General features: G+C 29.5%; 3 protein-coding genes and 2 long non-coding RNA genes across 5 annotated transcripts; 3 read left to right on the top strand and 2 right to left on the bottom strand.

The window, feature by feature from the left end:
* Positions 1–2,195: 2,195 nt before the first annotated feature.
* LOC107454913 (speckle-type POZ protein B-like) lies at positions 2,196–4,515 on the bottom strand. The gene has a single exon (XM_087159350.1). The coding sequence runs from the start codon at positions 4,077–4,079 to the stop codon at positions 2,991–2,993; it is 1,089 nt and encodes a 362-aa protein (XP_087015476.1). The 5' UTR covers positions 4,080–4,515; the 3' UTR covers positions 2,196–2,990.
* Positions 4,516–14,064: 9,549 nt separating this feature from the next.
* LOC122269743 (uncharacterized) lies at positions 14,065–18,875 on the bottom strand. The gene is made up of 2 exons (XR_015432560.1): positions 17,619–18,875; positions 14,065–14,165 (listed from the first exon to the last, which is right to left on the bottom strand). It is a non-coding gene; the product is annotated as an uncharacterized LOC122269743 (long non-coding RNA).
* Positions 18,876–44,323: 25,448 nt separating this feature from the next.
* Positions 44,324–46,546, top strand: LOC107454916 (TD and POZ domain-containing protein 4). The gene has a single exon (XM_016072254.4). It carries the CDS (start codon positions 44,495–44,497, stop codon positions 45,524–45,526), a length of 1,032 nt encoding a protein of 343 aa, XP_015927740.2. The 5' UTR covers positions 44,324–44,494; the 3' UTR covers positions 45,527–46,546.
* A 2,976-nt stretch (positions 46,547–49,522) lies between these two features.
* On the top strand, positions 49,523–59,130 carry LOC147813813 (uncharacterized). Its single transcript, XR_015432559.1, has 3 exons — positions 49,523–49,662; positions 55,769–55,911; positions 58,934–59,130. It is a non-coding gene; the product is annotated as an uncharacterized LOC147813813 (long non-coding RNA).
* A 967-nt stretch (positions 59,131–60,097) lies between these two features.
* On the top strand, positions 60,098–61,893 carry LOC122272107 (tigger transposable element-derived protein 4). The gene is made up of 2 exons (XM_087160120.1): positions 60,098–60,988; positions 61,516–61,893. The coding sequence occupies exons 1-2, from the start codon at positions 60,098–60,100 to the stop codon at positions 61,891–61,893; spliced, it is 1,269 nt and encodes a 422-aa protein (XP_087016246.1).
* The last annotated feature ends 10,196 nt before the right edge of the window (positions 61,894–72,089 follow it).

The raw sequence follows: 72,089 nt of genomic DNA, 5'->3' as shown, positions 1-72,089 counted from the left end.
TCTTATGATGGGCACTAGATCTGACTTGGCATACGCTATTAGCGTTTTGTCACGTAAATTAGAAAATCCTGCCAAAGAAGATTTTATCAAAGTGAAACGTGTATTTCGATACATTGCGAGTTCCAAGCAAAAATGTATTATTTATAAATCAGGCTACAAACCCGGAATTCTAGAATGTTTTAGTGATGCTGACTTTGGAGGCTGCTTGAAGACAGGACGATCGACGAGTGGAGTTTTAGTTTTGCATGCAGGTGGGGCTATATCTTGGTTAAGTCAGCGTCAACCTATGGTAGCAATATCAACCACAGAGGCTGAGATAGTTGCTGCAAATTAAGCCGCAAAAGAATTAATTTGGCTTAAAAGACTCTTCAATGGAATTTCCTCCTTGACAGAAGTGCCAACAATTTTTGTTGATAATAGTGCAGCTGTCAGATTGGCTCAAAATCCCGAGTTTCATCGTAGAACGAAACACATCAGTATTAAACATTTCTTCATTCGCGAAAAGGTTTTAGAAGAAGAAATTAGTGTACAGCAGATCTCAACGGAGGTGCAAACTGCAGATATATTGACGAAGCCCTTGCCTAAGCCAAGACTTTTAAAGCTATGTGAAAAGATGGGACTCTTATGAACTCTTAACATTTAAGTGTTACTTAGAAATTAGTAGTTTAGTTTTTTTTCTCTTTTTAACAAGGGAAAGTATTGATGTAGATGTGTTAATAAGAAAGAAAAAACATTGGTATTTACATATTTAGGAAATCTGGGAACACATCAGCACTACTAATTTAACTTTCACCTATGAAGCCCGTGCTCTTTATTATTTTTATATATATTACGATCATCGTTCCATTTTGTTTTCTTTTTGTAGTATACTGAATAAATAGTTAGTTTAACTTAAAGATGTCATGTTCAGTCAATACTAGCATAACTCAATAATTTCTACAAACACCACTGATTTCGTACAATACTTTTATAAAGTAAATAATTTCAGCTATTTATTTATTCTTATCATGAGTCATAACTTTCGACGCACAATTTTTTCTGCTTTAAAAGTATTAGCCCTGCTGCGACATACCTATCTAGTACTAATATCTTTCTGCAAGATACTTTTAATTGTAACAAATATAAAAGTTACAAATTTAAAGTAACAGAAGCGTTAACATCGGAAAAAGAAAAAAATCAGATAAAATAATATAGTTTTTTTAATTGAATATGTAATATATTTTTTAATTCTAATATTATGACAGATATTCTCGCATTTTGTTGAGGGGAACATAGTAATTATTTACTTTTTTGCATTTTGTATATAATCATATTTAAAAAAAAATAAAAAAATCATTAAATCCGTAGCAGTATCTACCGAAAAAAACAGATCGACGGCGAAAGCGCCCAAATCGGGACTCACCAAATGAGTGTTTTCATTTCGAAATTCAGTTGTTGTAATAAATAATATCGTGTTAAATATATAGGACTTTAAAAACTATGTAGAAATCAATAGTAATAACTGCCAAAAAAATAGACCGAAAATTTCTGCAGAAAAGAAAACCAAAATTTTTTACTTCATTACTATCTATTTATTTTTCACTAGCCGCCTAAGGCGGTCAGCTGTCCGCCACGCTATCAATTTCTATTTCTATATAATTTTTTATGGTATCAATTTCTATTTCTATATCGCTACAAAAATTATCGTCTTCGCTTACGAAAAAAAATAGAGCGTGGAAAGAAGAAGAAAAACTTATTATAACAATTATGAACAGCGACAAATATATCAAAGCGAAGCGTTCTATTTACGTATCGAATATGTTGCCACTTTTTTAATACAAAAGTTAAACTTTTCTCCACTTTGATAAATGTAAACTAGTGCGAACCTTACAATTAAATTATTAATTCCTTCGTATATTATTGGTTTAAGTTGCCGAAAATTAATATTTCAATTGTAAGGTTCGCATTAGCATACATTTATAAGAGTGGAGAAAAGTATATGATAAGGAGTAAAAGGAAGACTCTTTGAAGACGAAAAAGCATTGATTTTCTCATAAAATAACTAATAACTAAAAAACTAATCTCAATTTTTGAAAAAGAAAAAAAATACTTCTTCATTACATCAAAACACAATTATGTGCCGAGCTTCGTGCCTGGGCGAGGCTTCTGGGGTGATATGTTGTGATTACAGACAGACAGACAAACAGACACACACACATCCGCGTTTATTATTATGTATATAGATTACTCTCAAATGAGAATTGAAAAATCACAAGCATTTTTTTCCATTTCGATGAGCGAGAAAGGCATCTTTGGAATATAAATCTGAAGAAAAGGAAACCAAAATTTTTTACTTCTCCCCAAAAAAATCTTTCTACAAGAACTCTATATCGTTCTGCCACGGGGAATATTAGTTACATCTTCACCCGCCCAGTGGCGGATCCAGTGGGGGGGGGAACTTAGGGGTCATGACCCCCTCCCCAAAAAATAGACAAAAAAAACACAATTTTTTTAATAGTTTACAAAAGAAATAAAATATTTTAAAAATTAATGAAGGGGGCATATACACCAAGGTAAGAACATAATTAGATGGGGGAAAAAATCGATTTTTTTCCCCATCTAATTATGTTCTTCTCTGTTTCAAGAATCATAATAATCCAAAAGATTAAAACCAAATTCGTCATAGTTTCATTGTAAACATTAATAATGTTGAAGCGCGCTTCAATAGGCTTAACCAAAGATTGTATTTGCAAAAGTTTCTAAAAAAACGCATTACATTTATTATTTAAAGATTTTGAATACTTGAATTATTTATGTATTGTTCCACTGTTCATTATAAAAAAAATAAATGAGAAGACAGACTAGCATTAAAAACCCCAGCTTTTTTTTCAAAAAAAAAATATTTAAAAAAAAATTTTTTTTTTAAATTAATTGTGGGTGGGGGAGGGGATCTGAATCTATGACCCTCACCAGGAAAGATTTCTGGATCCGCCCCAGCCAACGCCACATTTTCAACAGTCACCCTTACTTTCAACACATTTTTTAACAGCACTTAGTGAGACTCGTTTAAGAGCATAAGAAGCCAAGTGAAGATCAGAATTCAACAGAGTATCCCACGAATCTGTGGTCTCGACTTCTTCAAAATTTTTGCAAATGAAATCTATTGCAGTTGCTTTTAATGTAGCATCGTTATGCTTATCTGCTAATTTCAAGATAAGCGGTACAGTCTTATCAGATAGGTATCCAACAAGAAGATTACTGCAAGTTTTTACTAGAGTCTCTACTGCATATTTGTCAGCAACTGAATAGAGAGACATAACTATATCAAGTTCGTTGTTTCGAATGGTTCCTGTATAAAGAAAGCTCAAAAAAGCTTCGAAGACCGGCTTTTGTATGTCAGTAATTTCTACTGTGCTGTCTTTGTTTTCCTTCATATTTTGCTCGAACATCTTCTTGAAAACTACAGACCTCGAGCACAAAATATTCTTGTGTGCGTGCAGTATATCATCACCGATAAGAAACTTAATGTCAGCATAAAAATTGTTTTTCAACAAGCCCTTCAAATCGCTCTGAAGTTGACTAATGTTTTCACACAACGGTTGAGAAACAATATTTTCTTCATAGCATTGAAAAATAACACTTCCCTTAATAATAAATTTGCCCTCCTGAAAATGCATTTCATAACGTCTTCCATCAGATAACAGCCCGTAAACAGGCTTATATAATGGCATTTCAAAACCATCGCATTCATACTCCTCATTCAAATGAGAAAATCGATTCTCTATAGAATCCTTTAAATATAAATGTCCATTATTATCTCGGATTTCAAAAAATAGAAAAGTTTTTATCACACTATTTTCAGCATTTTCTTTCATAACAACCTTCACTATAAACATAGGATTTCGATTTCTTCTAGTATCACATTTGTAAACAATTATTTGAAATTTAATTCCACCACAAAGTTTCGAAAAAAACTCTTGGCAAAAGCCATCAGATAAATATCCATCAGAGAAGTAATTTCTTACCGTCCATTTAAATTCAAAACTATCTGACACTGCTTTTGACGCCGTTATGCTACTAGAGAAATCGTTTTCAGCCATCTTAACTTACTAAGCACTCAGGAAAATATCATAACAAGATGAATAAGTTGATTTGGATATTTTTCGGACAGACTGCTTGCTTGATAAAAACAGAGAGTAACTCTTATCTACTTTCCTCCAAGATCCAAACGAAGATTAAAAAAAGGGGTTTCCTTTTACTTTAGTTTCCTTTTGATAAATGTTTTGATCCTAGTTTCCTTTTGATAAATGTTATCTTTAATGACATCTGACACTTCCTTTTACGTTTTTATTAATTTGTTGCTTATCAGACATAGGTTTAAAAATGTAATAAATAAAAATAAGTATAACAACGTTATATTATAGTGGTGTTAAACTTTTCAGTAAATTGGATGAAATAACTTTGATATATTTTGTAAAAATACTTATTAACTATTGGAATCTATTATATTTGCCACAACCAAAAAAATCTTACCTTCGAGAGTGGTTAGTTAAAAATTAAACCCTGTAGGTTAAAAAAGGAGAAAAAAAAGCTTTTGGCCTTATGAAAATTATTTTGATTAATATTTATAATCATGGGCATCACAGAGGTCTATTTTTTATGGTAATATACACAGTCACATTAGTTCCCTATTATAAGAAGAAGAAAAATTCTTAGATCTGCTAAATATGTAGAAAAAAATTACTTATTTTAATATCTTTCTTGCTTTTAACTTTGATAAATTTAAAACACGTGAAAAGTTTTCTTATTTGCCCGAAATATTAAGGGAGACTTATAAATATTTCAATTATTAACATATGTCCACCAACGACGACCATGTTTATAATTAAGGTAACAAAAACAACACTCGTATGAATATTTTGACTATTATCAAAATCGAACACAGAAAATTGTTGAAACTATTAAAAAATCGATATTAATAATAGCGTAAAAACTTAACTCATTCATTAGAATGAATTAAGTTTTTACGCTATTAATTTATAAATTCCAAAACTGCATTTTTTTAACTAAGTCACTTAAATATATATATATATATAAATATATATATATACATATATATATATATATATATATATATATATATATATATATATATATATATATATATATATATATATATATATATATATATATATATATATATATATATATATATATATTTATATATATTTATATATATATTTATATGTGTTGTTAATTTACGTCGCACTAGAGCTGCACAATGGGCTATTGCCGACGGTCTGGGAAGCATCCCGGAGGATGATCCGAAGACCTGCCATCACAATTTTGATCCTCTGCGGAGGGGATGACACCCCCCCTTCGGTAGCATGACGACCTGCGCGCGAAGTCAAGTACTTTACGGTAGCACAATTTAATGAGGACCGATACCGCACACCCTCGGTCCCTACGCAGACTGATCCAAGTGGTCACCCACCCGCACACTGACCGTAGCCAATGATGCATATATATATATATAGATAGATAGAAAGATAGATAGAAAGATAGATAGATAGATAGATAGATAGATAGACAGATAGATAGATAGATAGATACACTGCTGGACAATTGCTAAGGACGGATAACACTACCATCCATAGCAACCACAAAATGAAAGGAAGCAAAATGTGGAAAATTAGAATAAGCGCGGGATATAGTAAGAAGAGGTATGCGTATGCAATTTTTTTTCCACGTCTGTTCATCACGTGATAGCGCTGATAAGATCTTTAAAGGATTTGATGCGTGTGGAGAGTTGTTGTTTCAAATCAAAGTTTTACAGGAAAGATTTAATTGACGAATTTTCGGCATGTCTTCCCGATATCACTTAGATGATTTTAAGCGTGGCCGAAAGGCGCACCACAGCTCAGCAGGTGGCAAATCAGTTTCTTGCTGCCACAGGAAAGCAGATCTCCTGAAAAACTGGTGCCAGACGTTTGAGGGGAAGAGGACTATACGCCCACAGACCTGTTGTGTGTGTCCCATTGACCAGACAGCACCGTACTGCCAATTTGCAATGGTGTCGTGAGCATCACAATTGGACGGAACAGGACTGGGCAAGCGTACTATTCTCAGATGAGAGTAGGTTCAGTCTGTCATCGGATTGTAGACGCCAACTTATCTGGCGTGAGAATGGTACTGGTTATCGTCCAGAAAATATCCAGGAAAGGGACCGTTATTCGACATGCAGTGTGACATGCATGTGGGCCGGCATCATGATCAATGGCCGCATTCGCCTATATGTGGTTGCGAATGGGACTATGACGGGCCAACGATACATTGATGAAGTTCTACTTTCTCATGTTTGTCTTTTCCGTGGTGCTGTCGGTGATAAATTTGTTTTTATGGACGACAACGCAACATGTCATCGAACACTCGCTGTTCAGGATTGTCTAAACAGCGAGTGTATTCAACGCCTCATATGGCCATCACGTTCTCCAGATCTAAACCCCATTGAAAATGTTTGGAATGCTTTGGGGAGGCAACTTGCTGGTCGAAACTATCCTCCGACAAACAAGAACACCCTCATCCGTGCACTGACAGAGGAATGGGAGAAATTGCCTCAACAGCTGCTGGATAATGTTGTGCAAAGTATGATACGACGTGTAGAATGTTGCATCACACTCCACGGTGGACATATCCCATCCTGACACCTTTCTTCAAGTTGCCTGCTGACATTTAGATGCATTGTTCTATTTTTCCGTACGCAGCATAAAATGAACATTTTTTTTCTTTCAGAGGTTTCATAGCTTTTGTACTTTCCAGAACAATGAAAATTCTTTATTCTAATGTCTGAACAGTGTGGCAACTACATTTTATCCTACTAAGCCTCATGTCTCGCTTAATGTTATGCTACATTGCAATTTGTGATCCGTCCTTAGCAATTGTCCAGCAGTGAATATATGCGCGAATGAATCAAATGTGTGTAATGGTTCTTAATTCATAGATAGTCACTAAACATTATGATTTTTCTTCTTAAGATGCTTATTTGTGTCAGTGTAATTTTTCTCACAATATGTCTTGCTTTTTTCTTACAATGGCTTTGCATAATTTCAATATTTTGTAAAAAATGTTTTTTTTAATTTATTTCTTCAGCTCTTATGTTATAATTTAAAATATAATACCTTATAGTCCAATCGTAAACAAAAATTGACAATTATATAGTAATAAGTTAATAATGTTTTTCTTCTTTCCTGGGATTCGGATCAAAGTTTAATTGTTGCAATGTAACGGATTTGGAGTCTAGGTCTCAGGAAAGCCTGGAGGCCAACGTAAGCTTTGATTTCTTTTAAAATTAGTTACTTGAACTAAAAAATAAATAAAAAGTCAAGAATCAAGATTTTTTATGAAAATGACAAACACTTGATAGGGTCTATAACGCCGCTGGATTGGAAAAATCATAGCTCGGAATAGGTGGCTATTAATTAAATGAAATAGTAGTTTTTATTCTGCTTGCCATAGGGAACGATAAAGAACGTGCTGAGAACGATTTTCAATATCAAATCGGTGGTAAAAATTAATTTTAATGAATCATGAAACATACAATGTCATTTTAAAACATTAGAAGGTTCGTCCCCATCTTGATCTGCTCACCAACCCCCGAGATTGCTTCTCATTCATCTTTACTTAAAAATTGATATTTCTAAAAAATAAAGAAAAAATATTTGGTTATACGAAATATATTAATATTATAATTTAATGTAAGAACACTTTATTAACAAGTTTATCGTAAGGAAATGGGCGTTTATTTAAATTTGAAAGATAATAAATTTAAGCTTGTTTGCAAACACTTAAGATACTTAAAAAAAAAAATTTGTTATACAATAGGAAATAATTTTACTCGTATTACCATTATAACAGTTCAAATTAGAAACGTTATTTATCTGTCTTAAATCCATTTTTTTTAAATATGTATATATATTTTTTTAGTTCCTATTTTTTCTTTATTTTATAATAAATAAATTGCTTGAAATAAAGTACTATTTCTATTTATAATTAATTTGAAACATCAATTTCTTATTTAAGCATGGTCATATTTTTGAAGTATCAAAAATTTCGTTTAAAAATGTTATTTCACATCCAAAAAAATTTGAATTTAATCTTTAAAACATCATGAAAATGAATTAATTTTATAATAAAAAGTTGTTTTTGAGAACACTTAATTAAATTTGCTGGTAAAGAATCTGTTATTTTAATAACTGCATTTAAAACTTTAGAATTTTTTTATTATGCTTTTTGTTATTGTTAAAAGTAATAAAACACAATTTTTTTTGTTTTAAGTAATTAAACGAATTTTTTGTCAAAGTGTAATGAATCTGTTACAAGGACAGTTTCCACATTACAGTCACTCCACACCACATCTTGATCTTAATTTTTTCTCCGTCATTTCGCAGTTGATTTAAGAAAATTATTAACTCCTTTAAACAAACATTTTTATTTTTTATAAATTATAATTAGTTTACGTAGCAAGGAATGTATTATAGTCATGATTTATTGGAAATATTCATGCACCTGTAAGCAGGAGTGCAGAAAATACTCAGTCACTAATATTTCCTCAGAAATTTTTTTTTTCTTTTCGTCGAAATTTCCTCCTTAATTTAAACATTTTTCTTTAGTACAATAACTTTTTTCTAAATATTTTCAGAAAGTGAAGTTTACATATAAAAAGAAATTCATTTGATTTTACAAAATTCTTGAACAAACAAGCATATGCTGAAAATTATTAGAAATTAAAATATATTAAAATGGTTTTAGTAAATTACAAGTCCCACTCATTAACTTAATTCAAACGACTCAATAAAAAAATTGACATTTAATGTTTTCTAACAAGGAAAAATTTTGTAAAGCGACACATTTTTTAAAATAAAAAATTTTTGTGGGAATTTCTTTAAATTTTCCTGGCTGCCTGAATTGCCCTCAAAACCTTCTTCGCATGATTCGACATATTCTGTTAATCTGCATATAATAAGTAATAAACATTCAGAATAAAAAAAATTATTTTTTTTTTAATTCTAGTTGAGATCAGACCACTTTAGTTTTGCTTAATCTAGAAATATAAATCATAATTATAGTAGTACATAATGCAAGTATTACGCATTATTTAATATCTAATAAATTGTCCCCAATGTTAATAAAGAAATTTGACCCAAGTTTTTTTTTAACAGTTGTCATCAGGTCATGATAGTTTTTGACTCTTTTTTTAACAAGTTTTTGACGTATCAATTTATAAAAAAAAAAAAAATAAATAAAAAAAAAGAGTTTTTGACCCTAAAATTTCATATTTATAATTAGGATATGTGTGCTAATAAATTTTTTCTGTTCTTTCTATTGTTAAACTTCTTCATTACTACATAAACAAAATGCAAAATAATTTCCAAAGACTACATGATCATGATAAAATAGCTAGTTTCAGATAAATAATTCTTTTCTAGATAATATTAACCACCATAAAAACAATTTATACACAATTTTCAATCTATTCAATGTTGAGCGACTCAATCTATTTTTTAAATTAATAATTGCTTTATTTAATTATGCAAAAATATTTAGCCAAAATCATAATTAACTTAACTATATTATTTAAAAAAGTTATCAAGTGTATTTTTTTATTTAAACAAATGTTTTTATAAAAGTATATTTAATAAAATATTAACAAAATTAATATTATTGATCATTCTGAATTTATAAAGATATGTTAAGAATTAATCGAACTAAGAAAACTCCAATAAATTCATATTATATATGTAAATTAGTGAATAGTCCCTAAGAATGTTGATTATTATTTGTTCTTGGTTCAGGATTTTTTTAATGAAATGATTAAAAAAATTTAAATTGTTTTGAAATATAAATACAATGATTATTGAAGCTAAACATTTTTGTCAGAAGTAAATTATTTTATGGTCCCTGCTCGTATAATATTTCACAAATCTGAGATAATTGATTTTTTTATTTCAATTATTCTTAAATAAAATCATTAAGAGATGAATTAAAGTTTTTTGGAGTGACAAATTTGAATTTTGAAACTTAATTAAACATAAGATTTTTTGCTGCATTTCAAATATTGAAACCCCGCACTACATACTTTTTTGACATCTTGTCTCTAAATATTATTTAGTTATCCCATAAAACAACTTAAGAGTACTGAAAATTTGAAAAAGTAATAATACAATAATTAATAAAAAGTAATAATTTACTTAGTACTTTCTATTAATTATTGTAATTAAGTACAGTAAAAGTTTACCAAAATTTTATGCTATTGGTGGATAGTCCCTCAGGTAAAAATATTACGCTTAAAATTGTCAATTTATTCTTAAATGTAATTCATAAAAGAGGGATGGAAATTTTGAGGTTATGAAGCTTTGGTATTCTTGACTGCTCTGAGGATTCACATGGAAATACGTAATTAGTGAATGATCCCCAAGTCACATTTTAAATTAATTTTTTTTTAAAAAACCATAATTTTTCTTCAATCCGACCAGCTGCGATTTTCCAATCCAACAGCTTTTTACAACTCGGTCCCCTGTTTAACAGTTTCTTAAACAAAAACGTAACTTTCTAAGTTCATGTAACTAATTTTAAAAGAAATAAAAGTTTGTATTATAAAAACAACCAACTATAATCAAGAGGAAAATCTCCACACACAAAAAAAGAGCGAGTTGATAAAGGTCTCCTGGGTTTGAAATTAGCAACCAGTTTTGGAACCATATTCTCCAGTATGCGATTATCTCCATAATACGAGGATCAAGAGTCCAAATACGTCAAAAATGTTCTAGTGTACAAAAGCATATAATAAAATTTTAAAAGGGTTCACTTTATTCGGTGCCAAATAAATACAAAATCATACACAAAAGTAAACTTTTTTTCTTTTTTTGAAAAATGTATACTTTTTTAAGTTTTTTTTTCGGAGGCAGTGGCAAAAAAATATGGGGGGAGGGCAACAGTCTGAATGTGGAATACATACATTGTACCACCCAATAACTTTGTCCGGAATGCGTGTTTGGGGAACTTTTTAAGCAATATTTAAAAAAAAATTTCGCTTTTTTTTAACAAAATTTAAAGATATTACTTTTAAAAAATTCACTCAGAAAGTATTGATTGAATTTTAAATTACAAATTTAAAATTATGTGAAATTATTTTTTAATTCATAACTTTTTCATCCATCATTAAATAAAATAATGAATCTTTATTCAAAATTATTTTTGCTTACAATTATCTTAGGATAAACAAGTTTTGTAATTGCGTGAAAAACTAATTCGATTTGTTTAAAAACTTCCAGAGATTCGAAGTACAGGTAAGACTATTTTGATTTATTAAATTAACAAGTTTTTTTTTTCAAAATTTCAATTTGTTTGAAAGTTATTGCAATTTTAAGTGCTTTTTTGTATTTTGTTTTCTTTAAATAATAATTATTTACCCACTATTGTAAAAATTTAGATAATTATTTACCCATTGTTTTAGAAAAATTTATCTCTCTCACGATTTTCATTTTATAAAATCGCGCTGATCAAAAGTTACACAAAAGGAGAAAAAAACGTATGAGTAAAAATTAAAAGAGAAAGTTTAAATGCTGTCAGATAAAAATATTTATGTTGAAATTTTATAAAATACAAAAGTTGAAAACAGAACAAAGCTGAACAGAATAATAAAGGTTACAGTTATAAGATATATGTAAAGAGGTAAAAGACACAATGTTACAAAAATTTAATTTTTGAAGAGAGCAGATGTTAGTATCTTATAGCATCTAAGTTATTTATTATCTTTTTTACGACTAACTTCGCGATTTATCATGACATGACATAGTACTCTTAGAATCTACAACAAGGACAAGATATCAACTCAATTTTTGGAACAAATGGACTTAATGTCATTTACCTCCAACATATATATTCTTAACAAGTAAAATAACTTCGTATTCACTACTTATTATTATTGCGCCGTCCGTGCTGTGCTTCATTTTTTTTAATACGTTGAATATTTTTAAAATTCAGTATCCTTTTATTTCGTTACGTTAACATATTAATAAAATTTTGGCAGCATGAAATTATAATAATTATATATTTTATAAGCAAAATAATTTATATATATATATATATTGTACATATATATATGTGTGTATGTATGTATAAACATGGATTTACATTTTACATACGCAAGTAACATTTGCACAAAATGCTTACATTCATTGTGTATAACTGTACATGTCTACATTGTTTGCGCATGCATACGTAATTGTTAGCTTTACACATATGTACATATACTTTATACATACAATATAAGTTCATGTATATGAGTGTGTAATTAAAATGCCCGTACATATATATTTATCTACATATGCATTAGATGGATACTTATGTACATACATTTTCGTAATATTCATTCGGACATACGCTGTATGTAAATGCGTACAAACTGTATCATTATACGGTATATTATACTATCTACTGTGAAATATAATCATATAAAAGTATACAATAGTCTTGTAATTGTATATTCACATTACATGTAATCAGGATTACATGTAATCACGATTACATGTAATCATATATTTTGATTATTTGTAATCACGATTACAAGTAATTGATTACAGTAATTGGTTATGTAATCACGATTACAGTTGTAATCAAATAAGGATTTTAGTTGTAATCAAAATTTGTAATCATGATTACAAGTAATTGATTACTGTAAGTGAAAAATGTAATCGATTACATTTTGTCTCTACTTTGATGTAATCAAAAATTTTGAATGGAATTTGTAATCACGATTAATTGTAATCGTGATTACAAGTAGTTGATTTCATACCTGTAATTATCTGTAATCAATTACAATTGTAATCGACGGCCAACTCTGATTCATTTATATATATAATAATTTGCTTTTAAATGCAACACCTATATTTTTTTTTTAATATTCTTTTTAAATATTACGTATTTTCCCGTCTTTTAAATATAACGTAAACAAACGAGATGTTGAGATTAATTAACTTTTTAATGAGAATGGGTAAGTGTAAGTGTTTAATTAAATAAAATAAAGGAAGCTGGTACTTAACTAAAAAGGATAGGGTTTACGTTGTACTAGGCAGACAAAAGCAAAAATCCAACTTGAATAAAGCCCAAATATAAGTATAGAAATAGACATACTAAAGTACTGATTCGAAAAACAAGAACCGCAAATATAGTATGTCTATTTCTGTACTTTTTATTGTGCTTTTCACTTGTTTTTTCTACTCTACGATACTTAATAATACCTATTATTCTATCGCCATTACTATGTTCGCCAAATTTGAAAACTATCGCCAACGCATCAGTTTGGCACCAATATTGAATAGCCATTATTAGTATTACAAAAGCGATTCAGTCCATTCAGTTAATTTTTTTTTTAGTAAAAAGGCGGATTGTAGCGCATTTTTTACTAATTATTATTAATTGATTTTTTTCTCTGACAAAATCATCAAAATTTTAGTTCAAATTTTGATTTGCTGAAAAAAAATATTGACGCCCGGTGGCAAAGCGGAAGCGCTTCGCGCTGTCGTGCCACAGGTCCCGGGTTCGATCCTCGGGCCGGGCAAGGTTGACTCAGCCTTTCATCCCTTCAGCGGGTCGATAAATGAGTACCAAGCATGATTGGGAACTAAACACTGGGGGTTTCGCGTTCGGCTGACCACCTAACCGGAACATCTGCTCCTGCACCCCAGAGTCCAAAGGTCAAGAAATCTGAAATGGGCACAGTAGGCTTTAGTGCTATGGGCTGTCACACCACTGAGTTTAGTTCAGATTTTACGGTAAAACGGATTTTTCAGTGAAAAGGATCTTACAATATAATGGATTGGCCCTCTGTGGGCTGTCGCACCGCTGAGTTTAGAAAAAAAATATTAGAATTTGGACTCAAAATCCTCCTTGTAATCAATTACATGAGGAAAACAAATTTGGAAGTCATCATAAAGAATTTTGCGCGATTTTGTTAAAAATGATCAACGGAATAATGAAGTACCAGAGAAGGTAGTATGAGTTAGATACATTAAATCAACAACAATATAAAAATACAATAAACACTTTTTTTTTATCAAATTCAATTTTACAGGATTAGACAATCTGTGATGACAAAATATCTTCTCCAAAGTGGCGGGAGCACCTATCTGGAAATGACTTAATATATAACTTAAATATACATTACTTAATATAGGTACTTATTAAAATTTCCTATAATGTAGTGCAAAAAAATATTTAATAGGCAGAAAAAGCATACTGATTAAGGATATTAATAATCAGCTGATAAAAAACATAAACGCTATCAAAATCTGCCGAATAGCTTGTGAGAAAGCTGGGATGAAAAACATCAAAACCAGTTTGATTGCCAGTTGAATCTCCAGTCTGTATTTAATAATAGTCTTTCAACAACTTTTTGACTCTCTCGGAAATCAAATGTTTCAATATTTACAATTTTAGTGATATCTTAAGTTTTTAAATCATTTTGGTTTTTATCCTCGATTAAATATCCATGTGCAGCACCTACTGTACATACTTTTTTTGTAAGTATATATTAAGTACAGTCAATAAGGAACATCCTGAGTATTTCTCAACTTAAAAATTTTATTATGCTTTACTTATTTCTTTTTAAATTTCGGGAAAAAATGTATTTTTGGAAAATTATAAGCTTATTTAAAAATAGTAATATTAATTAAAAACAAAAAACATTGGGTTAACCCTAAACCTGTATTTTATTCTATGACCGAAATGTAAAGTACACTATAAAACCATTACAATTTGCAAAAAATGCTGAAAATTAAAGTTTAGCACCTTTTTATGTAATAATTAAAAAAAAATAGAAAACGTTTATTAAATTTAAATAATTGAATTTTTTAAAGTTATACATATTTCTAAAGGTCTGGTTTCTTAGGACAAGCGCCTTATCTGGGCGTCAGCGGGACGTCAACGTCACGCTGACGCCAACAAAATACTGGTTTGTTAGCTCAAGGCCTGGTTTCTTAGAACTAGCGCCTTATCTGGGCGTCAGCGGAAAGTTGACGTAGATCTGACGCCAAAAAAATACTTTTTTGTTAGCTCAGCGTGAGCAGTCGGTCCAACGCAGATATTATCTCTCATTGCGCATGCGTTAATAACGTAAACAAATATTTATTTTGAATTTGTATTGATTTTGTTATTGTCGACCAGTGTTTTAGAGAACAAATAATGACTTTGTCCAAGAAAAAACACATTATAGCTGAGCTAAATGAAGAGTGCTATGTTTAATGAAGAAGCTATGTTTAATGAAGAAGCTATGTTTAATGTCAAAATCAAAACCTTGGCTGATTTCAATGTGCTGTTGGATGTTGTCCGCCATTGCTTCTGTGGTTAACGTCACGTTGTAATCCAACTGTAGTTGAGTTGGACGGCAATTGTAGTTCAAGATGAGCGTTCGATGACGTATACTATCAAACTCACAAATGGACCAATCAGAGGTTAGCGCTGATTTCCAGCTGACGGCGTCCTGTCCTAAGAAACCAGGCCTTAAGTAAAAAATTTAATTTTTTCTGCTATTATTTAAAGTTGAGAGCCATGGAGATTTAACCATAAAAGCAAAATGATTATAGGATAAATTGGTTCTGAGTCCCCCTCAAATATTAGAAATCTCTAAAATTCCCCTCAATATTTAAGACAAACAAAAAAAAATCTTCGTCAATTAGCATAGATTTAAGTTCCTTAGAGTTAAAAACATGAAAGAGATATAAAAGAAATAATAATAATCTTTTTTTTTCAGGTATTTAGCACATTTTATTTATTTTTTTTTCCCTTCTGTGAGAAATTTAGAAAACTATCTCGACTATGTAATTTAATTTCGCCCCCCCCTAAAAAAATTAAGCCCTGGTGGCGTCTATGTTCCTGAGTTACAAATGAGTTGATGTTGAAAAATATAGTTTCCAAATAAACGCCATTGAAGTTTGAATTATCTCTTGTGCAAGCATGTCACACAGCTCGTCAGACTCTATAACTTTTAGGTATCACAATATTAAAATCCCTTTTTTTTTAACATATATTTTACAAGATCTAAGGAAACTTTTTGCGTGACTATACAAATAAGAACAGGTTTTAATTTCTAGATTTTTTTAAACTGAAGTTTGAAAAAGTTTCTAAATGAAAATTCGAATGTAGATTGATTAACATAAAATTTAGCTATGAAGAAGATACATCTGCTAATAGTGAGCTTAATAATTAATAAATTTTTCCTTTAATAGATCTAAATTTTTAATAGTATTAATAATGTAGCTTCTGTTAAACGCAAGATATTTTAATAAGCATTTCAATAAAATGGTGGTATATTAAATGAAAAATCATATACTAAGAAGGTTGAATTTTTAATCATCCGATAACTCTTAATATAATTTATGTGCAAATGAAACACACCTTGGTACAATTTCTTAATCTCTCCAACAATTGAGAATATTTATTTTATTACCTATACTGGATAGATGATTTATAAAGCTATATTTGCTGTCCTTAATATTGCGATTATATCTTCGCATAGTAATAAAATAAAGTATCTTAATAAATTATTATGCAGAAAAAGTAATTTAATAAGATAATTAATCTTCAGTATACCCTCAAAAGATAAAATATCTCCCAGATCACGCCACAAAAAAATGTCAAATTTGCTTTCAGGAAAAAATTATTCTGAAAAACTAACAAGTATTTGTATTATACGGAGAATAAAACCACGAAATTCCCCCTAGATAAATAGTTAGTCAGACAGTAAGAGAACTTTAACCAGACTGGTTGGAAATTGAATTTATTGAGTTAACGAATACGAAACAAGCTTTCTTATAAAAATTTAGTTTAAAGTTACCAATGGTCAATTTTATTTAAGCATGCTTCCTTTAAATATAAATCACCTTAAACTAATGATAAAATGCTCCAAAATGAGTTCTTTTTTTCGGGGGGGGGGAGATAATAATAGAGTATAACTCGTTAACCACCCCCAGAAAAAACTGCAACAGGTTTTTTTTTTTTTTTTTTTTTTTAATTTTTTCCGTTCTTACCCGATTAATAATACTACTGTAATGAAAAAGCCGGGTACCCGGTAATTTTAACAGATAAAAAATTTACTCAAACAAAATTATATATATAACATGAATAAATAATTACTATATGTTTTAAGATTACAAAATAGCTTTTAAACAAATTTAAAAATAAAGTGTTAGATCATTAAATTTTGAATATTTTTACGTAATATAAAAAATTATTTTTGTTCAAAAAACCTTTTAATCATTGTATACGTTCAAATTACATAAAAATAAATAGAAAATATATTTTTCATATCCTTGTCCAAAAAAAAAATAAACATGTAAATGATTGCTATTTAATATTTAAAAAGAAAAATATAACCATATTGAAGTTTAATGGATCACTACTAATGAATTTGCCAGAGGAAACGATTATTAGAAATACCTCATATTGTTACGTCCTTATTTGAATATTAATTTGTAACTCTTTATATATATATATTATAACTAAATTTTGGCAAGGATGTTAAAAATGATTTCGTACTAGACTTTCATAATATAAGTAATTTCAGCTATTTATTCTATTCTTACCATCGGTAGAACAATCGTTTTACTCCTAGATCCATGGTTTTAATCGTTCCAGTCGCAACGTTTTCAGCAGCCGTGGTCTCGATACGTTTTTTAGCAGTACTTATTGAGACTTGTTTCAGAGCATAAGAAGCCAAGCGGGGATCAGAATTCAACAGAGTATCCCACGAATCTGTGGTCTCGACTTCTTCAAAATTTTTGCAAATGAAATCTATTGCAGTTGCTTTTAATGCAGCATCGTTATGCATATCTGCTAATTTCAAGATAAGAGCTACAGTCTTATCAGATAGGTAACTAACAAGAAGCTTACTGCAAGTTGTTACTAGAGTCTCTACTGCATATTTGTCAGCAACTGAATAGAGAGACATAACTATATCAAGTTTGTTGTTTTGAATGGTTCCTGTATAAAGAAAGCTCAAAAAAGCTTCGAAGACTGGCTTTTGTATGTCAGTAATTTTTACTGTGCTGTCTTTTTTTTTCCTTCATATTTTGCTCGAACATCTTCTTGAAAACTACAGACCTCGAGCACAAAATATTCTTGTGTGCGTGCATTACTTCATCACCGATAAGAAACTTAATGTCAGCATAAAAATTGTTCTGCAACAAACCCATCAAATCGTTCTGAAGTTGACAAAAATTTTTACACAGCGATTGAGAGACATTATTTTCTTCACCGCATTGAAAAATAACACTTCCTTTAATAATAAATTTGCCATCCTGAAAATGCATTTCATGACGTCTTCCATCAGATAACAGCCCGTAAACAGGCTTATGTAATGGCATTTCAAAACCATCACATTCATACTCCTCATTCAAATGAGAAAATCGTTTCTCTATCGAATCCTTTAAATATAACTGTCCATAATTATCTCGGATTTCAAAAAATAGAAATGTTATTATCACACTATTTTCAGCATTTTCTTTCATAACAACCTTCACTTTAAACATAGGATTTCGATTTCTTCTAGTTTCACATTTGTAAACAATTATTTGAAATTTAATTCCACCACAAAGTTTCGAAAAAAACTCTTGGCGAAAGCCATCAGATAAATATCCATCAGAGAAGTAATTTCTTACCGTCCATTTAAATTCAAAACTATCTGACACTGCTTTTGACGCCGTATGCTACTAGAGAAATCGTTTTCAGCCATCTTAATTTACTAAGCACTCAGGAAAATATTATAACAAGATGAATGAGTTGATTTTGATATTTTGCAGACGAGATAAAAATAAATATTAAAAAAAAACTAAATGCTCACATGATTAGTGATGTGCCAATCGATTCATTTAAATGAATCGATTCTTTAGAATCAATTCACTAAAATGAACGGTTATATGAATCGATTCTTTGATTCTTTTTTTAATGGTCGTTATAATGGAAGTCTTTATAAAAGGTGGTCGTACAAATTAGTTTAGACTGTTTTAGTATTTGAATTAGTTGATCTAGGTCAGGGGCTCTCAATATTTTTCTGCCATGGAACTCTAAATAATTAACGTTCTTTCGGCGGAACACCTGATAAAAGTACTATCTCGTGTAGCCGCTGTAACCTTTCCACGGAACCATAGGGCTTTACGGAACACCAATTGGGGACTATTAATTTAGATCTTAGGCTCTAGGGTGCAGAAGCAGAATATTCCAGTTAAGTGATCAGCCGAATGTGGCTAAAAAAAGTGCCAACTAGCGGAGCCCTTGCAATTCTTGACGGAACTCTAGGGTTCCATGGAACACCATCTGGGAACCACTCTTTTACATCTTACACTCTAGGGGGCAGAAGTTGAATGTTCTACTTGGGTGGCTATAAAAGTACTATCTCGTGTAACCGCTGTAACTTTTCCACGGAGCCATTGAGCTTTCCGGAACACCAAATGGGGACCATCAATTTAGATCTTGGGCTCTAGGGTGCAGAAGCAGAATATTCCAGTTAAGCGGTCAGTCGAATGTGGCTAAAAAAGTACCAATTAGAGAAACCCTTGCAATTCTTGGCGGAACTCTAGGGTTCCATGGAACACCATTTGGGAACCACTCTTTTAGATCCTATACTCTAGGGGGCAGAAGTTGAATGTTCTACTTGGGTGGCTATAAAAGTACTATCTCGTGTAACCGCTGTAACTTTTCCACGGAGCCATTGAGCTTTCCGGAACACCAATTGGGGACCATCAATTTAGATCTTGGGCTCTAGGGTGCAGAAGCAGAATATTCCAGTTAAGCGGTCAGTCGAATGTGGCTAAAAAAAGTACCAATTAGAGAAACCCTTGCAATTCTTGGCGGAACTCTAGGGTTCCATGGAACACCATTTGGGAACCACTCTTTTACATCTTACACTCTAGGGGGCAGAAGTTGAATGTTCTACTTGGGTGGCTATAAAAGTACTATCTCGTGTAACCGCTGTAACTTTTCCACGGAGCCATTGAGCTTTCCGGAAAACCAATTGGGGACCATCAATTTAGATCTTGGGCTCTAGGGTGCAGAAGCAGAATATTCCAGTTAAGCGGTCAGTCGAATGTGGCTAAAAAAAGTACCAATTAGAGAAACCCTTGCAATTCTTGGCGGAACTCTAGGGTTCCATGGAACACCATTTGGGAACCACTCTTTTAGATCCTATACTCTAGGGGGCAGAAGTTGAATGTTCTACTTGGGTGGCTATAAAAGTACTATCTCGTGTAACCGCTGTAACTTTTCCACGGAGCCATTGAGCTTTCCGGAACACCAATTGGGGACCATCAATTTAGATCTTGGGCTCTAGGGTGCAGAAGCAGAATATTCCAGTTAAGCGGTCAGTCGAATGTGGCTAAAAAAAGTACCAATTAGAGAAACCCTTGCAATTCTTGGCGGAACTCTAGGGTTCCATGGAACACCATTTGGGAACCACTCTTTTAGATCCTATACTCTAGGGGGCAGAAGTTGAATGTTCTACTTGGGTGGCTATAAAAGTACTATCTCGTGTAACCGCTGTAACTTTTCCACGGAACCATAGGGCTACCCGGAACACCAATTGGGAACCATTAATCTAGACCTTGGGCTCTAGGGTTCAAAAGCAGAATGTTCTACTTGGGTGGTCCAGTTGAATGTGGCTATAAAAAGTACTAACTAGTGGAACCCCTGTAATTCTAAACGGAACCCAAGGGTTCCGCGAAACACCATTTAGGAACTGCTAATCTAGGCAATGCTAATAATTTTTTTAGAATTTTAATATTTTTATTTTTTTTTAATATTTGTTTGATTCATCAATTTTATTAAAAAATAACTATTTTTTTTAAAAAAATTGTTAATATAAAGACCAATAATGAATAATAAAGATATTCGTAAAAAATAAAACAGTAAATTCACTTATAATAATGAAAAAAATTCAAATTGTATAACGTGAAACAAAATAAAAAAAATAGTTAAATTGCGTTTTAAAACTTAAAAAATTAAAACTTGAAAAAGTGAGAGGATATGAATTGATATTCAATAAGTTTGTCTAAAAGTATTCCTAACAAAAAAAAAAAAGAAAAGGGGGGAAAAAATAAATAAATGAAATAATTAAAAATATCCCTCCCCCCAGTAGTTAAAGAATATTTACTCTAAATACTCACATTTTTCGCAATAAACAGTTTTTCAAGCAAATTAAATTTTAAAATTATAAAAAATAAATTTTTTTTTTATCTTTTCGTTAAAAAAAAAAAAAAAAAAAAGAAAAAAAAAAAAAAAAAACTGTTTTTTTTTTCCTGAAAATTTTTAGTTACTTGCCCCTTTTCATAACCCCCATCCCTCTGAAGGCATCTTTTAATTTTAGAAAAAAAGATAATAGCGAAAAGAATCGATTCGTTTCTCAAAACAGTTCTTTTAATGTTAAAAGATATAAAACCGCTCAAATGAATCATTTAAACAGTTCAGTGAATCGAATGCAATGTTAAAGTATAGGAAAACGACTCAAAAGAACTGATTGGAAATCCAAATCAACTCTTTGAGCCGATATCAATGTTAAGAGATACGAAACGACTCAAATGAATCGTTTAGAAGTTCAATTCAACTCTTTGAGCCGATTTCAATGTTAAGGGATAGGAAACAGTTCAAAAGAATCGATTCATTTGGCTTTATGATTCTTTTAATGCTAAGAGATAGGCAAACAGTTCAGTGAGTCTTTTATTCGACTCAACTCATTTTCAACCAATCAGAGGATCGTTCATTTGATTCTCGACTCTTTTTCTCTCATTCAGTTCATTTTCAACCAATCAGACATTTGCATTCATACGTAAGTTCATTACCCAATCAGCGCAACGGTTTCATTTTCTATGGCTCTCGCTCCTTGGCATAGAATAAACGATAACATAAAACTCTGCTTTGCTTCATATTTACTGAAATTTATAAATTGAAAATTAACCGTACGAATGAAAAAATTCGCTCTTTAATATTTAAGGATTGAAAAGTAATATCTGAGCTTTACAGCATCAATATCTTTTTTATTTGAAAGTAAGAACCGAAACTGGAGAAGACAGCTTTTCAGTTGTTGCTGCCATTTTTAAATTGTTGTTCATCAATAGAATTTATTAATTTCGTAGATGAAAAGAAAAAAAAAGAGAGTGATGCATACCTTTCACTGCATCAGAATGCAGTATGCATTGCATTAATAGCATTTTCAATTCCCTTCATCCTTCAAGTGAGTTCATTTTATTAATCACCTCCGGAAACCGGTTGTGCGCAAGCATTGACATCAGGGTCATTCTCATTGGATGCGATTTTTCCGCTTGCGAAAACTCTCACACATACGAGTAACTTATTGGCAAGTTGTTCGCATGTAAATATTTTCAACCAATCAGATTGTCATTCACATGATACTCGAGTGAGAATGTACCTGTGTCTATTCGACTGAGTTGGGATTTTAGCAGGCTCCAATTGTATAAACGAAATGCTGTATCAAATGCATATGCGGATGTTTAGTAAGTATAAGTACTAACTCTGAATAAGCTTATAAAGTGTAGAGTACAAAATATTGTCAAAAAAAAAAAAAAAAAAAAAAGAATCGATTCTTTTTCAAAAACGAACTTGATGAATCGATTCACAAGAAAGAGTTGATTAAAATATCGATTCGTTCGTTTTTCGCACATCACTACACATGATTAAAACAGTCAATGAGAGACGAAGTATGTGTAACCTCCTAGCGAAGGTTAAAAAAAGGGAAATTTACCTTTTGATAAATGATATCCTTACTGACACGCTCTGTCTCACACTTCCTTTCACGTTTTTATTATTATGTTATTGTTTATCATACATAGGTTTTAAAATGTAAGAAATAAAAAGTAAATATTACAGCGTTGTATTATAATTGTTTTACTTTTCAGTAAATTGGAAGGAATAACTTTGATATCTTTTGTAAAAATACTTATTAACTATCGGAATCGAACATCAGAATCAATAACATTTGTCAGAATCAAAAAAATTTGCTTACCTCCGACTGTAGTTAGTTAAAAATTAATCCCTGAAGGTTTATAAAAAGGGAACAAATGCTTTTGGTTTTATAAAAATTATTTAAATTTATATTTATAATTATAGACATCGGAGGGGTCTATTTTTAGTGAGAAAATACACAGTCACATTAGTTCCCTATTATAAGAAAAAAAATTCTTATATCTGCAAAAAAATTACTTATTTTAATATCTTTCTTGCTTTTAACTTTGATAAATTTAAATCGCATGAAAATTTTGTTTATTTACCTGAAATATTAAGGGAAATTTTGCATAATTTCAATATTTTATAAAACATTTTTTTTTTAAATTTATTTCTTCAATTTTTATGCTACAATTTAAAATATACCTTATACTCTAATCGGACGCAAAATTAAGAAATATAATAATTAGAAATTGACAATTATATAGTATTAAGTTAATAATGTTTATTCTTTCCTGGGATTCGGTTCTAAGTTTAATTGTTGCAATATGTGGGATTTGGAGCCTAGAGACCAACGTAAGCTTTTATTTCCTTCAAAATTTGTTACTTGAACGAAAAAATAAATAAAAAGTCAAGAATCAAGGATTTTTTTTTTTTTTTTTTTTTTTTTTTTTGAAGAAAATGACAAACTCTAGAGAGGGTCTATAACGCCACTGGATTGGAAAATCATAGCTCGCAATAGAACTTTGAGTCGAACATTTTAACTCTTGTTGTTATTGTAGTTCATTTACGTCGCACTAGAGCTGCACAATGGGCTATTGGCGACGGTCTGGGAAACATCCCTGAGGATTATCCGAAGACATGCCATCACAATTTTGATCCTCTGCAAAGGGGATGTCTCCCCTGCTTTGGTAGCCTGAAGACCAGCGTACGAAGTCGAGCACTTTACGGTAGAGCAGTTTAACGAGGACCAATACCGCACACCCTCGGTCCCTACGCAGACTGATCCAAGTGGTCAATATGAAATAGTAGTTTTTATTCTGCCTGCTATAGGGAACGATAAAGAACGTACAGAGAACGATTTTCAATATCAAATCGGTGGTAAAAAATAATTTTAATGAGCCATAAAACATATAATGTCATTTTAAAACATTAGAATGATCCGTCCCCATCTCGATCTACTCACCAAATTCCGAGATTGCTTCTCATTCATCTTTACTTAAAAATCGATATTTCTAAAAAATAAAGAAAAAATATTTGGTTAATGAAATATATTATTATCAAAATTTAATGTAAGAACACTTTATAAACTAGTTTATCGTAACGAAATGGGCGTTAACTTAAATTTGAAAGATAATAAACTAAACTTCCTAAAGAGACTTAAGAAAACAAAATGTGTGACACAATACGAAGTAATTTTACTCGTGATACTATTATTATAACAGTTCCAATTAGAAACGGTATTTATCTTTCTTAAATCCATTTTTTTTTCTTTATATTTTTAATTTTTCTTTTTTTAGTTCTTATTATTTTTATTTTATAATAAATAAATTGCTTGAAATAAAGTACTATTTCTATCTATAATTAATTTGAAACACCAATTTCTTATTTAAGTATGGTCATATTTTTTGAAGTATCAAAAATTTCGTTTGAAAATGTTATTTCACATCCAAAAAAATGTGAATTTAATCTTCAAAACATCATGAAGATGAATTAATTTTAAAATCAAAAGTCGTTTTTTAGAACACTTAATTAAATTTGCTGGTAAAGAATCTGCTATTTTAATAACTGCATTTAAAACTTTAGAATTTTTTTACAGTGGTTTTTATTACTGTAAAATAATTAAAACACAATTTTGTTTTAAGTAATTAAACGAATTTTTTGCCAAAGTGTAATGAATCTGTTACAAGGACTATCTCCTCATTAGAGTCACTCCACACCACATCTTGATCTTAATTTTTTCTCCGTCATTTCGCAGTTGATTTAAAAAATTAGCAACTCCTTCAAACAAACATTATTATTTTTTGTAAATTATAATCAGTTTACTTAGCCGGGAATATATTATAGTCATGATTTATTGGAAATATTCATGCACATATAAGCAGGAGTGTAGAAAATTTTCAGTCCCTAATATTTCCTCAGAACAAAGTCTTTTTTTTTTTTTTTTTTTGTAGAAATTTCCTCAAAAATTTTAATATTTTTTCTTTAGTACAATAACTTTTCTTTAAATATTTTTAGAAAGTAAAGTTTACATATGAAAGGAAATTCATTTGATTTTACAAAATTCTTGAACAACCAAGCATATGCTAAGAATTATTAGAAATTAAAATATATTGAAATGATAATAATTTTTTAGTAAATTACAAGTCCCACTCATTAACTTAATTCAAACTACTCAATAAAAAAATTGACATTTAATGTTTCTCAACAAGGAAAAATTTTGTAAAGCGACACATTTTTTATTAATAAAAAATTTTGTAGGAATTTTTTTAAATTTTCCTATGGCTGACTGAATTTTCCTCAAAACCTTCTTCGAATAATTTGACATATTCTGTTAACCTGCATATAATAAGTAATAATAATAAAATTGGGAATAAAAAAAAGTTTTTTTTTTTTAATTTTAATTGGCGATTATTAGCAACCACTTTAGTTTTACTTAATCTAAAAATATAAATCATAATTATAGTACATAATGCAAGTATTATGCATGATTTAATATCTAATAAATTGTCCCCAATGTTAATAAAGAAATTTGTTCCAGGTTTTTTTTGACAGTTGTTATCAGGACATGACAGTTTTTGACTCCTTTATTTTTTGCCAATACGGCTGACCTTTTGGAAAAAAACAGGAATAAAAATTAAAAGAGAAAGATTAAATGTTGTCAGATAAAAATCGTTATGTTGAAATTTTTTAAAATACAAAAGTTGAAAACAGAAATTGTTTTATGATAAAGGTTATAGTTATAATATATATGTAAAGAGGTAAAGGACAACATGTTACCAAAATTTAATTTTTGAAGAGAGCAGTATCTTATAGTATCTAAGTTATTTAGTACCTTTTTTCTAACTGACTAACTTCGCCATTTATTATGACATGACATAGTGCTCTTAGAATCTACAACAAGGACAAGATATCAAATCAATTTTTGGAACAAATGGACTTAGTGTCCTTTACCTCTAATATATATATTCTTAACAAGTAAATTAACTTTGCATTCACTACTTATTATTATTGTGCAGCCCGTGATATGTTAAATTTTTTTCTTCTCAAATATGTTGAATACTTTTAAAATCCAGTATCCTTTTATCTCATTACGTTTAACAAATTAATCAAATTTTGGTTACATAAAATTATAAATTTCATAAACAAAATAATTTCTTATCGACCATAAAGGAAAAAAACAATGATGTATATCAACCACGGGAATTGTTGAGCGAAGCGAACAGAAGGCGGAACTTCATAGTATATTAAAAAGTATCTAAATTTAAAAAAAGTATTATGCAGTGCTGCTACCATGCTGCATGATTTCTGCTACCATGATGAATAGTTACGACAATCAAACTAAGTGTCAAATTTCAAAAAAGATCCTTGAAAAGTTCAAAGTGCACAATTTTGAAAAAGCTTACATTCTAGTTAAATGTGCATGGAAGGAAAAACACAGTTTGTAAGTTTAGTTAACTGCAATGACGTTTATATTCATGATACATTTTTCAAAATCGAGTTTTAAAAAATTTTACTGTCCCGCACTCAAATGAACTTTTTTTTTCCATTGAAAATGCTCAAATCGAATTTCAAATAGATAATAACTATTTGATTAAAATCAAAATTCAATTATAGTTAAGGTATTTTAAAATTGTTAAACTATTTTATAATCTATAAGATCTCATTCTTATTATTAAGGCCCGGATTTTGATGACATTTGCATTTTTTGCATTTTTGGACATTTTTTGTCTTTTAGAGCATTTTTTTAGATTTATAGGGCATTTTTCTTTAAATTTTGGGGCATATTTTGCATTTTAATGCATTTTTTAAAGTTTTTTGTTAATTTTTTCCAATTTTTATTATTTTTCATCAATATTCATTATTACACTGGCTTCCAAACAATGAAGAAAATCTATAGAATATTAACAGGTGAAGCAAAATCTTTTTAAATTGACGAAAAATTGTCAGTAAGTGAGACCGTCTTTTTCAAGTACTCACTTAAAACATCAGTAGACGTTGAAAGAAGCTTCTGCAGGAATGAAAATTTACTTTCAGACAAGAGACGCTCGTTTACATTTCAAATTATCAAAAAACATTTAATAATCCAATGTAATTCTGATATTTAGTAATATTATGAGATGGAAGTTGTTATATCCATTAAAGTTTCTATACAAAATAAAAATATTTTGGTGTCAATATATTTTCCTTTTTTTGTTATTTTAGGATATAAAACAAATTTTTCAAACTTTAATGAACGTAGAACAAGTATTGAATTGCTTTATATTTTTTAAATGACTCATAATAATTTTAAAGAGCAAAACATTTTTTTAATTCAATATTTTTACTTTATTTAAGGCATTTTTTGCCCAATTTTTGGATTTTTAAGGGCATTAGTTGAGACTTTTTAGGTCATCAAAATCCGGGCTCTACTTATTATCATTTATTTACATAATTTAGTGTCTTGATTGTGTGTGTCTGGATGCCAATTTTTGAGGGAAACAGAAAATTACACAGTTATATCTTAGTTCTCAAAATTTCACATTTGAAAGAAAATTCTTCCATCTTCAAAATGATAATTTTTTGTCTTATATTTTTGAACTTGTTCTATAGTTTTGAGCTTGTCTTAACTTACAAATTTAAATTGATAATGATAGTAGTTTTTTTGTTGGTCTGAATTTTTTAGAATAATTTAATTATAACGGGGGACAAATACCCATCAACTTCTGCAACAATAACACCCTTGTCTGAGTCAGTGCAAACACATATGAAGTACATACTCTATAGTACAATGTAATAGGAATTTAAGATAAAGGAACTGTAAAAGATACAAGGAACAAATCTTTAAGCATCCATATATTAAAAAGCATGACACAAATGAAAAAAAAGAAGATGAGAGATTTAGAATTATGAAACAATACTTCTAAATATTATAAAAGTTTGCAAAAATATATAATAATTTGTTCATCGATAAATTAATGTTGTATTCACAGTAATTATACCAAATAACAAGGTGTAAAATAATAATTATAACTATTAAAATTAGATTTTTAAAGAAAACTTTAATAACGGTAAATATTTAAATCCCGACTTCATATGAACCATAATAAACTAAATTCACAATCTTCAAGAGGAAAAAATGCCTTTTTTAAAATATTTTTTTAGTTATTATTTTATTCTTTTATAAAATTAGAGCTCTATATAAAAGTAACAAATATAGCTATATAACAATATAAAAGTAACTATAGCTATAATAACAAATATAACTATATAAAAGTAACAGTATTGTATTACATTGTTGCTAAGGTAAATATGTCTTATGGTAAAATCTTTGCATTTGAATATTGTAAAAAATGATTTGTAAACCAGTTTGCCATTACCCAAATTATTTTCATCTTTTAATTTCTTTGGCAATAGTGACATAGGGAACAAATGAAAAAAATGGTGAAAATTTCAAGTTATTCATTTATAGAATTTTTAAAATTATATTTTAAATTAGAATATAAGTTTAGATCATTTAAATTAATTCACATGTAAAAAATAAAGATTTCTTGTTTCTTTGGCTCTCTCTGAAGTTACTCAGTTGAAGATTATATATATAGTAGTAAATTATAATAAATAATAATATATTGCTGAAAAATACTTTATAATTCGTACAGCATTAATATTTAAGTTCTATGATAGGATATCATAATTGCATATATTGATAAGGTACATAATGATAATTGTATATATTAACCCTTTCGCGCCTAACGGGACACATACGTTCCAAGCAAATTTCAAAAAAAAAAATTTGGGGACAGAAACGCTTCTCTGTCTAATGGGAGACTTTCCCACCAGTCCTGCCAATATTTTTGAAGGTATTTTCATTCACAGAACATAGATGGCACTACCGTCCATAATGCTCCCTACTCAGTTTATGTTACCAAAATTGTTCAGTTGTAAAAAAAAAAAAAACTCGTCGCGAAAGGGTTAATAGATATCATAATTGTATAGATTGACATAAAAAAAATTCTTTACATGAATTCATTATGAAAATATAACTACAATGCATGGAAGATATAGAATAAACACATGTAATAAATTGATTGTTATTTACAAATTTCTATCACTTAAAAAAAAAAAATCTTTAAATTCCAAAAAACAAAAACTTTAATAACTGGATATAAATCACAGATAATACAAATTTTTACAGTACTAAAAAATTGAGGTAATTGTAAACAAGGAAACAAATAACTAAGAATATTTTAAATTAAACATTCTATAAAATCACAAAAATTTATAATTTTTTTTCATAAATATAAAATGCAGACATTCGTTAATATATATATCACAAAAAAAATGATTCAATTAAAAACTAAAGCTTCTAAGATAAATGTGACATGTAATATGACAATAAAGATAAAAAGTCACATGTAAAAAGTCAGAAAGTCAAGCAATCATGGAATTGTCCAGTAAATAAAAAGGAATTGCAAGTTTTCATCTTAAATACAGTAAGTATAATAAATTTATTGTGCAGCAATTTAATTATATTAAAAAAAAAGCTATAAAGCTCATAGGCGTAGAAATTATAAATATGAAAATTATTAGGTAAAAAAAATAGTCTTTGATACATTATTATAACAATATTCACTAATTTCTGACATATTTTCAATATCAATTGATTAAAATAAGCCTAAGTACCGGCCATGCATTTCGTGTTAGCAACTTAATGATCATACTAATCTGACTTAGCATATATATTATTCTTAAAATTTAAAAGAAAAAATTAATTTCATGATCATCAGGTTTAAAAACTTTTAATTTAGTAAAAAATTACTATCTCCATATAGCAATGAAATAGTTTTGTAATTTTCACCACATTTATATCAACTTGCCTAGGTGTATGTTTGTTCGGGTAGAATTTTATATTCGATTTTAAACTAACTTCCCGACTAGCTACAGACTTCAAATTTGGCACATAGTTCAGAATTGGATGATAATGCATGAAAATGAAGAGTAAAAAGACATACAAAGTAAAATAAAATAAAAGTTAAAGAAAAAAATATTTTCGCATTTATCTTTTGCTGTCGATTCGATTATTTCAAATTTGTGTCACATGTCAATTGAAAAGTTTTGTGTACAGTGAGTGAAAAAATTGAGATTTTGGAAGTGAGTACAAAAAAAATATCAAAATAAAAATAATATTTTTAAAAACCATGTTTTGGTAGTGGAGAATAATAATTAAAAAACAAAAATTTGAAAAACGAAAAACGTGGGGATCATGAAATACATAACAGTACGTATACACTTACACATTTTCTTACTCATACACATGCACAACCACATTCAGATACAATTACAGATATACATACACATATTCTCATGAGTACACACACTAATATAACATTACTGTTATGTATTTCATGCGCCCCATGTTTTTCGCTTTTCAAATTTTTGTTTTTTAATTATTATTCTCCACTAGAAAAACGTGGTTTTTAAAAAGATTATTTTGATTTTTTTTACTGTTGATTAGTTTATTGTAATTTCTAGAAGAACAACAGATAATAATAAAAGAATATTATGGAGAAAGGTACTATTTAAATTTTATGTTAAAAATTCATAATATACAACTATTACCATCATTGCCTGATTTATAGAAAAGCCTGCGAGTGCCTAGTTCCCCCTAAATATTTCGAATTATTTCTTTAGTGTTTTTCTTTACAAATTGCCCAATCAAATAATGTATTAACAAAAATTTTATTGAATATATAAACTCAAATTTACTAATGTATCATAATTTACTCTCATGTTATAAATAAATTGAAGTCATAAGGAACATAAAGTCATAAGTATAGTCATAATAAGTCATAAATAAACAACAAGTAAATTTGGTTTTAAGTTATGACCAGGGGGCCAGTGACAGTTTTGTGCCTGGGGCCTACTCATTTCTAGGTCAGGCTCTAATTATTATAAATAATTTTTAAAAGACTTATAAAAAATAAATTTCATTTAAAAAAATCAACACACATAATATCTAAAACAACAAAGAGCATATAATACAAAACACTTCATTAACTCTGAACAGTAGGACAGGGGTATACATCGTTCAATATCAAGGTAGTGGAATCAGTGTTGATCCTATGTTTGGATTGGCCTTTTTTTAAGCATCCCAAATTATGGTGTACCCGTGATGTTTTTCGATATAAGGATATCTACATGCGCAACAAAGACAATAGTTCCCGATAAACTTGCTTGCTCAAACGTGAATAAAGAGCAATTCTCCCAATCAGATTTTGATCACTTCGAACTCGCATGAAGAGTATGTTTCTCTGATTGAAAGTGTACAAAGATTACTATAGCAATTATCATTATTTTTATTCATGCTTCTTTGATCAGGACTCAGCAGAGATATACATTCTATTACCACTATAAATCTCAATGTGCGAGCGAATAATCGAGACTTGAAGTGTTATTGAATATGTCAGTTATCGAAACATGTTCTTTTAATTATCTGATTGTTCAGAATCAATTTAGCCATTTATCATTTTTTAAATGCAATTTTGTTAAAATATCCACATCTTTAATTATAGAGAAATATTAATCATTGTTAGAAAATATTAAAAAATAACAATGTTGGTAAAAAAATATTGGAACTTACTATTAATGGAATTTTAATATTTTCTTAATAATCAGTGATTTTTTTTTTTTTTTACTTTTTAACACATTCATTTTATTTTAATAAATATTGATAGTAATTTACTAAAATGATGTGGATAAGATCCTGAATCAGAAGTTATGTCTGCCTTTTTGCTTCAAGTGTTATTAAGGTTTCATTTTCAATCTTTCTCAATCCATCATTAAAATTTTGTTATTGTTCTGTTTTTCATGCTAAATTTTGATTAAAGACATATTCTGTGGCAAGTGGCTTTTTTTTTTAAAAAATTTTTAATGTATTATATCAATGATGTATCATCATGTTACTGATTTGATTTGTTGATTTTTAAAAAGAAAAAATACAATTTGTTGTTGATAATTAAACAAATTTATCAAATTTTTATTTGTCAAGTAAATCGAGGCTTGAATTTATTGCAAGAATATAATCACCTTATTCAATCAAATGCTCGAAAAAGTGCAAGAATTCAAAATTGCACAATACCAAATTCAACCAATTTATGAAATACCAAATCTAAAACATTAATGTAACGAAACATTGGGATGGGAAAGTGACGATACATCACAATGACATAATCTTAATATCACCCTGTCCTACAGAACAAAACTATATAAAATTTAATAAATGTCAACAACAATACAACATCTAAATATCAACAATAAAAATGCTATAAAACATCCACTTAATGATTATATTGAAAAAATAAAATTTAATATTGCAGTGAATGCATAAGAGAGATAATGGTACAAAGCATAACTAACTCCATAAACTGAAAAGTATTGTATTTCAATGTTTGACCAGTGAACTTCACATGATTTTTAACTTTGTGTTACACATGCAAAAAGAATAATAATAATAAGCAATTAAAAATACAAGTTGTTAATAATATATTAAATCTAATTGAGCTGCAAGGACTTATGTAGTTAAGGCACTGAACTGTAATTGTGAAGAACTGTTGTTTGATACTCAGTGGCAGCTTTAGGCATTCCTAGCTTCAAATCAATGGATACCAGCATATCATACTCAGTGGCTGCTGAAGGCATTCCTAGCTTCAAATCAATGGATACCAGCTTATCATACTCAGTGGCTGCTGAAGGCATTACTAGCTTCAAATCAATGGATATCAGCTTATCTGGGAATTAAAGATGGTCTGTATGCTATGCTGGTCACAATAATGCTATAAGTCACGAAATTGTGGAACCTGAACCTTTTTGAGCCATTGGCCAACAACAGCTTTTGTGGAAATGTTTTTTTTCTTCTTTCTAATCTAATTGCAAGATGCTGAAATATCTTTTTGGCTCTTTAATTTAAAAACAGATGCAGCTAATTCCGGATTATTTACCATAATTTCTGCAAACTTATTTATTACTGTTTGATTCTCGAAGTGCTCAGTAATATAATAAGTTGCATAATTTTTAAGTTCATCATCATCATATTTATCAGCCAATTTCAAAGCTTCACATGCATTTGAGAATTTTAAATTAGTTTTCATCTTGTGAGATAAGTACTTTTTTAATAATATTACCTCATACTTATCTGCAATACAGTACAGTTCCTGAATGGTTTTCATATTGACTCCACCAACAACTCCAGTATAAAGAAATCTAAGAAATGACTCCAAAACATTTTTATTCATGTCATCTACCTCAATAACATCAAGCTTATTTTCAGAGAGAAGTCTTTTAAAATAAGGACACCTTGCGCACAAAACAAATTTGTGAGCGCGGATATAAACACCAGAAACCTTCAAGCAAACATCAGTATAAAGATTTGTTTCATATGCTATTTTAAAATCGGCAATAACTTCTAGCACTGTGTCTTCAGCGGTATTTTTTTCTGAAAGAGAGGGCATAGATTTTACAGTTGAATCAACACAGCAACCAAAGACTTTTAAGGTACCACTCACAATTAATGAACCACCTTTAATATGTTTAATTCCGTTCTGTTCACCTTCTGCTTCAGATTCAGAAGTTAAGACTTGTGTTGGCGATGAATGCAAATCAGAGTCAGAATTATCCCCTCCCTTACTTGTACTGCAATCTAATTTGTGCGTTATACTAGCAAACTTTTCTGCGATGCACCAATGGACTTGACAATTTTTGCGGCTCGCGAACTTCATCTTCCGACGAGTAATAACATGGTCATTTGCATCACTAAATTTCAAATTCGATATCACAGTAAGAGTTTTATTACATCGATCTGCACGTTTAAAGCCGGCAGACAGTTTAGAAACACTAGTACCACTATTAACAACTTTTAGAGCCTCTTTAAATTTTATTTTACAGTCCTTATCAAGAACAAATATTTCACCATATATCGTGTTTGATATTTCCATCGCATTTTTTATTTCCCATTCAATTGACACTTCATGGCATTTATTAACAGTCTGGATGGAAACATTTTTTCTTGCCATTACACGACTCTTACAAAGAAGCTTTTGTTTCAATCATTTCGTTGAACTAGATATTTAACATAATTTACTCAGCATTTCTTCAACCCAATTACAAATAAGAACGGTAATAATAACAATCACCTTGTAAATCAAGGATAATCAGGTATCTTGGTTTGCCATGAAATGAAACCGAAACTAAACTGTCTGATGCCAGATTTACTACTATTCTTCATAAAGTTCTTTAGCGACTTATTTTGGGGAGAACAGTTTATGCAGCCGAGATTCTATTATGTTAACCCTACAAATCAGAGGAGCGGCAGCATATGAAATCGGTGAGGCGCTAAGATTATTCTCAAGCCAAGTTTTGCACCGGATATGAGAAGCCTGTGATGTGCAGTAATCTTTGTTAAACACTTTGTTAAACAATTAGATCACTTTGTGTCAGAAAGTAACAAAATTTATTAAGCAAGTGGATTGGTTGTTCGCTTCTAGTAACTTAAAAGCAGTAATGCTGTAACTTTTTATCCCTTATCATCCCCATTGTGGTCAGACGTAGGAAAAGAATGAAAGACTGTTTTTGTCAGAGAAAGGCAAACAATGCGAAAAGAATGAGCATTGAAATAAAATTTCATTGCAAATAATTGATAACTTTTTTTTTCCTAAAAAAGCAAAAATTCAGAACAAAATTAAAATCAATTTTCTTTTCAAAGAAAACTTTCGAAAAAAAATTCTTTTTTAATTAATTTACGTCGCACTAGAGTTGCACAATGGGCTACTGGCGACGGTCTGGGAAACATCTCCGAGGATGATCCGAAGACATGCCATCACAATTTTAATCCTCTGTAGAGGGGATGGCACCCCCGATTCGATAACCCGACGACCTGCACGTGAAGTCGAGCACTTTACGGTAGAACAGTTTAACGAGGACCAATACCGCACACCCTCGGTCCCTACGCAGACTAATCCAAGTGGTCACCCACCCGCACACTGGTAGCAGCCAGTAATGCTTGACTTCGGTGATCTGCTGTGAGCCGTGTCTTAACGATCAGTTCACTGCGAGACTTTGAAAAATTTCAGAAAAAAGTTAAGACTTCTTTAGACGTTTTCGATACAAATGATTATACTTATTTGCAAAAAAGTATCGATAAAACAAGTAAGAGTATAAAATTTAAAAAGTAAAGTTTACAAATAAAAGTGCGTACCTTTTTATTTTATGTAATAAGTAAAAGCATTGCTATGCATGTTGGTGAGCTATGGAAGAAATCCTTTTTATTGATCAGAAAGGTATGTCTGCTTGACTGATTGAATTTCAGAATAAAAAAGGAGTAAAAATTCACCTACTTCTTTAGTATGCAATTAAAAATAGAATAGGCGAGGAACAATTTGTGAAGTTAGAGTAATGTTATTTTCACAGTATCTGTCTATTTTGCTCAGTTTCATCATCGTTAGAACTCTTTATCCAATATACATATACACTGGTTATCATAAATTAAGGAAAATTCACAAAAATCGCGATAACTCAAGAAATTACACATGGAATTTTATGAAACTTACCCACATTATACAACACATAGTAAGGTATTAAACAACATAAAAAGAAATTATCAGACATTAATAGTAGTATAGAAATTAGCACATGTATAAAATAAACAAATTGGAAGTATCGGTTTGCAATAGAAAAAGTACCTTTAATATGGAATATGATTGCCTCTAGAAGCAATACAGCACAAACAGCGATGTGTGATGCTTTCAATTATGCGGTCTATCAGTTCAATAGGAAGTGAGAGCCATTGCTCTTGTAAAGCAGTTGCAAGCGTGGCAAGGGTCTGAGGGGGCGGATTGATGGCAGATACACGCCTCCCTAGAGCATCCCAAACGTGCTCGATAGGATTCAAGTCCGGGGATCGAGCTGGCCACTCCATGCGAGTAATTGTTTCCTGTTGAAGATAATCATCAACAATGCGAGCTCTGTGTGGTCTTGCATTATCGTCCTGTAACAGGAAGCAATCACCAATTGCCCCGGCATATGGGCGCACATAAGCATCAAGGATGTTGTCTCGATAAACCTGAGCATTCACGGTTCCCCTTGGAAAGACATGGAGGTATGTGCGCCCTCCTAAGGATATGCCTCCCCAAACACAGACACTGCCTCTTCCGTATGCATCTCTTTCACGGATGTTTGATGGATGATAACGGGTCCCAGGTTCTCTCCATATCAAATAACGTCTACTGTCACTTTCTAGACTAAACCTGGACTCATCCGTAAAGAGAACAGGCCTCCATTGATCTGACGTCCAGTGGACATGTTGTCGGGCCCACTGCAAACGGTCTCTCCTATGGCGTGATGTGAGCGGCACGCAAATGGCTGGTCGTCTCGCATACAGACCACCTTCGTGGAGCCTTCTGCGCACAGTTGACGTTGACACCAACCTTCCGGTGGCTGCAGCAAGAGAGGATCTAAGATGTGTCGGAGTAGCGGTTCTATTCCTGCGTGCACTTAATGTCAAATATCGGTCATCGGCACTGGTCGTAACAGTTGGCCGTCCTTGACTGAACCTCCTAGATGCCGAATCTGTGGTTTGAAATTGCCTCCAAAGTCTATGAACCACAGATGGACTCACATTTAGCCATCTGGCCACTTCTGATTGACTCTGCCCTGCCTCTAGTCTCCCGATGGCTCTCCATCGTAGTTCTTCAGGCAAATGATGCCTAGAGGTCATTATTACGAATTGGCTATCTCAGATTTTCAATGTCGCAATCACAGTAAAATTTGTGTGCTTTCTCTCAAACTTGGACTTTTATGCTCCAGGCAGATGACGTAAGCCGAGTGCAGCGCCACTAATTTGCATATTGCAATTTTACTCAGCTACTCTTAGTGGACAACATATGCAAATTTTGCACGGTTTGGCTTACTTTTGAAAGAGTTATCGCTATTTTTGTGATTTTTCCTTAATTTATGATAACCAGTGTATATATATACATATACAAAATAAATAAATAAATACAAGAAAGCACGAAGAACAGAAGGATAAATAAAGAAGAGAAAAATAATAAGTTTCATTTATTGCGCATGAGCTGCAAGTAAACAGAACTCATTAGATAAGTTCAAAAAGAAGATAAAACAAAGGAAAATTATAGACATATATAGACATAGCTAACACTTATTTTTGCATTATTATGAAAAAAAATTATACTCTTAGTATTAAATTTGTTTTTAGATATATTGATGACTTAATTATCTTTAATTTTCAAGATTATACTATTTAATTAAATGATATTTACCCTGAGGAATTAATCTTGCTTCGTAATCATAATGATAATAATAATTTCAATTTTTTGGATTTGGGTATTACAAAAGTGGAAAATATCTGCTTTGTTGATTTATACGTTAAAAAAAATGATTTTAATATTAATAAACTAATTACTTAATTAACTAAGTACTTAATTAACTAAATACTTAATTAACTAAATACTTAATTAACTAAATACTTAATTAACTAATTACTTAATTAACTAATTACTTAATTAACTAATTACTTAATTAACTAATTACTTAATTAATCTAATGTTTCTAGGAGCATCTATTTAAATACCACTTTTAATGAAATGAACAGAATTAAAAGAATATGTAGTAATATTTATTTATTCAAAAAACAAATCGACTAACTCTTTCAAAATTTGATTAAAAAAAAACAATGGATACCCATCTAAAGTAATAAAATTTTATTTAAAATCATTGAATTAATCGCATACTTTTGTGGATATATTTATTAAACATTTTCTTTGTTAATTTATACAATTTTCCCATGTGCAAATCCATTTCGGGTAAAGCCGTTGCCAAAATTATTTACTAAGTAATTTCTTTGTTAATTTGCATAATTTTTCCATGTGCAGATCCATTTCGGGCAAATCCGTGTTCAAAATTATTTACTAAAAAATTCCTTTACTAAAAAATTTCCTTTGTTAATTTCTATAATTTTTCCATGTGCAAATCCATTTCAGGCCAATCCGTGGCTAAATTATCTACTAAAAATTTTTTTCTTTGTTAATTTTTATAAATTTTCCATGTTCAAATCCGTGGGTAAAATTATTTACTAAAAATTTATTTATTAATTTATACAATTTTTTCTTGTGCAAATCCATTTCGGGCAAATCCGTGGCTAAAATTTTCTACTAAAATAATTTTTCTTTGTTAATTTTTATAATCTTTCCATGTGCAAATCCATTTCGGGCAAATCCGTTGGTAAGATTATTTACTAAAAATTTCTGTATTAATTTTTCCATGTGCAAATCCGTGTTAAAATTTTCCACTAAAATTTTTCTTCTTTGATAATTTATATAATTTTTCCATATGCAAATCCATTTCGAGCAAATCCGTGGCTAAAATTATTTGCAAAACAGGCAATTTATGTTTCTCTTTTATATTTTTTCTTAAATAAATATTTATTTTCTAATACCATTTATGGTCAACTTTTTTAATTATCCAGCATAATATTAACTTGAGCACATCCATTTCGGGCCCATCCTTGGTAACTAACAAATCAATGCAGAGCATAACAAATCACTTCAGCAATGCAGTAAGAACGGCACTTTAAATTCCTCTAGTTACACTCAATTTGGGTTTTTGTTCTCATATTTTGTAATCTGGCAATCTTGTTGCGAAAATATTTTAAAATCATTCTTGAAAAATTTCCCGTTCATGTAAGTACATCGGATTTCGCTACTCGCTTAATAGTTTTTGTTTTGTTTTATACTGTTTTCTTTTTTTTATTTTGTTTTCTGTTTTCGCGTGTTATTTTTACTTATTGTGTTCTATTTTATTTGTTGTAATTTTTGTAAAAAAAAATTTTTGAGTGCTCCTTACACTATTGTATTAATATATTTTGCTTTGGCTATATTAATACAATATCAGAAAACACTCTTTTTTGCGGATATAATCGTGTGGGCTGATGAAAAGATTATATCTTTTATTTTCTTGTATTTTTAAAAAATTTCATCCTTTTTTTTTAATCAGTTGTTTGTTATTCGCCCCCCCCCCCTTTGCATATGTCTATAATTTTCTTTGTTTAATCTTCTTTTTGAACTTATATATATATAATATATAATTGTTTTAACTTTACAAAGCGTAACACACACACACACACACACACACACACACACACACATATATATATATATATATATATATATTATATATATATATATATATATATATATATATATATATATATATATATATATATATATATATATATATATATATATATATATATATATATATATATATATATATATATATATATATATATATATATATATATATATATATATATATATATATATATATATATATATATATATATATATATACAGGATGATTCTAAAAAGATGGAAAAAATTTTAGGAAGTGATAGTACACACCCAGACAAGCAATTTTTATCAAAGAATGCAAAGTCGAAAACAAAACCCAAAACCGCTAGAGGGCGACAAAGTTTATGTTCTTATATAAGGCAAAAACACCCAAAGAACGATGAAGTTAAGTTATAAAAGCAAATTTAATGGCATGTGATTACAATAAGTGTTCAAAACAGTGGCCGGCAGTGGCTATGCTGGTACAACGGCGAAGAAAAGATAGGCGAACTTTCTCTGCAGCGGCCGAAAGCTTGGAGACAAATAACGTAGCGCAGTAACTCGCAATAGGAATGGAGCTTTCTCGTTTGCATGAAAAAACTTCCCAAATGCGCCAGCACCTTTGCGTTTTGTTTTCGATCATGCATTCTTTGATAAAAATTGTTTGTCAGGGTGTGTATTATCACTACCTAAAATTTTTCCCACCGTTTTAGAATCGCCCTGTATATATATATATATATATATATATATATATATATATATATATATATATATATATATATATATATATATATATATATATATATATATATATATATATATATATATATATATATATATATATATATATATATATATATATATATATATATATATATATTTATATATATATATATATATATATATATAATTTCATAAAGAAATTTTCCAAAAATATTTGTTAAATTAAACAAATAGCGTATTCTTTATATTATTATTTATGCTCTTATGTATGTATTCTTTACCCTTATACTGATGTAACGTTATTGATTAAAGTCTCTCGATATGGGAGTTAAAATTAAAAATGTACCTTAAAATTTAACTTTTACAATCTTTCCAATTTATTTAATGACCAGTATTCATTTTAAAGACACTTAAAAAGAAGAAAAAAAAGAAGCATTTCGAAAAAACAAAAAGATTCACGTAAAATTCAATTTGAGGAGAAAAAGGAAGAATTAAAGTGATGATATGATAGATATTTGCAGTAATGTGCGTTTTTAATAATATTAAAATGAAATAAGTTTCAAAAAATCAAATAAGATATTCTAAGGAGTAAATTGCAATGAAAAGGTAAAAAATAATAGTACGGATTTGAAAGCCCTTATCTATTGTAAGCACTTTCCTCACCTTTGTAAAGTGCAGTGAGCTAAATAAAATTTAAATTCCCATATCGTTAAAATTAAAAAATCTGTTTTCTCCGACGGCGAATGTCGATTGAGAAAATAAGTTAGGAATCTAGTTACTCCTAAAATATTTAAAAAAACGCCAAAAAAAGAAGAAAGTAGCCAAATTTAGAAAACATAAACGATTATTAAACGATAATAATACTTACGATTGTAAAATTAAGTATTTAGTTATTAGTAGCGGCTGCTGAAGAGAAAATTTATTTCAGGAACCACTTTTACTGCATGCAAATCATCATGAATCTTTCGAGCTGGAGATGAAATTATCATGTTTTCACCCAAAGGTAATGGGGATTCCTGAAAATAATGGATGGCATTTTCAGTAATAATGTAAACAATAGCAATCTCGATCTCCATAGGGATGTTTCCCAGACCGTCGCCAATAGCCTATTGTGCAGCTCTAGTGCGACGTAAATGAACAACAACAATAACAATGATCTCCTTACCTGTTCTAGTTCCGGTTAAGAAATTTGCAATTGCTTACTACAGCTTATTCTGCGAGGCGATATTTTCAAACGGATAATTTTGTTTTCAATAAAAGAAGTAGTTTGGATAATTTCTGAGCTCAAATCTGCCGTATTTCATAAGATATTTAATGCTATTCGCGATCGCAACGCTGGAGTACGCCTCCTATCGGGAGCCTGTAAATATCAGACATTAATTTATCATGTTTTCATTTAGTTCCATCGAAATCATCGGCCATGACGGACGACATTTTCTTAGCAGCAAATAAAAATTTCCCTAAGGAACAGCTGAAGAACTTGAAAAAACTAACCAGAACATGTCAAACATTGAAGCAGAACACGCCAAGCATTTGAAGAACAATTTCTCAATAATTTTTCCCTTTCTATTACCAACAACATAACTTACAATTTGATGATCACTTGCTGTTACAGATGTGTATATTACGGTAAAATAATTTTTTCTGTCTTCAATTCATTACAAATTAGAATGAAGTCAACATTGGTTTTGTTATTCCAATAAAGAAATGTGAATTCAGAACGTCAAGAACTGCAATAGTTATAGAATTCTTCTTTGTTATTTTTTTTTTTTTTTTTTTTTTTTTTTTTTTTAATAACGGCAGGCACTGAACTTTTCGTTCTTCGCCATAGAAGATGCCGGAATTGTTACTCATTTAGCGTTACCCAGTGGGCACCTGTGAACCAAAGTCACGGAGGCGAGTAACGTTACCCACGCCATACTGCCACAAACCCGTTCATAGGGTGGGCCACATTCACTCATTCACACAACAGAAGACAACACAGAGAGAGAAACATCCATGCCCAGAGCGGGATTCGAACCCGCGGCCATTGGCTCCGCAGTCAGACACGCTAACCACTCGGCCACCTGGCCGGCTCTCCTTTGTTATAGAACAGTATATATTTCTGTATCTATATAGTTCGGAAAACAACAATAAAGAATCAACCAAATTACTTGAAATAGTGTCATTTGTGCTGATAATTAATAAATTTTTTATCGTTTTCTTGGTAAGTATTTCTTAGTTTTGAAAGAATAGATAATTTCAACTAGAATTCAGCTGTTCTGTTTTTAAGCTACATATTCAAATTCATATCGAGATGTTACAATTATAAAATTTTGATGTGTGGTATGTTATCTAAAAGTAATAAAGGGATAATCTATGCACATATTATTTGAAAATAAAACTTTCAAACGAAGAACATATCATTTGGAACTCTACGCGGATTTATAAAGAAGGTAAGTGTTATGATTTTTATAATAAAAAATTAGCTTGTGAAACTTTTTTTTCTTATTTGATGATAGTTCTCTACAGAATGGTTTTTTACGTCTGATTAAGAACTATAAGAATAATAAGAAAAGAAACTATACGAATGTTTTTATTTCAATGTAAAGAATTCTGAAAATCGTTTTTTATCCTAAGAATTCTTTATTTTCCGTTTTATAGTTTATAATTTTTTGATAAAAATTGTTGTCAAAATACTTTTTTTGAAAACATAAATGATATAGTATTATGTGTTTATGTATACTTCTTGCATATTCTAATGTTTCAAGTAAAATGATTCAGAAAAGTATGAATAAAAATTCGGTACTTATGTATTAACGCCACAACAGCTACAGATTCGGCTGTTTTTAAGTGCCACCAATCCACACCTAAAATTTTTGTGACAAATTATAAAACGAAACATTTTATTTAAAATCAAAGTAGTTTATCGATTTCGGTGGACAATGGGCGAAAGATTTCGCTAGAGAAAAAATAAAATTGCAACTTGTTATATTTTTGGCAAATCCCAAAGACGCATTTTCGTAGCACTAAAAAATGGTAACAAAAATCGAAGAACAAATCATTTTGGAATTCTTCTGATTTATAAAGCAGATATTTTACTTTTAAGTAGTTTTTTTCTTGATGATAGTTTTCTATAGAATGGTTTTCTGCTTCCGATTATGAATCAAAAAAGAAAAAACATGAAAGTTGTTTATTTAAATATAAGGAATTTTTAGAATTTTTTTTTTTTTTTTGTATCGTAAGCATTCTTTATTTTACGTTTTTTAGTTTCTAAATAATGATTTTTATTAAAACTTAAAATTTTTTGATAAAATTACCTGTCAAAAAACTTTATTTACAAAATTAAATTACATAAAATTATGAAGCTTATGTATACATTTTGCTTATTTTAATGTTTGAAGTAATATGATTCTTAAAACTATGGAATGTAAAGTTTAAATAGGCCTTTCAGGTTATATCATTAAATTTAGTAAAACTATTTCTCAGGCATTAGGTTTTAACTCTAATAAGAAGATACATATTTTTTTCTGTTTAATTACAAATATTTTTCAGATGTGTTTTGGATGTTCCTTCTTTAAAAAAAAAAGATATACCATCTTGTTTTCGGTTGTATAAGAAAGGATATCAAATATTTTTCTTTTTTAAATTTAATAAGCCACATTAAAGAAGGAACGTTACAATGCTACACGCTACATTAAGGACGTCTCCAGAGTGAGGACGTCTCCTGAATGACGGTTCATATAGAAATCGCAGGTATGCGTCTCATACAACAACGCCCCCATATAGTTCGTTGCGATCGCGAATTAAGTAATTCTGGTGAATTTGAAGTGGAATATTTTTTTAAGTTATTTATCGATATATTGTTAAAAAAGGTAACATGGTAGCTAGATTTTGAATAACTCGCTCTTTTGTCATTCCTGAGCCTTTCCATTTGTTTATTACTGTTTGTTCTTGCTGCAAGCTGTGCACCATCTTACGTTAGTGTTGGCACCTTTAGCATTGTAAACACAAGTATTGTTAGCGTTGTAAACACAAGTAATAAGTAATGAAATACCACGTATGCAAGAATCTCAAAACACAATGATCACATCGTGAGCCAAATGGCTTTAAAATACAGGTTCTACAGAGTTTACTGGTGCAGAAAATACATCCATACAAAGATCTTCAAAGCTGGAAGCCCTTCTCTGTTCTCTTGGCTACCGCTTGATAAAAGTTTATTTTTTTGAGACTTGTTTATGTTTAATACAAACTTTAACCGCAAAATAAAAAACAAGAAATCCGAAGAGGGGAAAACAAAATTCCCTAAAATTCACATCACAAACATTCCGTTTAATAGATAATGTATTTTTAGTTTTTTTAAAAGAGAAATAAAGTGAAACTCATATAAGCATTATATTGGGAAAGGACAATTGGAGAGATCTGGTTGCAACATGGTATATAAGAAGAAACCACAATCTTTTGAAGGAGATATAAAGCATGAATATAGCTTTATATGGAAAATAAATAAGTTTTCTGAAGATTTTATGTCGTTAGAAAGTAAAGAAATGTGTCTTAAGCCTATGTGTATTAGTACTTGGAAAATTATTCTATACACTACAGAAGATAAAGAAACGTTAGAGTTTGCGCTACAACGTACTGACAACAGTTTGCATTCTGTGTCTGTTACTTGTAATGTTGTATTTCGTAATTCCAAAGAAACCCCTTTTGTCAGCAGGTCAGTGCAAGGGGTTTTCTCGATAGTTGATCAATTGAAATTCTGTGAAAAGCTGCTTGGAAGACCCACTTACACCAACGCAGTGAAAAATGACATGGGAGGTCAGTTTCGATTATGCAAAGATGATGCACTTGTAATCGAAGGCAAGATTACAACAACTGCTTGTTGCATGCATAACGAGCCTAAAGAAAATAGCCTAAATGAGCTTCATCGTTCTCTTGTTTTGTCTCATAAGGAAAAGCTTTTTACTGATGTGAATTTTATTGTCGGCGATGATATTATACCCGCTCATAAAAGTATACTTGCAGCAAGATCTCCTGTTTTTCGAACAATGCTTGAGGCTGATATGAGGGAAAAATCTGAAAATCGAATTGTAATTAATGACATTGAGAAGCCTGTTCTGGAAGCCTTCCTAACCTTTATATACACTGGATTTGTACAAACATCTGATGTCAGCTTAGTCTCACAGTTATATCCGGTTGCTGATAAGTATGACGTGCAGAATTTAAAAGATGTGTGTCAACATGTTTTATCTATGAATTTAAATGAGACTACAGCTTGTGAAATATTAAATTTAGCTGAAGTTCATAGTGACGAGAACTTAACGAATAGTGCTTTGAATTATTTAATTGATAATTTTGATTTTATTGAGCCTACTGAAGAATGGAAGAAATTTGTTAGAAACAATACTATTTTAGCTGCTTCTGTTGTGAGTAAAGTTGTTGCGAAAATGCGTGCTGCCAAATAAAATGTGAAAGTTATGACTGTGATAAATTTTAATGCTGAAATGTTGCATTAAAAGTGATGTTTATACCATTTTAAGAATTATTTCATTGTAGAATATTTTGTTTTATATTTTGATTAAGTTGTTAAAATTAAAAATGCTTTATAACTTAAAAAGTTTTGCATTTATCTTATACACCCTTCGTTATATCAGCTTAGTACAGCAGGTTCGTTTATTATTTTTGTTTATAATGCTTTATTTAGTATTTTGATGTAATGTTAATATTTTTTATAACAAGTTAACTATATAATTATGTGAATTTTTATAATGTCTGTATTAGATTATTAATTGCGGAGGTGTATTATTTTGACAAAATAATGTATTTACTAATGATTTTGTTCTCCCTCAGATTGAGATAAAAAAAAAAAATACCTCCGCACTCAATTTAAAGTATCTTTAACTCTTAATATATTCTTTGAAAACAAATGGATTTTTTTCCAAGAACAGCAAAGATATTAAGCATTTTTCACTATCATGCATCAAAATATTATTTATTTTAGGAAAATAAATATCAGTAATTATCCATTAAAGTAAAATTACTATGGAAAAATCATTGTTTTTAAATTATATGCTCTTACAACCTACCTATAGTTACCTTACCAACCAACCTTTTCTATAGTTAAATGTATGTTTACTTATATTATTAAACTGTAATTGACGAAATATTATACAAATTATAGTACAAAAAAAGGAGATAAAAGTAATAACAGTTTAAAAAAAAAATTAAAAGGAAAGGGATTGTGTAATACATAATAGTTGGGATAACGGAATTTGTATTTATTAAAAATTGCGCTTTATACATTATTACTATTTCTTTTTTAAACTTAAATAATTACCATAAAATGGGGTAACTTTATGGGAGGCAAGGTAGATATTCGCTCCACATGTTTTCTGACTTTTCCAACCTGGTTACTGTTTCTAAGATAAGCTTTTCAAAAATTTTAGGCGAAGAATAAAATAATTATTTCATTAATAAAAAAAAAATCCAATAACCAAACACATGCTTTTAAAACCAACCGAAGTAAAAATTAAAAAGAAAATATCTTTATAAATAAATGCTCTCTCTATTTTATATTTCACATGTTAGAATAATGCAACAAAGTTTGCCGAGCTGCTTGGCAAATATTTTAATATGAAGCTTCTCGCGAGAAAAATTCATCATTTATATAAAAATAGAAATTATTTCTATCCAAAGTAATCAAAGTTTTGATTGGTACAAATAATTATTGGCATTTTTTCTCAGTGGAAAGAAACAGTTGTCGATATTTTAGGCAACTGTGATTTCTATAGCGCATGAGCAATTTATGGAGAAAGTTGAGGATACGGTTGACTTGCCGTTTTCGTTGCCAATAATTTTCATCAAGTGATATCCCATGTTACAACAATATCTTCATGCCTGTGTATATTATCTGTGTTCTTCTATATTTTTTTAAGTGAAAACATTTTTGGTAAATTTATAGAGTAGGCACTAATTTGATAAAAATTTGTTAACTGTTTGCGTTCGAGTTGTCGATTGATATATTTACTATTATTATTAATATGAAATATTAATTATTATATTTTAAGTATTTATTTGATATAAATATTTATTGTGGATTAAAATTTCAATTATTTGGTTCAAAAATGTATTTTAATAATTGTTAGAATGTTCTAGTTAAATCTTGTTATTTATGTTTTGATGTTGTTTGAACACCCTAAAACTTTTTGATAAATAAAAATTTAAGGCTTACTTCTTAAGTCAATTTTCATTTCAAGTCTATAAATTAGTTCTATCTTTTTTTCTTTTTTGAAAGAATTTAGATAAAATACTTTTTTGTAATTCAAAGTTAATAAAAATTTTTTTAAAAGTATTTTTTCCCCGAGAACCTTATAAATTTTAAAAAAAATTATAAAATTAAATACGTTCACTTTTTAATTTTGAAAGTTCGTTTTATTTGAAATAAATTAACTGAAAATCATCAAAATGTGGCAATTATTTTGACATAAATATTAGAAAGAAGTCGGATTATCTGAAAGTTGTCTTATTGCTCCTTTAATCAGCATGCTAGGCCTGTTTTGGATCTTTTAATCATGATTTAAACTGTCATAAACTTTTTTTATGTTTTTGCTGATTATAATTATAATTTGTTCTTCTGATTAACTTACACTGAAACGAAACACTGTAACATTTGAGATTTTTTTTATAAAAAAAATATAGTAAAGTTTCAATAAAGTAGTCAATTGGGACTAAAACTAACTTGAATTAAGCAAATTTTATTATCTTAAGTGGACACATTAAAACGTAATTGTAGTAAATAAGGATTCAATAAGTAAATAAAGAATTTACTTACAAAACTTTAATCATATATGTTAAGAAAGGTTGTTTACTCTTTCATTTTTTTATAGCTGCATTATCTTAGTATTTGAAAAATAAATCACAAGTTGTTAAAGCATCTGGTTTCTTCTATGTGTAATATCCCCGTGTCAGAATCACGGTGACATTGTCGCAGAACGTTACAGAGTTCTTGTAGAAAGAATTTTCTTTTAGAAAGTTAAAAAAAAATTGGTTTTCTTTTCTACAAAATATTTCAAATTTTTTTCTCTCTAAAATGATATTTAAAAGATGCAATAAAGATAAGAAAAAGAAAATGAATGAAATAAAAATGAAAATATGACCACCGAAGCCGACGTGTTCAGGGGGTACCGGCACCGGTAGCCATAAAAACAAAACCATTTCTAATTGAGGGAGAAGCAAATGCTTAAATTAACTCCCTCAGTACCCCAATGGTTTTGCATAGAAGTCCAGGAAAAAAAACATGCAATATGAATAACAGATTAAGAAAAGAAACTCAAACAAAATCATCAGAAAAATAAAAACTCACATATTCACAGGTCAGACATCAATTTTTCAAGCAAGCCGAATGAGAAGAAAAAACTGAAACCTAAAGAAAGCAACGCCCTCTATTACAATGCACAAATGAAGAAAAAAAAGTGAAAAATGTCAAGAGAAAGAAATACGTAATAAATTAATAGAATGCTTAACTGGGGCTGCTCAGTTAAAACTTGAATTGCACCCTGTTAAAAGAAAAAAATATAAAAACCTAGAATTCTTCAATCATTTTTTTAATTAAAAAATTAACATTATAAAAATTAAAAGGAAAATCATTATTACTCAAATTATTTAAAAAACAATTTACAGCTTCCTGAAAACTTTCAACATTATTGCAAATACTTTTGATTCTAACCAATTGTGAAAAAACTAAATTTTTAAATATTTTATGAAAAATAAAAAATATTGAAGCAAAAAATTTCTTGTCTACTGAAATGTTTGAAAGAATTTTTAGCTCCACAATTATATTCGAAAGATGCTTTTTTCACGCATCAGAGGGGAAAAAATGCTCGTGATTTTTTTATTCTTATTTGGGGAAAAAAAAAAATTTAGGTTTTCTTTTCTTTTACGGATTCTACGATTTTTAAATTTTTATTTTTTTTTAATGTGATGATGATTTACGAAATTCGAAATAATTAGTGCATTTTCCTCTTACAAAATTTGAGAATATCGCCCATGATATTAGAATTAAAAAAAATATTTAAAATTCATTTTATAAAAAAAATACATACAATTTTATTAAATCCAAATAGTTTTTTTTTTTTTTGTAAATACAACATTTATGCTACTTTAAATTTAATTTATAACAGGTATATTAGTTATTATTTAAAGTATCTTGCAGGAAGATATTAGTGCTAGAGAGGTTTGTCGCAGAAAGACCAAAAAAATTCTGCCGCAGGGGTAATATCTAAAATTTATTTCTGAATGAGAAATTTTTAGGATCATCAGTATTTGTGTATTGCCTAGCCTTCCATATTACTTGAGTGGATTATTGCATCCCATCCTCAGTGATTCTTCCTTCATCCCTGGGTTAATTTTGAAACTTCATACATAATGTTAATTTCATTCTTATTTATTCATGTTTTCTTTCAGGTTCTTATCAATCAAAGTTTACTTCTGTTTGGTTTAACTTCTGCATGATTTAACTTCATTTCAAGAGCATCACTGCAGTTGTTGTGCAGATGACTTATCACGTTTGATAATATTAATTGGAGCCGAGTTGATGTAAATGGTATTTTTGAGAAAGAGTATTTGCTTTTGTTTTAAGAAACTTACATGTTTTTGCAATTGTAAATTAAAATTTTTTACTTTTTTATGTGCATAAAAAGTTTAGGAATTGTTAATTTATGATTTACAAAGATTTAATTTATTTATGACATGTAATCAAGCTTATAGCATTTTTATTTTATATTCTATTATTTTTCAGGATAGATATTTTGTTGGAACAAAGAATTTAAAATTTTGCTTTTAAACACTTTGTATTCAGTCTATGCTATATTATTGAGCTGTTAGACTGCTGTTAAAATAAAATTATCAAAGTGCAGCATTTTACCCAGTATAATTTACTGTTTTTGGTACTGATCTATTTTATGGGGTTATAAAAAATTTTCTAAACTGTTTCTAATTTACTGTCTGTTAAAAATTTTCTAATTTTATGGGGTTTCTACCATAAAAAAGTATAATCAAATTTTGTCACAATATCCATTTTATCAATTTTTGTCTCTGTCAAAAATTTATAAAATTGATGTTGCTTTTGTGAATTACTAAACTATGATCAATATTATTAAAGTATCTTGATATTCAAAATAAATATAGATAAAATGTTTAAAAAATATCTAATTTTCATATTTTCTCATTGTGTTATAAATTCAAGTAGAATGAAAAATCTTTTTGATCCAAACAAGAACAATATTATTGTTAATAGTAATGATATTAACTTATATTGATATGTATAGTGTACAAAATAAAAGACAAACCACCCTGAGTAACTTTTGATCAAATGATCAGATCTTCGCATTATAAGACTCAATATTAATTGTTCAAGGGGATGATCTCAAATATGCTAATTAATTTCATGAGTCTGTCCATGGCAAATTTACTACAGTTTAGCAGTACCTTCACAAATTCAACTTAAGGAAAAAAAAGTTTCACAAAATACTTCTAAAAGAGCAAGCTCTTAGATCTATCCCCTCCCCCCCGCATCTTAAAATTTTGTAACCCTGCCTCTTAAAACGATAAACCCTAGGAAAAGAATTCGCTTCCCACATGATTTGTAAGAAGAGTGATTTGCCTCCTCGTGCCTGGCTAAAAGCATGCTTGGATCCTGAAACGCTGTGGGAGAAAAGGAGCATCAGCCACTCCGTTCCTTAATTGAAGTGGAAGAAAGTGCTCTAGTACTATACAAACCCCGTTCTTGTTGCAATCTATGGAGAAAAAAAAAGAGTTTTTCTGCCAACTGTCTTTTAAGAATAGATGGCACATGTTTGGTCAGATAGATTGGTGTGGTCGCCTACGTCATATTATAGAGAGCTTTTTTTTTGTGCAGAGTTTTTTAAAATGAAATCCCAAGGCTGTCCCTCTGTAAAGTTTACAGGAAGTTAAAGTTCAAACTATTATTTTAACCATTTTTCAAATTTATTCTACTAGACCTTTATTTTTTTGTGAAATTTTTTTCCTTCTCTTTGTGAAACTTTTTTTCTGTATGACCCAGTCAAAAATGTTCTCATAATGAAGATAGTTTTTAGTGCTAGTGCTGTTAAACATATGTTTTTATTAAATTCTAGTTGAAATTAAATTATGGACAATTGATTTTATGGATATTTAAATTTGGATACAAGTTCAAGCCCAAAATTTTACAGTAGCAAAATTGTTTTTGAGCTTATGGGAAAAATATGTTTAGAAATTTACTAGTCATAAATGATTTTTATTTGTATTGACAATTTTTGAAAATATTTTTCTATTTTACCTTACTTTTGTGTTGATTTTTCAATGTAATTTTTAATTTTTGCAAATTATGTCTAAATTTTCACAAAACAGGTACCTCTTAAAAAAACCTAGACATATCCTTGAATTTGTGCAGATAATATTTTAAGTTGTAAAATCAGACGCAAAAGTGTACTTTCTCTGAATTTACATACCTTTTTCCCCCCGACAGAATTGGATTTCCAACCCCCAAAATTTAAGGTGCAGCTGCAATCTAGGAAAAATGGTCCTAATAGTTTTGCCAGGAAAATGGTATTGGAATGGTATTCTTTTTGCATATTCCACTATTGCGGCAATAATATTTTTTTCTTTTTAACATTTTAATGGCCATTATTAATTTCTGTTTTATACTTTAATATTAAACAGGAAGAAAAATGAATATACTATATTACAAAATTTTTACAGCTTTATCAGAACTAATTTTTTAAAAAATTGATAAGCTTAAATTCCTTGAAAAAAATTACAGTCACAGCCAATTTAGCTCAATTCTTTGGCACAAGTGCTGTACAGGCTGGATGCTCCATCTCCCCCAAATATATTTTTAAAGCCCCCAAATTTTGTAATCTTTAATCAAATTTAGTTAAAATCGATAAAAAAACAATAAATTATTATGTAGTTCTTCCTCATAGCTGCCAATTCTACTGAAATTTCCAGTAGACTACTGGATTTTGCCAGTTTCTCCTGGTCTACTGGTTTAATGATAATTCTCCTGAGTTTTGTATATTTTCGAAAATTTCCTATAATTTAGTGCTTTTCTTAAAAAAATGCCTGTTGAAATAGAATTTTCGCACAGATTTTTGCTTGCTTGGATATTTAAATAAGTATGTATTAGTAATATATAATGAAGGGAGCTTCATTTATAGAAATCAGTTAAATACTTTTTTTTGTTTTAAAATGTTCAGTTTATTTTTTTTCAGAGTTCCCTTTTTATAAATTAATTGAAATTTTTTTTATGAATTAGATGCCTATTACAATTCAAAATTATGAGTAAACGTAATAAACAACATTTCAAGCATGTTTAATGCCAATCATGACTGAATAATATTGCTGTGTTTCTCTTTTGATGACTATAAAAATCTCTAAAATTCCCTGTGTGTAAAATATTTAATACATAACGCAACAATTGTCATGAAATTTATATTTCGTAAAAATCTACTGGATTTTTTTCTTATCTATGTTGGCAGCTATGCTTCCTATTAAAATCTTTCCTCACTTGTTCGTTTTGGTCAATGTCAAGGTAATTAACACCTTTTCAAGGATAATGGGAACAAAAACAAGGAAACTCATGTTTCTACTGTGTTTCTAGGACCCCCTAGGACAGAGGTGGTGAACCTTTATACACCAACGTGCCATTTTTTTCCAAAAAATTGTTTAATGAGTTCATAGACATGCCGTCAAATAATTTTGCCTTCGTGATTATCGGGAAAATAATAATACTAAATACTATCAACTCAAAACTCTTTAATTACATTGAAAAAAATTTTTTTTTGCTATGCCTGAGTTATGCGCGTAATTCAACTTAAAGTAACATCAGTATGACTTCTGTTGTTGCAGATTCGATGACAAATTAGGTTGTAAGACAAATTAGGATATTAGGTTGTAAGATGTTAGTTTAAGCAGGACTGTTTATTTTTTTTTTGTTATTTATTTATTGTTAGCTTGTTTTTTATGGTTATTAATTGCTTTTTTAGCATTAATTGTTAATTTTTTTCATTAATAATTGTTTATTATTTTGTGTGTTTTTTGTGAATTTTAATTTAATTGTTACATATGCTTCATAGTGTAATAGCATTTGAGTAATAACAATTCATAGTGTAATAACAAATATGATCGGTGGCGTGCCCAAAATATTGTGTTGGGTGCCACTGGTTCGCCATCCCTGCCCTAGGAAATAACTTAATTGATTAGAGCAAATTTTTTGAAACGTTTGGGTCGTGCTTGAATGAGAAAAGCACAATGTTTTAAAACTATTGAATTTTCCCACACATAGTGCTCAGAGCAGACAAGGGGGTATTTATTTTGAAGACAATTTGTATGGAATATGTTGGGGCCTCAACATTCTTTTAGTTTCATGATTCATCTTCTTTTTCCTGGACTTGAGATGCATTGGCAATGATTATGATTCCTGTACAGCTAAATATATTTTATTTGAAAAAAGTTTTTAAGCTGTTTTCATCTAAAACTTTAGAAATATGTTTCATTAATTGCTGCAACATCTCGAAATAATGAAATAATTTGAGCTAAATTAAATGATTTCAAATTGGTTATGTGATGAAAAGTTGTTACGTATCTATATTCATAAAGTTGTGCATTATCTATGTTCATAAATATTTTAACAAAATATTTTAAACAAAGTGGAAAAATCTCGCCAAATCGGCCTATAACAAATTTTACATTTTTTTAGTTATTTTTCTGTTCTAAAGCCAAAATATTTCTTTATGGTAAGATAGTATAGATAGTTAAAAACTTCTTTCAACCTCTAGAATAGAAAGAATAGCAGAATTCGTTTATTATTTTAATAAAATTTCTAGTTATTGTGAACAAAATAATACTTAATCGGAGAAACCGGCAAAGCTAAAGACCTTTAAGTTTAATTGAATCTCAGAGTTCAGTTGCAGTATGGAATCTCACTCACTACAATATTGCTTAAACTCTTCAGAATGACTTTCTAGTCCACTTTCGATTAAACTTTTTCACTACTATTAACAAATAAGATTTAATTGAAGATCATCTTAGACAGTTGGCCTTGGAAGTAATCAACACTATTCCCAAAAATGTAGGATTTTTACTAATGGCAGTAAAATCACTGAACTTGCATTCAAAGGCATCTTTATAGAAACATGGAGAAAATTTACTCTGTCTATATATTGCAGATCACTATTCTGTTTTCAAAAGCGAACTTCTTGCAATTAATAAAGGGCTTAAGACATCACTCACTGGAAGGAATTTGGATAAACTATGAATATTAGTAGACTGCAGTAGCTCTCTACAAAACCTTAGTAATTGGATCCTTGTAGGAGATAGAGTCAGCCTCACTATGCTGCAGAAATAACAGATCATTTCTTAGTTTGATATATATTTTTAGTAAATTCTTTCATGTGGTGGTAATGAAATGGCCGACAAACTTGCAAGAGAGGGCTGCTACCATCTAATTCCTTCCGCTTCTATAATCTATCAAAAATTATTCTTTATGAGAAAAAAGAAGCTCAAACCAAGACTAAGTGGTTGGTGCCTTCATTGGTGTTAGGTAGAGTGCCTAGAGTAAAAGAGTGTGGACAAGGGAGAAACGATTCCTGATTGGTGGAAGAAAAACTTTACTGCCGGAGGCGAGAGTGGAAATTCTTCATTGGAATAACACTGAGTGAAAACTATCTGCCTCAAAAAATTTATGTTCTGCATTAATAAAGGCATGTAATAAGTTCATTACTTACTTTTTTTCAATAAGAATCTTCACAGTTACAGTAAATGTAAAAATTATGCCTGAAAATTTGGATAGTTATTAGTTATTTGAATTTATCCTTATTATTACTTACTTGCGAGCATATAAAGTTTTTTTTATCTCATTGTAAAGAGAACAAGGTGATGAAATAACTAATGATTTCATAAGAATAAATGTATTTACTTTTAATAAACATAATTTCTATCTAAATTACTTATAAATTTTAAGATTTGAGCATCTTTTTATCAAAACTTCAAATGTGCAGAGTTTGGTGCTATTACTTTGAAATGTTGGAGCGTTACAATGTTCGCCAAGTAGCATTTGTTTACTTTTTGTTACCAACTTGAAAAAATTCTAGTTTGTTTTAAATTTAAACTAATTATCGAAATTTTTGTTTACAATTTGTTGAAATAAGTAATACCTTTTTAGGTGAATATGCGATAATTTTTTCCTGAAAAAGTAATAAATAATAATAAAATATGTAATTTGTTTTGTTAATTATTATTTCTGAAATGAATAACATAATCATTATTAATTTTTATATTTTATTTATGGCATTTATTTAAAGCTGAAGTCTTTTCACCAGTCTTTTTTTTTTCATTGAATTTAATTTTTTAACAATGTGAGATGATAATTTTTCTTACAATGATTCTTAAAAAATCTGTAATATTATGTGCTTTCCAATCTTAAAGTTTATATTATTGATACTTTAGTATTTACTTTTAGGCAAATGGATAGAGTTAAATAATCAATTATATTCATTTAGGATTGAAATAACTTCAATATATTATTTTATATTCATTTTATATGAAATAATATATTAAAGTTATATATTTTTGTTTATAAAAAATGTATTTTCTTAGTATGAACTTTAAATGTATCGATTTATTTAATTATTTATTTATTCTTCTATTAGCAAAATGCCTGGATGTTCTGCATATGACTGCCGTAATAGTTCTGAACAAGGGTGTACCCAAGGATCCTGAACGAAGAAAACTGTGGGTATCTAAAATTAAGCACATAAATTGGGAACCTCCTGAATCTAGCTATTTGCGTGAAGTAAGTTTTTATATCGTTTCTTTAAATTGAAAGATTCTACTTAACTTTTAGAAGAAAGTAAAAATTGAATTTTTAGATAATTAATCAGTATCATTTATTATCTGTAAATGTTAAGTGTTTTAAATAATAAATCTGAACTATTCTTATAATAAACATTATTTCTCTTAACTACCAATATGCAAAATATACAGGTTGTTTATAATTTTGCAAAAACACCCAAAACTGAAAAATAATCATGTTGATTTATGAATTTATTTTAAATTCAATTTATTTATTTTTATTTATTTTTTAATCTAAGTTTTATAAAATTGTTTGTCATTAAGACATAAATTTGTTTTGCTTACTTTTGAGAATGGTGGATGTGTTATTTATTTTGAAGGTTAGTTTTTTCATTAGTTTGTTTATTTTGCTTTGAAAGTTTGTTATATTGTGTATGAATATGAATGTAAAATATCGTGGTTTTTGTAGTTCAGGTTTAATATCCTGAGTTCACAAACACATAGGTATTTATGAATTCAAAGAATATTCATATTTCAATTTCTCTATTTAGTTTTACTAATTTGTATATATTTGAAATAAAAACAAATTTTCCATACATTGACAATAGTTATTTTGGTATTAAATAAAAACAAATATTTTCAACTGATTTAATAATTAATGAGACCAGTATACAGTCAATTCGCTATAACTCGAAGTACGATAACTTGAATATTACTATAACTCAATTTTTTTATGAGGTCCCGACCCTTTTATCTTCAATTTCATGTTAATTATTCTCGATTACTCGAATTTTACTCCCTTTAACTCGATTTTTTTTGGATCTTTTGAAGCAAGAAAAAAACCCAGGAGCTGATATCTTGTCCCTTCCTTTGCAACACACACACAATGTCTTTCGCACTCTTCATGGAGAAGCTAAAGCTGTCCCTCTTGAAGTATGTGAACAGTGGTTAAATGAAACATTACCAAATTTACTTCAAGGATGCAGTTAAAATGATGTTTTCAATATTGATGAAATGGGTTTATTTTTTAAATGTCTTCCAAATAAGACTATGATGTTTAAGGATGAAAACTGCTCAGGGGGTAAAATGAGCAAGGCACGTTTAACTGTCCTAGTTGGAGGAAATGCGTCTGGGACAGAGAAATTGTCCTTACTTGCTATCGGAAAATACCGAAATCCCCGATGTTTCAAGAATGTAAAAACGTATCCTTTGGATTACAAGTCTAACAAAAAGTTTTGGATGACATCAGTATTATTTGAAGACTATGTAAGAAAATTGGATCGGAAATTCTTCGCTAAAAGAAGAAAAGTGATACTCTTTATGCGCACAGCGCATAGTGATCTACCTAATTTGACAGCAGTAAACTTGCTGTTTCTCCCGCCAAACACAACAGCAAAGTTGCAGCCGATGGACCAGGGTATCATGAAGTGCTTCAAACAGTCTTATCGTAAATGGCTTGTCAGAAAAATGATCTTAAATATTGTAAGCATTTAGAAGATTTGTAATTAATAAGCATTAATTAAATAATCCGACAATATTTTGAAAGTCCAAAACCGAAACTAACGGTAAGTCGAACTTCCGATATGTCGAAGTTTTTCGTCACTACTATCAGATTCGAGTTATCGCGAATTCACTGTATTTTGTTTCTCTTATTTGAGTGTTTCAATCACATTATAAATTCACTTTACTCTCCATAATTTCCATTACTTTCAGTCTCTACATTTTGCAAAGTAGCTTAACTTATTTATTTATATGTTGGCTTAAAATATAAAAAGAAAAAAAAAATCTTAATTTTATTTCATGGTTCATATGCACGGAGTTCATGAATTTCTATATGGTTTTTTGAAGAAAATAATAAAAGAATTTTGAAAAATACTTTAGGAAATTTTGTATTTAATTTTTATATTTTAAATGTACGTTTTGAAATTTTATTGAAAATAAACTTGAAATATATTTAAAACTATCTAACTATATAAAAGTTCTTTTATATTTTTTTTTATATTTTTCAAATGCTAATGCATTTTTAAAAGATAGACTAGAAAAATAATCTGAGAAATGAAACAAATAAAATAAATTTTTTTAAAAACTTTTGAAAAGCTGAAAAAGGATGATTTTTCTATTATATAAGTGGACAAAGTGAAGTGAATCAAATGTTTTTATATTTGTTAATTTTTTAAAATTTTTTTTTTTTACTTTTCTATCTGTCAACTTATCTTTAAATTTAAAATAATCATTATCTATTAAAAGTTTTTCTTCATTCATCTATGCTGGAAACTGAAACTACTCCTTGTGTTAGCTTTTTAATATTTTTTACTTGTTTTCACATAATTTATATTTTTACATCATTTTTATAAAATAAAATAATGCAATAAGATTTGAGTAGCTTAATTTAATAAGATAAATATAACATACATTTACATTAATATTGAAAATTTTTAGTTAGGATTCATATTCTTATACACATCAAAATCATCCAAATATTGCTATAATATTTGGATGATTTTGATGTGCATAAGAATATGAATCCTAACTAAAAATTTTCAATATTAATGTAAATCTATGTTATATTTATCTTATTATATTAAGCTACTCAAATCTGATTGCATTATTTTATTTTTTGGGTTCTTGTAGATTTTCCAGAATTCTGAATTTTTTCTTCTCTTTTTCTGATTTTTTTTTCTTTTTCTTTATCTAGCTTGCAGTTTAAAGTACTCAAATTATTCCCTAATTTAATTTAGCTATATAAACCATTTTGCTTTATTATCTCCCTAATTTTTATAGTTTTTGAATATTTTCTGTTGTGTTGTATAATATATGGTAAATATGTAAAGATCTGAAATATTTATATTTATACCAGAACTATATTTTAGATGAATTATGATTATACACTATAAAATTAAAGAGAATTATAATAAGACTTTGAAGTTAATAGGTAAATGCCAATTTACCAATAACACTCCTACCACAAGTGTTCTTTTTCATTTTAGGTGTAAAATGCTAAAAAAGTATTTTTTGTATTTTAGATTCATTTTGATGATAACCGGTGGAAACAAAAAATGGCGAAAGAAAGCTAAAAAGGAATGCTGTTTCGACACTTTTCAGTTATTTTCCTCTGCATGTGAAAAGGAAGCTTCCTATTGTGAGACCTCTTCCTCAAATTTTTACAGAAATTGTTGTTTCATCGAATGACACTGTAAATGAACTGAAAACCGAGCTGCATAAGTCCAGGGTTGATTGTGCTGCGGAAAAAATCCTGATTCCCGGATTTTTCGCTAATAGTGATCAGGAGATCAAAGGTCCAGACGTTTCAAAAAATCATTGATCACAGAAGTTTCCGGAAATCAAATTTTCAAAGGTGGAACTTAAAAACACAGTTTATTTTATTTGTTTGTAAGGGAGAGCCAGATACTTTATAAGCTTATACAGTGAAACCTCGATTTTACGTCCCCCGAATTTACGTTTTTCCCGCATTTTACGCTTTTTTCATGAGGACCCAGTTTTTCCGTATGCCTCCAATGTTAATTTTACCCGGATTGTAAGACATTTTACGTTTTTTGTAGAAAGAAAAAAAATAAATGTTTTAATAAGCAATATTTTTTCTATGTTTGCTTTTTTAAAGCTCATCCACGTTGTTGAAAGTGAATCTATGAAAGCAGAAACGTATTCCACAGACTACTGTTTTCTAGAACTTTAGTCCTCTCTCCCCCTTCCTTTATTGAACACCTGCTGCCTGTCTCGGACAAGGCAGCGGGCGAAGAAACAAAGTACAGAAACAACACATTTCATTGGTGCAGGAATGAGACAGATAGGAGAAGAGAAACTCCAGTTACCAATAAGATGTAGTGACTTATTTTCTTCCTTGGAAAGCAAAGGGGATCTTTATGTTTCTACAACTTTTCAGACTCTGTTGTTGTTTAGCACAAGGTGGTCGCATTTCAAACCCTTTCGTACGAAAATGGTGAGCAAAAAATGCAAAAACTTTTCTGTTGCTGAGAAAGCCGAAATTGTTAAGCAGTTTAATGAATTTCATGGAACAAAAGTAGCATTCGCTCTATTGCAAGGAATTCCCGTAACAACCCTGCAATCCATACTACAGAAAAAAGAATGCATTGATAAAAACTTTGAAAAAGTCGGTGAAAAAAATGCCAAGAAACGGAGAACAATGAAAAAAAACCCCGTACGACGAGATGGAAGGGATTTTAGTAAAATGGTTTAAAGAGGCTCGTGACGCTAATGTACCTGTAAATGGCACCATATTAAGAGAAAAAGCTCTAGAAATCGCCAATAGACTTGGTTTAAAAGACTTTACAGCTTCCAATGGCTGGATTGACTGGATGAAAAAAAGACATAATCTTGTGTATAGATCGCTCTCCGGAGAATCATCAAGCGTGGATGAAGCTACAATAGAAGAATGGAAGAAAAATTTACCAAATTTGACCAAAGGATACAAGCCAAAGGAAGGATTCAATGCAGACGAGACCGGACTTTTCTTTAACCTTCTGCCGGATAAAAGTTACGTTTCTAAGGGAGATTCCTGCCACGGAGGGAAGATGTCAAAGTTGCGTCTTACGGTTTTACTATGCTGTAATTCTGATGGAAGTAAGAAGGTGACTCCACTCGTTGTTGGAAAATCACGCAAACCACGATGCTTTAAAAACGTGAGAAGTTTCCCAACAAATTATGAAGCAAACAAAAAAACGTGGATAACAAAAGCCCTTTTCGAAGACTTTTTGCAGAAACTGAATAAAAAGATGAAATTTCAGAACCGCAAAATAATTTTGTTCATCGATCAATGCAGTGCACATCCGGATTTGCAGCTATCTAATGTGCGTGTTGAGTTTTTTCCTGCAAACTGTACAAGCAAATTACAGCCTTGTGATCTCGGCATTATTCGATCATTTAAGGTTTTTTACAGAAAGCAACTTGTCCGGAAAGCTGTAGCTGAAATAGAGAACGGAAACCTAAATGACGCCTACAAACCAAAGTTAAGTGTTCTGGAGGCTATGCATTTTATTTCTGCTGCTTGGAGAAGCGTTACACAAAAGTGCATTTCCCACTGTTTTGAAGAAAGCGGAATCGTAGCTTCTAATGAACCGTTAACAGATCAGGGCTGATTGTGCTCCGGAAAAAATCCGGATTTACGGAATTTTTGCTAACAGTGATCCGGAAGTTTCCGGAGATCGAAGGTTCAGACGTTTCAAAAAATCCTTGATCACAAAAGCTTCCGGAAATCAAATTTTCAAAGGTGGAACTTTAACACAGTTAATTTTATTTGTTTGTAAGGGAGAGCCAGAGAGATACTTAATAAGCTTATATTCTTGATTAATATTCATTTTTTATCAGTAAATAGTTGTTATAATCATAAACTCAAGAAAGAAAGACATATTTGTAAATATTAATTACTTCTCCAGGTCATCATAGGTTAGTGTAAATGGTATAGGTATGCGTAAAATTTTAAATATATTTTAATCAAACTAAGTAATACTGAGAAAAGGGGAAAAAAACTTGTTTAAATTATTTTTTAATTTTTCAAATGAAACGGTTTATTTATTTTTTTTTTTTGAAATTTTTCCGGAATTTTGACTTGGGCTCACAATCACCCCAGACAGATGCAGGATTAGATAGACTAGACTCGGAGAATGACAATGAAACAGTTAGCTATGACTTCGACGAGTACATCCGAGAAAACTTAGCAACATGCGAAGCTGAGAGAACCACTGCTCCATCCGTGGACGATGTTATGGACTTTTCATCCGCCGATGAAGATGAACAAGAAGAAACAGAAGCACAGCCCGTTCCTTCTTTCAACACAGCATTGAGAAGTTTGCTAATAGTGAAAGACTATTTTCTATCATACAAAGACCAGGAAAAAAATTTGCAAAAGATTTCAGTCCTGGAAGATGAGGCATTTACTTTGAACTCAATGTCTAAAAAACAATCTACTATTACGCACTATTTTGCACCTAAATTACATGATTCTTAACAAAAATTGTAAAAGTGATCTTGAACTGGTATGTTTTTTTCTTTAAACACTAATATTCTTTTCGTAAAATATAGATTTTAATAGTACCTTTTGAAACAGTCATCTTTACTACTTTTAGTTTGTTTTATTTTCCCATTATTATTATATGATTTTTTGCTATCTAAGTATTTCCCGTATTTTACGTTTTCCCGGATTTTACGTTTTTTTTACCCAGTCCCCTGAGAAACGTAAAATCGGGGTTTCACTGTATTCATGATTAATATTCATTTTTTATCAGTAAATAGTTATTATAATCATAAACTCAAGAAAGAAAGACATACTTGTAAATTTTAATTACTTCTCCAGGTTATCATAGGTATGTGTAAAATTTTAAATATATTTTAGGTAAACTAAGAAATATTGAGAAAAAGGAAGAAAAAAATTTCTAATTTTTCAATTTAAACTTTTTTTTTACACAAGAAATTTTCCGGAATTTTGACTTGGGCTCACAATCACCCCTGTAAGTCTCAATACAGGAAAATAAAAAATTGAAGGTTGTAAATTTAGTCTTAAAAGCTAGACTAAAAAAAAATCCTTAGAGCTATTTAAACTACCTAAAAAGAAAACTAAAGCAAAACTTCCAGCCCCTGGAAAAAGTTTTTAATGCAGACCAAATAGAAGCTCTCTGTCAATCAAAAGTATCAAAATGGTCTAATGCAACCATTCAAACTGCATTGGGGCTAAAATTTTCTTGTGGAGCTAATGGCTATAATGCTTTGTTGGCGAATAATCTTCCCTATCCGTCAAAGCGTACGCTCCAAAGGAGGATTGAAAACATAAAATTTCCTTCTCGAATTTTGAAAGAAGTATTGCAGCTCTTGGAAGTAAAAGTGAAAAACTTTAAGTATAGCCAGGAAAAGCTGAGTAATTTAGCTATTGATGAGATGGCTATAACTCCTAGCATTGAGTATGACCCTTCTTCGGGAACATAGTTTGGGGATGTGACATACCCCTCTCAAAAAGGAAAAGCCAAAAATGCTTTGGTTTTTATGCTAGGAGGTATAAGCACACGCTGGAAGCAAGTAATTGCTTATTATTTTAGCAATGGCAAAGGGCTTGGTATTGAATTTAAAAACATTATCATAGAAATCATACAAAAATATCATAAGTAGGGTATCCGCGCACCTGGAAAGTCATGAATTTCGGTATTGAACAAAATTTTCATGAATTTTAACTATTTTTTAAAAAAATCATGAAAAGTCATGGATTTAGGTCTCTGAAAAATTTTATTTTAAAAATAGAATCCCTCCCCAATTTCATGGTGTTCGGAATATCTGAATTTGTTACAAAATCCACGCTCTGAGTCATATTTTATTAAAATATAAAAAGTTTTTATCATTTTCTTTAAAAATTATGCTGTTCTTTCGAAAAATGAAAGAAAAAACATCATTTTTTAGAGCGAAGTATCTTTTAAACTTATGTGATTTTGGAATGATTATTATTCATCTTTTTTTTATTTTATCAATTTAAAATTCTAGCTGAAGCAAGCCAGTTATTGGCAAATTTTTTTTAATTCCGAAATGCGAACAGAAAAATTAGGAGTATTTCTTTCCTTTCTACTGAACAAGAAAAGTATCTTCAGAATATAATTCTGCAGAAAAAAGAAAAAAAAAATTATTGCTTCAACTATTTTACTCTATTTTTTAAATTTACAATCAATAAATATGAAGATGCAGAGTATAACAGTTTTGGTTATATCTATCATTTTAATTAATGTTATTATAATGCTTTTTAAATTTATTATTCTGTTTTTGTCGAGAAAATAGTAACTTCGTTAAGTCATGAAAAGTTCTTGGAATTAGACATGGAAAGTCATGAATTTGAAAATCTAAAATGTAGCAGATACCCTGCATAACATAGGTATCTCTGTTGTTAACGTTACAACGGACATGGGGTCCTCAAATAGAGCCACCTGGAAAGACTTTGGCATAAAGTGTAGCCGAAACGGTGTGGATAAGTCATCCATACCCCATCCTTGTGATTCAACAAAGATGTTGACTTTTATGGCTGATGTTCCTCACCTTGTAAAAAACATCAACTCGTGCCTTCTAGCAAATAAGTATTTCCCTTTACCTCAATATTTTTTAGGACAAGCATGATTTGTCCTCTTCTAAGGTACAATCAAAGCATTTGGGTAAAGTTCTTTACCATCAAGAAAATGCTGAGTTGAAATTAGCACCAAAATTAACTTTAGGGCACTTAGAAAACAATCATTTTCAGAAAATGAAAATTTTAAATGCAACAGCTGTTATTTCACACGAAGTAAGCTGTGCATTGAAATTTATAGCTGAAGAAGAAAAAGACGAAACTTTAAAAACTACTGCATGGTTTTTGCAGCACATACATGGATGGTTTATTTTAATGACATCCAGACATCCCATTATTTCCATTAGTAACTTTAATATACAATCATATTTTGAAACGATAACTTTTTTAGCCGAGACCATAAATTTATTCAAAAACCTAAAAATTGTAAACCATCAAAATAAAATAATTTGGAAACCTGTATAGACTGATGTTATTATATCAACTATGTTGATGCTGCAATTACAATCAGTTCTTCTTGGTGAAATTAATGTTAAATATATTTTAACTTCTCGATTCACACCAGATTATGTAGAAAATTTCTTTAGCCTCATAAGATCAAAACAAGTTATATCAACTGCTTTGCAGTTCAAAAATAACCTTAAGCGAATTTGCATTTCCCAGTATTTCAAAAATTGTTCTGGCAGCTACGAGAATGATGATCGAGAGTTGGTTCCAGGAGTTTTGGAATTGTTTTCCACATCCATAGTAAATAAAGATAATAGAAAAAAAATCTACTGACAAAAAAAAAAAAAAAAAAAAAAAAAAAAAACGGATTGTCTTTCTAAACGATTGAGACAAAAATACTTCCAAGTTAAGTAATTTAGAAATGAATTGTCTTTATAATATTGCAGACTATATAATTTCCAGAATAAAAAAGTTGAACACCAACTGTGTGGTATGTTTAAATCACATTGTTAGTAATGAGAATGTTTCCGTCACATTTTCTCACTTATTATATCTAAAACAATGTAAATCAAATGCTTTAACTTTCGTCAAAGAAAATAGCTTTTTAAACTTATTTTATCGAATGGAATGGTTTTAAATGTGCCCACCTGCCATAATATAAAAATACAGATAATTCAACGTTTTATCAGCTTCAGATTAAAAATATTTGGAATGAAGAAAAATAGGGATTTGAAAAGCAAAGTTAGAATGAGCAGTTAAAGTTGTGCTATGCGTGATATAGTTAGTAACTTATAAAAATTGCTAAAAACATTTATTATTAACTTTTTTTTACCAAATACTTTTTTTATGAGAATTTTATGTGCTACTGATTTTTCTGCAATCCTCTATTCAAAATAAATTTGAATTAATTAAATTAATAAAATTATTTAAATTCAAATAAATTTGAGTTGAGTATTATCCTGTGGTTTATACTTTAGGTTGGTTGAAATTAATATATATGTCTTCTTTTTTAAATGTGACTTCTCTTTGGTACTGTTAATTAAATTACTTGTGAAATATAAGTGTTTTGAATCTGCTTCTCTTGTGGTAATTAAGGTTAACTGACTTAAAAATTTTTTACTAGTAACAAAATTATTTTTTTTTGAAATGTAGAATTTTTTTAAATTTGAAATTATGTTTTTAATAATAAGCTTTCCCAATGAGTTTTGGAGAATTAATTAGTATTTCAAAGGGAAAATGTTAGCTAGAGAATTAGGTTTTATTTAAATTTTAAAAACCATTTTTTACTATTATTAATTATTAAATTTGTCATTTTTCTTTGCCCTCCATTGTGCGAGACTGAAATATATATAATATATATTTCTAAATCTTAAAATAAAGGTAGAAGTAAATACTTATTTGAATAATTTTCATTTTACTTTTCACTTAAAAATACATTGAAGTAAAAGGTCAAGCTATTGATTGTACTGAATTAATTATTTTGTAAAAAGTGCAAATACTTTGTACTATTTCTTTAATATGTTATTAATGTGTAATAAACTTTAATTTTATTTATATAATTTCACTTCATAAATATCAATATTGTTTCTTGCTATTTCAATAAATGTATAAATGCAGGTAGTTGTAATACCAATTTAAGTAAATACTTATTTCTATAGTTTTCTTTTCACTTGAAAATACATTGATGTAAAAGGCCAAATTATTAATTAAATAATGTAAATTCCTTGTGCTGTTTGTTTAAAATGTTAAACTTTGATTTTAATGATATAATCTCGCTTCATAAGTATCAATCTTGCAGCTCGTTATTTCAAAGAATGTGTAATTACGAGCAATTAGGCTTGCACACTATGTAATAAAGTTAACAAGAATAAAAATTTGTGTTGATTTTTTTTTCACTTATAAATTTGGAGCTTCATCATAGAATAATCGAAGTTAATGTTTTATAAGATAAAGTAAGTTATCATTTATTAAAATATATGTCTTTTTTGTCCCGAAAAACCCAGATGCAAATATCTCTAAATAATTTTTGTATAAAAATAAATCAAAAAATGTTAAATTTAAAGAAACATTTTATAAGAAAAGATTATGGTATCAAATTGCATTACAGTGCAATTATTTTGCAATAATAAAATGCAAAAAAAGTCAGTAAACTTCAATGTAAAACTATTTGTCAGTATTTATAGAGCCATTGTTAAAATTTAGGGTCTAATTTTTTTCCTTCTATTAATAAGAATTAGAATTTTTCTAAAATTTATTTTATCTTGTATCATTTATATAGAAAAGTAGAAAAAGGGCTGTATAATGTAAGTTTATGATACCTTCAAATTAATTTTTCGCAGTTTGTTTTTATCAAAATTTAAAATGTTGTAAGTCCTTCAGAATAACAACAAATGAGCAAGTGGCGCCAATTTCGGTGTATCATCTGGCAAACCCCTTTAGAAAAAAATATGACGCCAGCGCATGCGCTCTTGGGTTTTGTCATCACTCTTTTTCAATACAGGCACTCTAGTGTTAGGGTAAAAACCGGTCTGAACTCGAAGCCTTGCTTGTAACAGAAGCTCTCAACCCTGCACTCTCACATTTATTAAGATGGTGTGAAGATCTTCGCTATCTTTATAAAACGCCTTGATCATGAGGCTTCTGCCGAATTCCTTCTGGAATGTTTAGGTTTCATAAATCATATAAATTGTCTTCTTGACATTAGCATTCTTCGAACCAATTGTCTTTTGGGCATGGTCCGACTTCTTCAGAGTTTGATTAGAAATAACAACAAACAAAGCTTTCTAACCTTACCTCATGTGTAAGACACTTGAAACTATGACTTATTTTTATTTTCTATGGCAAAAGAGTTTCGAAAAATCCTGTCAAATCGGCTCCAAGAACCTATCAGCATTGTTCTAGTGCGGCTTTAACGACTAAGGTATTTCAATACGGCTACCCAGGCCAATGCAATGGACACATACCCAATGGCGTATTATTATATTAAAAAAAGAGAAGCAAAATCGATCAACAATGTGGGGATAGTAGCTATTGTCAATGTAAACCTTCATCTATGAAAATGTACCCAAACATAAAATCTAGTTAACATGTCTTATATGCTAGTGAATTGGAATTATATTTTTGCAGTGGTAGATACACCACAGTACTTCCCCACCAGAATTTTATCTGCGATAGAATTCGACGAATGGAACACCACTAGTTGATTCATTGCTGTTTTTTGAATAGCTGTATTAAGATCACCGTACTTTTGAGTGCTGATCGTGAGAGCTGTATTAAGTTCAAGGTTGTGGTCACTCCTGTGTCGCCATTAGTAGTCGAGTGTATACAGGCCGACGTTATGTGTGATTGAGACTGAGTAGCAACAACGCGAGGAAGCGGATAACGTCACAAGTAGCAAATCAACTGCTCAATCCATCCAAGTAAGCGTGTTCAAATCGAAGTGAGAGTTTCTGTAAAGGTAGGCGTGTTCATATGTCGTCCGAAGGTCACCAATGTGAGGTTAGTAGTTATCGACAATGTAAACCTTCATCTATGAAAAGGTACTCCAACATAGAATCGAGTTAACAAGTCATATACTAATGAATTGGAATTGTATTTTTGTAGTGGCAGATACATTACAAACATCAACACGATTTTTTTTTTTTACTTAAGAATTTCACTCTTAGAAAATATAGAAAATCAAGCATTTAAAGTCCATTTTGAATTTTTATAATTTATTTTGATCGGATTGTTACAGCTTCTGAATTCAACTATTAAGTGAAAAACGTGTACTACAAGGATTTTCTTTGTTGATTGTAAACCAAAACTTGCAAAATTTTTAGATAATTTTGGTAAAATTTAAAAGCTTACCGCGAGATAACTGGAATGAAATTGTGTTTCACGCGAAATTTCGAATTATATATACGTAGTGACGGAAAAAATAATTTTATATCAAATTTACATAAGCCAAGTATCGAACATTAAAACACAAATTTTCCTACCACTAAAAAAACATTTCCCAATAATCAGAGCAAGATGGCATCTCTGTATATGTAGTGTAGATCGAGAGGGACATTTGCTCTCTTCTTTATAATTTTTTTAAATTGGAATTAATAATATTTTTTAGTTTTTATTATTGCTGTTTTATGACAAAACATTTAGCATGCACAATGATTTTTTGGAAATATAAAGAGTGAATATTGTGTAACTAAATACTCGTTAATGCATTATTATTAATATTATAATAAAAACAACGAACGTTAAAATTTCAAATGTTTTTGGGAACATAATTTTTTAAGATTCCTGAAAAATAATTGCGATAACTGAATAATATTGTGTATATTACGTAACATTCATTACGTTCAGCAAATAGTGCCAACTTCCGAGAAATGTTTTTCTTTCTATTCATCAATAAATTTCGAGTTTAACCACTTGTTAAAGTTCGATATTTTTATTTCTTTTGAATGGTTAGATTAAGGAACACATCGTCAGTTGTCAAATTGTTTTTTTTTCCTTCTTCTTTAAGTCACAGAAGTATTATTCACTCACAATTTTTATTATATTTTAATGTTTTAAGTATAAGTTTTAATAATCATTCTACTTATAAATTGGAAATTTTTTTTTTATAAAGACATGTTTGCTTTGTATTTTTTAAATTGCATTTATTTAATATTTATTAAACTTTTTCAAGTTATGGAACACGCTTCCATAGCATCTCGGGCACAAAATTTTGTAATTTTCCGCCTATATCTTTTGTTTCAGATAGCCGTCTTCTTCCTTCTTTTTAAAAAGAAATTAGATTAAATAATTATTATTTTTTAAATTTTAGAAGTCTTTTACAATATATATCACTACACATCATATTCTAAAAAAATTGTTACACTGATTTTAAAAAGGCTCATGAAGTGTCCTTTACACTGTATATATTATATTTATTTCTTATATTCAAAGTAAAATGGTAACAAAATAAGGTAACCAATAATATTAAGGCTATAATATGAAGTTAATAACCAACCATTACAACAGCTTAATTTCTGAAAAAAAGGTATCATTAAAGTGACAGTAGCAGTAATTTTTTTCACTAAATAATTATCTTTATTTTAAGAAAATAAAAAAATAAAAACAATCAGCATCTTTTGTATAGAAAAATCGAAGCTCGTTTTGTTATGGAGCTTACGCATTCTTATAATGTATTTTCATAAAGATACTGTCATAAAGCCCTCTTTTCCCTCAAATATTCCAATGATTTATAGTTATTTTTTTCTTTAAAAACAACTTTTAAAAGTAATTAAATTTAATTTGTTTTAAAAAGTTTTTTTTAAAAAAAAGTTTATTAAAAAAAATATTATGCAGGTTGGTCTAAATTCATATACTAGTTCGAATATGGTGTTGGATTCTTGAGAAATCGAATTTTAAAAAAGACGTATATTCAAAATTTGATTTCTCAGGAACTATTCGATCAATTTCGCACAAATTTTGTATTTTTCCATGTTAAATTACCCTTTTTTTAAAACAATGTGATTTAAAAAAATGTATACCTTCCAATTCCATTAAGATCGTAAATATTTACTAAAAGTTATTTTTAGACAATTTGCGCATTATAAATGACTTTAATAATTATGTGCAAAATTTTTTCTAAATCGTTTGAAAAGCTCACGAGTTATTTCTCAGATTAAGGCTCCCCCCTATATTCTTAAGTTCAGAAATCCGAATCCGTCAAAAAAAACTACGTTATGATTAATTCGTACCAATTACGACCAATTTCTTTACGTCACTTTTTTTTCTCTGCGTGCAGAAGTACCCCACCTTTTTTGGTTTTTCTCATCTTTTTCAATCCGAGCCTAAGCCCTGAAGGATTCATGTTCTCCTTTAAGACCTTTTCTATGTCCTCTGTAGCATTTCCGCCTTTGGGTCTCACTTCAACTACGTGTTCTGTTGTTACCTTATGTACTCCAGCGTGTATTAATTTAGCCACCTCGGCGTAAGTTTACGACTGCCTCTTTTCATTTTTGATCACTACGTCGAGAGCTCTTTCCGCCTCTTGTTAAAGACCCTTTGTGTACGCTAACACCCTGTTCTGTCGAGTGACAATGTCGTTTAATTCAAAGGTGATTGTTATCAGCTGTGACACTCTTATCATATTCATGATTTTGCCTTGATTTTAGAAAATTAATCCGAAAAAAATTATAAATTAATCTCTCTCAAGAAAAGTCCGGATCTTGCCTAATCTTGCTGCGTCTCTTCGAAAGAATCGTGAAAATCTTCAGGAGGTCTATCCTCCTTCATGTCGCTCACCGATGCAATTAAAATACTAAGTGGCTTATAAATGAACAACACTCAATCAATCAAGAAAGAATCCACAGCAAGTTCTTTGTTTATGTGGCTTCGTCAATCTACCCTTCTGCGTTAGTCATCCGGAGACGTTACACCCTCGTACCACGATGAGGTGTAGAGTGGGAGATCGCTTTCTATAAATATATGTTATTGGTAGGGGAGAGTGGGGTCAATTGTAACAGAGTACAATTGTGACAGACCTAAAATTTCAAGTGTCGGGTTCTAGATTTGTTTTCTAGGTGGCGCACAAGGTGTATTTAATAAATCTACATGTACACCCCTGCTGGCAACCATTTTTATGTACTTTTGAAAGAGTTACACCACAAAAGATATTTTCACGCTACGTAAGTACTTATTTTGGTATTAGAATATTATATTGTAACAAAGTAATTTTGTTTAAACAAATAAAAATTATTAACCGAATATGTAAGTGGACACCTTAATTAACATTTCAAAAATAAAAAAAATAAGTTTTGTTAAATAACTAGCATTGTTTTTAACAAATGAAGCTGAAATGGCGTCTTGGGGACGATTGTAACAATAAGTAAAGGGACGAATGTAACAGCTGAAAATAAATAATCTTATGTTTACAAACCATTACTTAACTCCTTAAAAACCACCAATAGTTTTCTATATCATTTATATAATGATGCATGTGCATTATTTTATTTGTCACCTTTCACAGCATAAATTAAAATTTTTAGCCCCTTAAAGTTAAAAGTTTAACCCTTTAGGTCTCTGCTCATTATTATTTTTACTCCTAAAATATCACAACTATTTTGATCAATTAAAAAATATATCACAACTATGATAATATGTATAATTGACTATGTTTTAGTTGAATTTATGAACTGTTACAATTGACCCCGTAAGTGGGGACAATTGTAACAAATGCACGACTGTCAAAAATTGTTAATAACTAATATAATAACATTTAAAATAAGGTATTTATTATTTTTTCTAGTAGAGGTTAGTCTACTTTACTCGTCTGTCAATTAATACTAATAATATTTTGGATTTTTTGTTAGTTAAAAATAGTTAAGTAAAAACTGTTACAATTAACCCCACTCTCCCCTAGACCTATTAAGTTCGATGCGGGGAATATACTCTGAGCCTTGTTTCACCGTGAGTATTCGCTTGCCGAAAAACTTAAAATTCTACTTTCGAACTCTAAGGAACTTAAGAGGGCTTTAACAACTAAATCAAACCAAAACTATCAAAAATTGCTATGTACTTATTATTATTAGCGAAGAACTAAATATAAGTTTTGATCTCAGTAACTATGTTTTAGTTACATAGCATTTATGATTAAAAAAGGTATTTACAGCTTGTTGAATTTAAAACCGTTTCTT

This window comes from Parasteatoda tepidariorum, chromosome 3, assembly GCF_982258835.1.
Source record: "Parasteatoda tepidariorum strain Cologne lab strain chromosome 3, Ptep-v5.0, whole genome shotgun sequence".
NCBI lineage: Eukaryota > Metazoa > Arthropoda > Arachnida > Araneae > Theridiidae > Parasteatoda > Parasteatoda tepidariorum.
Note: the sequence above shows the minus strand (reverse complement) of the source record. Positions and strands in the feature narration are given on the sequence as shown.

Excerpts from the sequence above, each read along its gene's own strand:
- LOC107454913 (XM_087159350.1), bottom strand. The coding sequence starts at position 4,079 with ATGGCTGAAAACGATTTCTCTAGTAGCATAACGGCGTCAAAAGCAGTG.
- LOC107454916 (XM_016072254.4), top strand. The coding sequence starts at position 44,495 with ATGGTATATAAGAAGAAACCACAATCTTTTGAAGGAGATATAAAGCAT.
- LOC122272107 (XM_087160120.1), top strand. The coding sequence starts at position 60,098 with ATGGAAGGGATTTTAGTAAAATGGTTTAAAGAGGCTCGTGACGCTAAT. Across the intron at positions 60,989-61,515 it reads GTTTTGAAGAAAGCGGAATC|ACAGATGCAGGATTAGATAG; the intron begins GTAGCTTCTAAT and ends CAATCACCCCAG.